Here is a 72,089-nt window from a genome sequence, read left to right as displayed (position 1 = left end):
AACAATCCATCTCTGGCTGAAGCTGTATGCTAATGAGAGGACTCAATGCATCACTGCTGACACACACTGCAACTGCTGCTGGGAGAAAAACAGGCCAAGTTACGGAATGATTGATGAATACGCTATATGACTGAAATAACAATAATATCTAATAGTATTTGCTGTACAAACACATTTATTCTTAATTCATTCCATTTTGTTCAAACAAGGTATGTATGTCACCCGGTGTCTTTGTTATTGCAATTAAAACTTAATAACGACAAACAAACAAAACACAGATGTTACTGCTGCCAGCTTAAAATTATACCTTTTTATAATAATAACGGCACAAAATTATAAAAGGATCTTATGACAAGTGAGCAAACACACAGGAAGACTATGTGTTGTGCTTGCAAGCTCCATAAGAAATCTAGTGTGTGGGCTGTGAGCTAGAATATCAGAAAATTACATTTTACAAAATTCACAAGCATATTTGAAACTTAAGAAAAAAGTGTTAATATGTCACCATTTAACAACATTCCTGTCACTGTGTGACTTGTAATTCTGCTGAGCACACTTTGTGCAGCACGCCCCATTGTGTCAGCACAGTGGTTAGTGAATGAGCGGAAGAGTCTGAGAGAGAGAGAGAGAGAGAGCATAGCATACATAGCTGAAATAGCTGATGTGGATTTGTTTGTGTGGAGTCGAAAACATTTCGTAGCATGTGTGTGTGTGTGTATGTGTGTGTGTGCGTGTATGGTCATGTGTTTGTGTTGAGGTACAGCCGCTCTCTACTGTTTGTCTCTGTCCATGGAGCGTGGCCAGCCTCTGTTCATTTTCCTTCTTCTGTGCTTCTTCTTCAAGAGCTTCTCAGCTACTTAGCAACGGCTGTTAATGGTTTTGCAAAGACAAAATAATTAAAGGTGTACTCCAGTGACTTGCAACTGCATTTAAACCATCATTTTGCTGTGCTCACAAGGGACAGGCAAAAGAAAGCGTGGGTAAAATTGATAGACCAGAGGGTTAGATATACTGACTTGATGCTTGATTCTATTTATGTCAAAGGTCAGATATTGGAATGACATCACAACCGAGGTGACTGCATTCTAATACAAATTTAAAAACCAAGATGTTGTTGGCAATACCAGTTCTAGCCAGGTTAGCAGTACCAGTTGACAACAATGCATTACGCTGTATTTTGCATATACAAATATAGCAACATGTCCACACATTGAAGCTGGACAGGACTGTGTGTATAATTGTTTAAGAGAGACATGACAAAATTGACGTAAACCTGTTCAATTTCAATATTACAGTGTACAATTTTATTATCAGAATGTGCAGTTGATCACAATGTGCAATTATCCAAATGCAATTGGTATTAATATTTTTTTAACCGTTTATGCACAGGTGCCATGATGTAATAATAAGGATGTCTGGATACAACCATGGGGGCGGGGCCTTGAGAGCTGCTCATTAGCAAATGAAGCAGAAAAAAACTTTTTCCAGGTGTAGAATTGCACAGCGGAGTGTGCCCAAGCACATAATTATGCAGATGACACACACATTTACACAGCCATATCACCAAGGGCCTAATCATTATGCAGTATGTTAGCCTTTTGGTTTTTTATTCAACTTGCAAAATAAAACTCTCAGCAGCTTCGTATGACAAAACCAGTTAATGCCCAAGTAGGTAACTTCTGCCAGCGGAGAGACTGACTGTTGGATTAATGCCTTGCTAGCTTAAATGGCGGTCAAAAAAAATTAATCTTGCAGTTCTTTGAGACCTTTCAAATGTTATTGAACTGAATGGATTAAATTAAGTCATTTCGCGGGGTTTTGATGCTAACAGAAAATGATTAACTGATTACAGACGGAGTGGCGTGTTTTACACAGCAAGAGGGTTCCTGGTTTGAACCCGGGTTGGAACGGGGTTCAGTCCGTGGGCGGGGGCCCTTCTGTGCAGAGTTTGCATGTTCTCCCCATGTCTGTGTGGGTTCTCTCCGGGGTCTCCGGCTTCCTCCCACATTCCAAAGACATGCAGCTCAGGTTGATTGGTGACTCTAAATTGCCCTTAGGTGTGACTGTGCGCCTATATGGTTGTCTGTCTATATGTGTCGGCCCTGCGATAGTCTGGCGGCCTCTCCAGGTTGTACCCCGCCTTCCGCCCGAAGACAGCTGGGATTGGCTCCAGCCCCCCCGCGACCCTTGCAAGGACAAGCGGTTATGGAAAATGAATGAATGAATGATTACAGACGTCTCTATCCTGGGAAAACTCTTTCACCACGTGACTGACCCTGATGGTGTAATTCTACTTTTGGCCACAATGTAAAATTTGCATCAACGCCTGGTGCACTTCCTGGGGGCTTGGCAGGCCTGTGGTGTTCTTCTTTGGTGTGTCTTTACAAAGTTACACTGCCAGCTCCTGGCCTTGCATGCATACTGCAGCATTTTAGGTTGTTTTTACAGATCCATGTACACAAGAATCGTTTTTTAACTCAAAGGAGAGACTTTTCTTTCTTTAGAAGGGCCATTCATGTTTAAATGTGGTCTGAGTAGTACTCCTCATAAACTATGTAAATCAAAGTGCCTCTTTCTAACATAATAGATGTACAGCATGTGCATACACACAGCTGCTTTTCAGCAATGATCTTTATGAGAATATCTGAGGGTACAAAGAAACATCACAGATTGTGTTGGATTTGGAGACTATGTACAAAGCTCCTCCTACAACATATTTCTCTCTTCTTTATCTTCCATTCATACTCTCTCCTACTCTCATTCTATTCCTATGCGTCCCACTAGTTATTATTGTGGCCTGCTAGCCACCGTCAGCGCTGTAATCATCATAGCTGTGGTGGCCCGCTCATTACATGAGGGCTGTGCTGTGATTTGGACAAATTGCGATGAGATGTCTTCACTTCTCCAAGGGTGAAAAACACTAGTTGGGACACATGGAGCTGGATCAGGAACAAATAATGTAGACTGGAGAGGAAGAAAAATATTCTCTTTGACAGTGAGAGATGGAGAATATGATGACTTTTTAGACTTAAGTTCTTGTGGTTATTGTAGAGAAGCCATACAAATGTGGTGAGCTATACAGTCAATACTGAATGGTCTGATCGAACGCTGCAGTTTTGAACATATATTCACCATGTAATGTGAGCTTCAGAAACCTGCTGAAAGATACATCCGCGTGTAACCTCAACTGCAGATTAGACATTTCTTCTGTCAAGCAATCACTTTTAAAGGTGCATTTTGTAAGATGGTATATGGTAAATGGACTGTACTTGTATTCTGCTTTTCTAGTCTTATTGACCACTCAAAGCACTTTCACGCTACATTGTCACATTCACTCATTCACACACACATTCACACACTGGTGGCCGAGGCTACCGTACATGGTGCCACCTGCTACTCAGTATCATTTACACGCACTCACACTCAGATGATGCGGCATCAGGAGCAATTTGGGATTAAGCATCTTGTTGCCCAGAGAAGCTGGGGATTGAACTGCTGACCTCCCTGTTGGGGGACGACCTGCTCTACCCCTGAGCCAAAGCCGCCCTGGATCAACTAAATTGATCCGGACATAATTTTAGTTGGAAACATTAAAAAAAAGAGCTGACCATATCAACAGAGTGTGAAGAATTAACACCTTTGACATTAGGTCTAAGATGTCTACGTATTGTACTGCAGAGATATCCACTGGTAAGCAGCCAGGGATGGGCTGTCCCTTCTGTAATAACACATCCTGGCCTGAGAGGTGATGGAGAGTCACTGTGGCTTTGGATCCAAAATTAACCCCTACAAACACGTACCTAGATCAGTTTAGCATTTCCACTGTAGATAGTACTCTTACATGTGAACAGGTTGTTGTTACTCACTGCTACATCCAGCTGCACCTGCTGATTTTCCTTGTTCACCAGTGATACAGAGTGAAGTCTGCACCATGTTTATCGTCCTCAGAATGGGGCTGCATGGTGACATTTTCAGAACAAAAAAGAGCAGGCTGGAGTGAGAGTCTTTCTCAATGGAATATTCATAAATAGTGGGTTTGTGCATTGACTCCTTGTTGGGCAAGAACAGAGGTTACTGCTGCAGAGCACAAAGGAACTACACTCTCATACATTTTTTTTCTCCTAGTGAGAATTAAAATATATGCAGTTTGCATAATCTGGTCACAAATAATATATATTTTGTTTATGTTTGAAGATCCACTTATTACAAAAAGTGAATGTCATCCTGGTCAACGCTGTCATATTGAAATCTCAGGTGTGTTGATGGATTCACATCGTCATGTCATGCATTGAGTGACATTACAAGTAAAGATTCCACCTTAAAAGTTTACGGCATTTCTCTCAGTCTCCAGCTGCTGCTAGAGGCTACAACACACCCTTTTATTTTATAGTTTACTATTGTCTGAAACTCTTGTCATGGTATGAATCAGCGGTTAAAGCAGCTAGCTTAGCCCTGAACACAGTGTTGATTCTCTACTGACCAATCCACAGACTGCAGTGTTTCTAGCTCCACCTTTTAGTACAAGATCGGTGTGCGAGGTAACCCAACAGGGGTGACGAAAAATGAGGACAGCTCCTAAGGTACCATTAACAACTTTTCACATTTAAAAGGCAAAAAATGCATCTGAACTGAACTAACATGACCTCCTGGTGGAAACACCCCTATAGTTTATGCCTACATTTGCATGAAACGCATGCACACACATTATAGATGTACTGATGAAATATCTGCATGTCTTCTTTTATCACCTCTATGATTTTGTTAATTGCTTACAAGGCTTGCAAGACTTCAGATCAATTGTGATTACAAGAAAATCCTGCAGGTGCAGACTGACTCAAATGATCCTTAGACGATACCACAATAGAAAACATGATCAGTTTGGGAGGAAAACTTTATTTTATATTTCATCTTCTTCTTTGCATGTTATGTCCCTAAACTGTACCCTTTTTTTCTGTCATTCACTGGACCTCCTTTGGTTTCTTCATTGAACTTCACTGTTGTCATTTGCCTCAAAAACAATTTAGCCATCACTGGCTGTGGTACACATTTCCTCCCCATAATGTGGCCCTCAAAGTATATTACTTCCTTGTCATCACAACAAGGGTGTTCCTTTCCACATCTGACATTCCACAGTTTTCACAGGCGACATAATTTAGTTGGATGGTAGTGCAACACAAGTGTGCAGTGAAAGGTTTAAGGCAGACTGGGCTGAAAGTTGACCTAGGTCAACCTCACACATCTGAGACAGTCCAGAATGTGGCCGCTGGCTGCTGAAATCACAGGTTACAGATGGTCAGTTTAAGCTATTCTCTACGTGGACTGAGCTCCACCCAGCAGGGCTGGACACACCTCTGACCACATCAGCTCCCCTGGCCAAGCACAGTCACACCTATGCATTATGACCTCTGCTATGCTTCTGTGCAGAACAATGTTTCTGTAAACAGCATTAATACACTTGAAATCCCCCTTGGAAACTTACTGTATTAACATTGCTTATGATTGTTTGGTAGCATGTTTCAGGAGTCCTCAAGTTTGGTGGATCCACTTCCCCTCGACTTGGTTGGACTGCATCAATCATTTATTTGACACAAAGAATTATTTCAGATACAACTCCAGTGAAATGTGATCCCATCAGCTTCTTTAACGTGTGAACTGTAATTTAGTCCTTTCTTGTGTTTTCTGAAATTGTTGGCTGCTGCTTTATCATTGTTCATGTTTCCGGATGGTTCTGGTAATCCATTGTTTCTGCTTGTGGAATGATTTAACCGTCCAGACTTCCTCAACAGGCTTGCTTCCCCCTAACAAATGTACTGTCAAGTACCTATGTACCAACTTGAGGAACTTTAGGTACAACTGCACTACATTTGTCTGACAGTTTGTTTCCTTCAGATGACAGTTTTTCATCCCCTTCCTGTCCAGTGAAAATCATTTTTCTCCAGATGTGCTGATTTTGAATATTTGTGATAAATTAAAGGATGACGTGTTCCATTGTGTCAAGAAAATTCTCCTCCTTCTTAGACATCTCCTCTGATCTACTAGCAATGAGAAAGGAGTTTATTGCCTATTTTTAGCTAGTATTTCCATGATTTCACTTAGTAACTAAACCTAACCATCCATGCCTTTGTTGCCAAATCCTAAGCATCTGCTTTTGTTGACATCCTAGCATTGGTTGCCTTTTTCTGTGTAAACATAACCATATGCTTTTATAGTTGACATCCCGGTGTAAGTAGCGGCAACATGAAATGTCAACAGCAGACACAGAGGCATACATAGAGCTTAATATGTAGATGTGGAAGTTTGTGTGACAACCCGGGATGAGAATGTGTTGGCCTTGAACAGGCAGTATAAAAACATTGTTCAACTCTGTTATTGCGTCACTGTAAATGTCCTGATGTGTTATCATGCCATCATCATGGAGCGAGAATTCCAAAGGAATAAAAGAAAATGTTAAACTGGTGGTCTCTGAACTGTGACTTACAGGAGTAGTGACTGACATGAAAGACGAACTACTCAGAAACTTCTCTGAAGCCATTGAATCAACAAAGCACAGTTAAAAGTTTTAGCTCAATTAGCTCAAGATGTCCTTGTAGTAACCTAAGCACTGTTAACACCCAATCAAAGTGCTATTCAGCTTCAAACCCCAAAGAGCTGATTGTATTTTTACAGCCTGGCTCAGGTCAAAGCTCAGCCAATCATAGCAGCATCTGGAGAAGCTGCTATTGTTGTGTTTTGTGTATTAGTGACCGTAAAGAGTCTTCACAGGGTCCAATAGACCCACTGTGGGATACTAGGGTCCGGGCACAGGGGCCACAACTGGGAAACAGTTGTATTGTTATTCATAGAGGCAGACACTGTTGGGGGATCTGCCATTACAGGTAGTTGTGAACTCTGGCTACTTGTTAAGATGAGGGCCCAGTACACAATGAGCCGCTGTAGGGCACAATGACTTCAAATAGGTTTCAAGGTAAACTCCCTCTGCACAATAGAAGAATCTGGGCCTGTCAAGGCACAGACACTGAGGGCCACCTTGTGTATTGAGCTGTGTATTTGTGATTTGCTGTTTGTGGGGTTTGAGGGTCGTAAATGAACAGAGTAATAACATGTCTGTGTCATGTTTTCCACTGAAAGGACAGTGACTGAAGGGGGGCCAGGGGGATGTTTTTGTGACCCTGCAAAGTAATATTGCGGCCTGGGAGCCCAGGTCAGTCCCAGGGTCTGAACAGGCCCACAGTCTGGGTCTACTGTTATTACCACAAATGACCTACTTCACCTGCTGTTTCCCTAAGTGCCATGAAGCAGATTTGACACATCATTAGTGACCTCTAGTGGCGAGTTCTGTTCAGTGCAGTCCACTGCAACTCAGTTACTGTTGTATCAGTGTAATTATATCCCTTTGGGAGAAATATGTAACCCAGACAGCAGAAGGAATTATCAGTCAGTCTCTCTTGTCCTGTTAGCCGGCACTACAAAGCACCCCTTATGAAAACAAATCAGTCCTTTTTTCCTTTTGCTACCAGGCTGCTAAATGTTGACGGTGGTCTTTTTAAATGACTGTTCTGTTTAGTAGCAACAAAGCTGGTTTATCATTGTGTATGTTTTTCTTCACATGGCTGGCAAGCCCACAATGTGCAATGCATTAGAATGTCTTTTATATGCTCACTAATTTAAATATTAAAGCATTGGAATTTTAATTTTTTTTTTTCTGCCTGGTCCTCATGTGTGCACCTGACCACATGAGGGTCCAGTGTGCATCTTTGCCCATGTATAGATCTCTCTGATATACTACTACTGCTGTGTGCTGCTTGGTTTTGTCTGTGAGTTTGTGCTTGGTTTGGGTAGATTGTAACACTGAATTGCCCCTCTCAGATAAATTTTCTGAATTTGAATATTTCTGCATGGAGGATAATATATATCTATATTAGTGTAGCGGTCCACATTGTTGCTCATGCATTGGTTTGTACTCCTCTTCTTCTCCTCCTCTAGATTTTCAGTGAAACCACAATAAATCCAACGATAAAGATCCTGCACCACTTCTGGGTCAGCTATCACATTAAAACAAATATATTGCATTGACCATTTTAACTCATTTGTGTATAAGGTCAGAATTCCTTGAGCTGTATCACTTCCATTGAAGCATGCGTTGAGATGACACTGAACGTGAATTTGATCTGCTCATCTCAGGTTCATTCAAGTAACTCAAAAAACTTTAATAAACATAGCTGTGCCTCAAGTATCCAGCAGATCATTGCTTACTGAACTAGGTTGTGATGGTAGCATCAGAACTAAGCAAAATTGTCAGAAGTCAAATTGTTATTCCAAGCATAAAAAAAAACTTTCTCAGTGTCAAATCATGGCAAGATTGAAGTTGTCAACAGGGGCACTACACAGAACTCTGGGCATGGAGCCTTTGCAGGAACTACTTAAATAGCTGTGGCTCAGGAGGTACGACACGAGTGTGTCGTCCACTAATTGGGAGATCGGGGATCCCCGTCTGCTCCAGTCCACGTCACAGAGCCTGTTTAGTTTGTTGATCCAAACGTAAGTGGAAAGCCAAGACACATTGCCGTTCATACCTGTGCCTGTCATCTGTGTCCAGCCTGTGTTCAGATTTTGTTACTGCCCCATGCAGAATTATTACATCCACACTTTTGCTAGCTGCTATGGAGCTGCTGTCATGTTAGCAGTTGTGTCGGTACAGCTGGAGAGCTCGCTGTCAGCAGAATTCAACCTGTCTCCTTCCACAGGAAAAAATGAGGGACAGTCATGCAAAATTTTGTCCAGTGACATAAAATGGGTAAGTTACAGAACATTAGCATGCTGTCACCAAAACAACCATCACATCCTGTAGTGATGACACAGCTGGATACAAATCAGGACGGCGTTAGCGTTTAGACAACAAAACATATGTGGTCCATGCATCCCAGACCACCTCAGTTTGAGTGATCAGATCAAAAATGCATCTTGGTGGCCATTTACACCTCTATTTCGCGCTATTCAGTTGTGATCAGATCACCCGAGACAAATGTTGATGCCAGGTATAAATGTGTCAGTCTGTCTTTGGTCAAGATACAGAATCCCAAATTTGCTCCTGAGGGCTGTGCCATCAGTGTGTGAGTGCATGTAAATGGTTAAGCAGCAGGTGGCAGCTTGTAGGGTTGCCTTGGCCACCAGTGTGTGAATGTGTGTGAATGGATGAATGTGGTATGTAGTGTTGAAGCACTTTGGTTGTTAAGAAGACCAGAAAGGTGCTATACAAATATAAGTCTGATGACATCACAAGAACCTCTTTGGAACATAGTCGAAGCGGGGCACACCAAATAGCATGTCATTTTTATCACCAGGTAGTAGCTTTAAAAAGAAATATCACAATCAGTCTACATCCTGATTTCTGCTGATATCACAAACATTGTTTTTAATTTAACAAAGTGAACATGTACAAAAGATCAGCCCTAAGTTGAAGTATTTTTCTCATTTTGCACAATGAATGAATATTACATACACTGAAAAGCATTGTGTTTCATGTTCCCATCCGCTGGTGGGCCATCACACTAAGAGGATGAATAATATGATGTTAATTCCACCACAGAAGAAACTTGATTATGAATATAAAGATATAAGTATCAGCCAAAGGAATTCTTATATATATGGTCATATTAGATATTGGCAAACACTCCAATATCATGCATCCCTACCAAATACTACAATATTCTAAGAGTCATGTACATTGTTTAAAGATTTAACTTCTCACTCAAATTGCTGAGCTGATATCAGAATTTGTCATTAATAACGTACATTCAAAACAAGTGCAAAATAGAAAATTATATATTTAAAAGCAGTCTCTCGCACTCTTTCTCTCTCTGTATGTGTGTGTGCGTGTGTACTGTTTGTTGTTATGTTTAATTTTTGCCTTCAAGTTTTCATAGTCCAGCTGTGCTTAAGGCATATTTCACCTGAGAGATAAAGTGTCTTGCAACCGTTCCATCTTTTGTGTAATGCAGCAGTTGAAACATCTGGGTTGTGACAAATAAATGTACAGTGCAAAATGCTGATGTGCAATTCTATTGCAATGCAGTCATATTTGACTTGCCGTCACAAACAAATTACAGAAGAAAAAAATATTGGTAATTATTTATGAAATCACCTTTCTTTCTTAATTTAAATTCTTGAATGTTAATAATGAGCTACACCACATTTGCTGTTTTAGAAAATCCTCTAGAATACAGGAAAATGATATATATCCTTAAATGCATATAAGTTTAGTTTGGATACTATGATATGGTTAATTATTAACCTTTGACCCTGCCAGTAGCCTTACAGCTCTCCACCACACACTCACTGCTCATCCACATCAAAGGCAACAGGTGGAAAAACGCCCTATCACATCCACATTGAGGAGTGAAAGGCTGTAATCAACATGTGAGGGCCTTTAATGATGTGGGAGAATAAACATGTGAGTCATCGAGCGCTCAGCAGAAACCAGCTCAGATCTGGAATCAGCTCAGATGCTTATTGGCTGCCCATGTTAGTATACCAGCATCTGTAGCCATGTCTGTGGCCTCGGGGCAAAGCAGTGGTGATTAACATTTAAAACAGGCCAAGGCCCCCCCACCCCCCATCTAACCCCACCAACCACCCCAGCTCTGGAAGACTGATACTGGGCTAACAGCCAGCCCATCTCTCATATGATAATGGTTGAATTAATGACCAGTGACATTATGACGTCACTGTCACTGATGAAGTGTAATACACTGCTTTCATGTGATGTCGGAGGGTCGAAATTTCAAGTTGGGAGGCCGTTCTTCCAAGGTCGTGTTCATGTGATTTGAGGTGGTAAAGTGGGAACAACATGGAAGATACAAAAAAGATGGGTTGTATTTTAATGCTAAAATTGTTTAAATAACAATGTGATAGCTGTTTCCAGTTCATACTCTTATATATTATTTCATATTTTATATTTTTTAAATACTTTTATATTTAATCTAGGGCAATCTACATTGACAGCAGTTAACATTAATAGCATGTTGGACTTTACATGTGATCATAAATTGATATTTAATATGTGCATTAATAAGTGTTTCTCACCATTGACCAAACACTAACTTTTGCCCGCCATGTTTATGCATTTATGACGTCAAGTAAGCAACTCGTGTTATAAAATAACATTGTTATTAATGTTAGTATACTGGTCTGGCATGCTTTAGAGTTCAAAGTTTGTTTGCTTGCTGCGACGAATAGATGCATATACTGAAATGTGCCTTTTACTAAAAGTAAAAGGAACAGAACTTTTATTTTTTACCCACAGTTGTTGACACTGTTTCCACTGTTAAACTGTGCTAAGCTCACTACCTGTCTGCACATGGTCTAACAAAGCAGTTCCTGCACAGCATGAAAGAATAACAATAACAACAACAACAACAACAACAACAACAAAAATAATAATAATAGTGCAAAGTACTGCAGTACTCAAGAACTTAAACAATAGAAACATTTTGAGTAAAAATATGGAAGAGATACTCTAAAAAGTATGATAACATGACAAATATGTACATTGCAGCTGTTTCAAAAGAAGAAAGCGGAATAGTTTTGTGCAAAAATATTTGTCAGGGAATGTGCAAAAGTTCAAAACTGTATCACAGCCAACATCCAACAAGGACTGGGACAGACAGACCAGCTGAACAAATCATTATGTTAGTACAAAATCAAAATAAATGTAGGTTAATGGCAAAAGTTGGCCTGTATGATCACATATATTGACTTTTTTTCAACTCATAGAGGACTTTTTACAATGTCTCTTAAAGGTGGGAATTTCAAGCCATTATCCCCCCTCAATGTTATAGAAAAGGTACTATCGCCTCTGACATTTTGATCATGTGGTATATGTGCGACTCACTGCAAGGACATTTAAAAAGCAGTGAACAGCATTTAGCAGCTAATTCAAGAACAATGGCCAAAAATTTCAGCAATTTGGGAAAACAACAATGTCAAGGAGCTCCTCACCCTCTGAGCAGAACACAAGATATGCTGCCATATAACAGGGAAGCTAAATGATTGTTATAGACATGTTATGCCCTTGTTATTGTTTAGAAAGTGCTGGTGACGCAAATGTTAAATGTCACAGTAGAAGCCTCCTTGTCATAGTAATTACACCTCTTCTGGTTCAGTGAAGCCAGCATGCTGTCTAAAATCACACAGTAGAAGATCATGATGCTGCTGTTGTTTGATTCTGTTTAAAGGCCTAAATAAGGGACTCAGTTTACACACAAAAAACAAGTTGTAGCGTTAACACATTTTGAGATTTACATTGTATGCAGGCTGTTGTACTGAAGTTTTATTTTGATGGGGTGGAGGGCTGAAATTAAGAGAAAAGGACATGTTTACAAATTTAATCAGCTCAACCCTTTGAAAACTGGATCAACATCAGTTTTCTTGTGTTGTGTTCAGACACCTTTCACAATCTATGTAACCCACTGAAACCCGAGCAAACTGGTTGATGACCAACTTACATATATTTAGATATATATATTTTTTTTCCCTAGGTTATATATATATATATACCTTAGGTAAAATGTCAACAAATCTATATTGATTTGATACTATCTCTAATTTTATATTTAAAATTATGTTACAGAACTAATCATTTAAAACATTTTAATGGTAATTTTCTTTTGCTTTTTTACATCTCTTTTTTGCCTTTTTTCAGGTTACAAGTTACAAGTTGCTTATTGCCTTCCCCATGTTTTTATTCTTTAATTTTTTTTTTTAAAGAAAGAAGATAACACCTACACACTTACTCCATACCAGTGTGGCATGGAGTAAGTTAGCTTCTTTTTTCGACTAAGTTTTTCAAAAGCTTTGCACCTACGTGATGTGCGTATAACCATTCTTTCTCAACTTTTAAAGAAATCTTGAAATCAATGGGCTGAAGTTTCAGAGGCTTAATGTGGATGTCACAGGTTCCCATTTTTGGCTTGTTTCATAGGTTTGTTTTCAGAGGCCTGAAAATTTGAACAACATTTCACTCGATAAAACAACACAGTCTATGAAACCTTGGTGGTTCCACTCTTAGCCACTGAAAACATTTTGAAGCATAAAAAGTTAGAGGTGACATCCCTTCGCTGAATGCTGATGAGATTGCTCTTAGTCGGTCCCTTGGTGTATTTATGTGAGGGGCCAGCGTATGCGGGGCCACAGAGCTGTCTGTGTGAGAGCACAGTACTAAAACATAAAGAATAGGCCGGCCCAGTGGTAACACACTCTGTGACAAAACACTTACAGCCTGTAGCAGACAAGTGCCACATTCATCAGCTATCTGCCAGAGCATTCACACAGCCACCATCAACAGCTTGCAGAGACAGAGGACACAGGGGACAGAGATGGATGACAGATAACGAGAAGCTGCAAAAGTTTTTGTAGTGTGAGGAGTGGATTATTACACTGTAAAATCTGACAAGACGATCTTACTTAAAATCTGGAAACTGATTTCCTTGAAAAAGTAAAGTAAATATGACTATTAACCCTTAGGGACTGTTTGGCACATTTTACACCCTTTTCATTCTTCAGTTTTTGATAATTTTGGCTGTGGTGTAATTTGGTGTATTTTTGTTTAAATCTGGGAATTTCTAGCTCAGCTCCTACAATAAGTCTAAAACACACTGTGGAAGCTAAATTGTTACATCATATTGTTATGAGCAAAAAATGCTCCACTGAAACCCATTCAAACAGCATTTTTACACCCATAGTTACCAAAGCATAAAAATGTGCATTGTATTAGTTCTGGGTGTCATTCTGGGCTTTTGCCTTGGAATTTGTCATTTTCACTATTTTCCACCTGATGACATCATCCATATTTGGCATATGGAGAAAATGCATGCTATTTCCAATAGGTGCACTGTCACAGTCAGTGTTGCTGGTAATCATTGACATGTCCAAGGCTGGGATAATGGAAAAAAATCTACTTTGCATGTAGCATATTGAAAATAATTAATGTTTTGTGTTTTGTTTTGTTTTTTCATCTAAAAACATGGCCACATCATAACAAAAACCTGGTATTTAAGGGTTAAAATTCTGAAAATTAATGAATATTTGATATTTATGATTGGGGCTGATGTTGGTTCAAAATAAACTCAATAAAAGTAGAAAATCATGTTAATGTATAATATTTTCTAGCCTGATTTTGAAAATCGCATTTTATGTGCAGAGTGGTATGAGTGTGTGTATTTGACACTACATTAAAAATAATTCAGAAAAACCTGTGCTGCTGCTACCATCGACATATGTATCTTAATAGGTTGCCCTAAATGTTATTGTAGGCCCAGTTTAATAAGCACCTAAAATGAATACAATAAATGCTGTAAGGGGTCTCTTTTTCAGTTAAGTGGTCCTTGGCTTGAAATACCTTGAAGACCACTGCTCTAGGCTCACAATATTCTGAGAAAAAAAAAATCTATGAATGAAATTATGGAGAGCTCCTATAAGCATTTCAGTGTAGTTATTTTGGCAAAGTCCAAAGGAAAGAGCATTGACAGAAAATTCCTATGCAGCAATATTCAGCTGTCTTGCATAAATTTGTGGTTTTATGAAAATAAGGATACATCTATTATTGCTAAACTTTTGCTAATCTAAACATTATCAGATCAAAATCCCTTGGAGGAATTTATTATGCACATGTGAGATAAAAAGAATGATTAGACAAGCTTAAAGAACAGAGGCAGGTGAGTAATACACACATTTTATTTTGATTTATATTGATATTGACTTTTGGGAAGACTGGACTAAGTGTCTGCTGAAGACTTATTTACGTTGACTTCATTAGTCTGTCTTTGTTTTCACTTTGTTGTACTTTGTTTCTTATTATTAAGAGGATTGTGTTTTCTTGGTTTTTCAGTTTACTGTGTTTGCCCCTCCTGTGTTTCTGTGATGCCTCTTCCTCATTTACCCAACTACACAGCTGTATTACATTAGTCTCGTTAGTTCTCCTAAGTTTCTCACAGGCAGTCAGCCTCATGCCTGTTCTTCTGGCTTATCACTTTATTCCCCTCATCTGAGCCTGTCTGCACCTTTTTCTTCACCTGTGCTTCACCCCTTCATCAATCCAGTTTGTAAAGGGCCTGGCTCATTTTGCATGTTTTTCATTCTTCATTTTTTTGATAATTTTGGCTGTCTCATGTTTATGGCATACATGTTGGCAAGCTTGTGTGTTTTTGTTTAATCTTGGAATGATTCTTTCCACCTTTTTCCTTGAAAAAGTGAAGTAAATATGACTATGGGAATTTCCAGCTCAGCTCCTACAATACAAAATACACAGTGGAAACTAAACTATTACATTCAAGCTCCATTGAAACCCATTCAAACTGCAATTTTTGATCCCACAGCCATCAAAGCATAAAAACACATTGTATTATTTCTGGGTGTCATTCTGGGCTTTTGACTTGGAATTTGTCATTTTTACTATTTTCCACCTGATGACGTCATTTTTACCACATTTGGCATATGTAGAAAATACATACTATTTCCACTGGGTGCACTGTCACAATCAGTGTTGCTGCTAATCAGTGACATATCCCAGGCTGTGATCTTAAAATAAATAAATGAAATAAAAGTTCAAATAAAAACAGATTGAAAAGAAATCTATTGCATGTAGTCTATTGAAAATAATTCTTTTTTTCATCTAAAAACAGTGCCATCATGACAAAAACCTGGCATTTAAAGGCTTAAAATTCTGTAAGTAGAAAAATTCTGAAAGTAGAAAATAATATTAATGCATACTATTTTTCATAGCCTGATTTTGAAAAGTGCATTTTGTGTGCAGAGTGGCATGAGTGTGAGTATTTGATACTGCAGAAAAAATAATAATGTATAAAAATCACTGTTGCTGCTAATCATTGACATATCCTAGGCTGCGATCATTTAGAAAAAAGAAATCTACTTAGCATGTAATATATTGAAAACAATTTTCAACATAGTGACATCATGACAAAAACCTGGCATTTAAATGGTTAAAATTCTACAAATTATTTTTTAATATATATGATTAGGACTGATGTTGGTTAAAAATCACCTCAATGAAAGTAAAAAAAAAATATTACTATTTTTTTCAAATATTATTATTATTCTCTTAAGAGTTTTTAATGATCTTTTAACTTGACTCGTGGAACTGCAGCCCCTTTTACTTGTGGGGTCCCTCAATGCTCAGTTTTAGGCCCAGTCTGGTTTTCTTTGTATTTGCTGTCCCCGGGGTCAATTTTTAAGAAATATAACATCTCTTTCAACTGCTTTGTGGACAATATCCACATTTGTTTGCCAATAAAAGCCAATACCAAGGACTCAGTGCAGCCTCTGTTGGATATGTGGACAGCTAGGCAATTTGGCTGACTCTCTCAGTCATTTAACCCCCAACAGCAGACCTTTAGTAAAAAATCTGGGAGTGATCTTTGATGGTTCTTTTAAACAGGATTGGCAAACGAGCTTGGTTGTAAAAAACAGCTTCTTCCAGTTAAGATTGCTGTCCAAAGTTAGAGCCTACCTCCCTCCTGAAGATTCTGAGAGAGCTATTCAAGCTTTTGTTACATCTCGCTCAGATTACTATAACTCTCTGAATGTGGGTGGGAGCAGTCCTCTCTTCGTGGCCTCCAGTTAGTACAAAACGTAGCCGCCTGTCTCCTAACTGGAAAAAGAATATGATCATATAACACCAGTATTGGCCTCCTTTCACTGGCTTCCTGTCCACTTCAGGATTGATTTTAAGATTTTAAGGTATTAAACAGGCTGGCACCACCTTATTTAACGAAACCTTTACACCATCACATTCCAGTTAGAGCTTTGAGGTCTACCAACCAAATGCTGTTAAAGGTTACTATGTCCTGCTATAAGAACAGAGGTGACCGAGCTTTTGCAGTGGCTGCCCCTCACCTGTGGAACAGTTTACCTTTTCATATGAGAGGAGCTCAGTCTAGTCTTTTTTTCACTGCCGTTCACTTCTAGTTGAGCTGAGGCACCTCGACCCTATTGTGCTGTATCTCTTGTATTTTATTTTGTACTCTAGTTTCTAGTTGTTTTGTCTCTTGGTTTTAGGATTGGACAATTACAGTTGTTTTAAATGTGCTATATAAATAAAATTGACATTAACATTGACATATTAATGTATAATTTTTTAAAGCGGGCCCTAAGGGTTAAGAGGATTGTGTTTTCTTGGTTTTGGGGTTTACTGTGTTTGTCCCTCCTGTGTTCCTATGCTTCTTCTCCCTCATTCACCCAAATACACAGCTGTATTACATCAGTCTTGTTAGTCCTTCTCTTCTCCTCAGTTTCTCTCAGCCATTTAGCTCTCTGCCTGTTCTTCTGTCTCATCACCTGCACTTCATCCCCTTGTCAGTCCATTTTGTATTTAAGTCCTGCTTTACTTCAGTCTGTGTTGGCTCCTTGATTTCAGCATGTGCTGTTCAGTTGGTGTTTCCTTGAAATATAGTGAACGTTTGACTTGCTGTTCCCTGCTGTCTTCTGTGAGAAAGTGTGAGTGAAAAGATCACTTTCACACATAATCATGAACCAACTTAGACTTGCCTGGGGAGGATAATTCCCTTTTTGACCACTGAAGGTCAGATGTGAGTTAGGTTTGTGTTGGTTAATAAGGATAAGCTGTGTGTGTGTGTGTGTGTGTGTGTGCACGCGCGCGTGCATGCGCGTGTGTGTGTTTTAAAAAAAGCCTTGGGTTAGGTGCTTTCAATCCATAGTATCAACCTACTGAAAACCCTGAAGGCTCTCCAAAGGCCCAGAACACGTCTGACAGTAGAGTGGTCTTATGGAATTAAGATGCTAATTTACTGGATTCTTCTGTGTCATTGTTCCCATACAGAAAGACTTCAAAAAGCTCTGCTGTCAAAATATCTTGCTTGATTCAAGAATGATCCCTCTTTGACTTGATGTTCACATGTTCACAATGATTATGCGTATTTTGTTTGATAACCTTATACTTATACTGTGACACTTTGTATTTTTAGCAACTAAATTTCTTGATGTTTTGACTGTTTATATTTTATTTTCCATATGTCTTTTGAGTGTGGTTTTTAAATTAGCTAGTGTAGGTTTCTACCACACCCTCACATGCACTTCTTATATGTTTTATCCTCATTGTTTCTTTATATTATGTGAAACAAACAAACAAACAAACATTAAACAAACAAACAGTAGGTTGACACGTGTAAATAATAAAATAACTGATGTCTGAATTCAGTATTGTGCATGCTGGCCTGCTGTCACCCTCTCATGGCTAACTGGGACATTTCCCACTGAGCAATGGACATCATTTAAACATCATCTCCGGGCTTAAGCCCTGTTATATAGACCAGGATTTATCAGCTATATATAGCCTGATTTTAGACCATATTCCCCCCCCAAAAAAACAAAAAACCTTTCATAAAAGGCTGGTAAATAATTATCAAAAGTACTGCATACCCCATAGATTCTTTTTACTCTTTCATCTAGGCTAGACGTCTACTAAACTTTCACTTTTCAACCTTGAATAACCGAAATCTAAATATGGAACGAGAAATATACATAATAGACATAATAGATATTTATTAAACATATTTCCAGCGTTATATTGCTCATTTGGTTGAATACAACAGAGCCATTAATAACGTTTTTAGATACACCTGCACTTGTCCTGCTACTATCAGTTGGAATGTCTGCTGGATTATAAGATTTTGATGAGTCTGATTGGAGTTTGAACATATTGTTTTTCACAGTCTATTGCTGCTGCTGCAGTCATGTGATGACGGAAGTTTCCGAGTTGGGAAGTCATTCTTCCAAGTTTGTTGTGTTCACGTGCTTTAAGGTCGTAAAGTGGGAACAGCATGCTACAAAGATGGGTTGCATTTTAATGCAAAGAGCATTTAAGGTTGATAGCTGTTCCCAGTTTATTTAAGTTTTTTATATTATATTCTTTTATATATTTATGTATTGTATTTTTGCAGATTTTACAGATTGTTTAATTTAATTTAGGTCACTCTACATGGACAGCAGTAAACACTGATACCATATAACACTTTACATGTGATCTAAAATTGATATTTAATACCTGAATCAATAAAAAAGTTTCTTGCCATTGACCAAACATTGACTTTTGCCACCATGTGTATGCATTTATGATGTCAAGTTGGCAACTCATGTTATAAAATAAAGTTGTTATCAGTGTTAGTATACTGGCCTGTCATGCTTTAGAGTTCAAAGTTTGCTTGCTTGCTACAGCTAATTGATGCAGATACTAAAATGTGACACTACTTAAAGTATGTGATAGCTATTAGGAACAAAAGAACAAAATATATCATTTTTTAACTGTCTATTGTTGACACTGTTTCCATGCTTTCTGCCATTTCTGCAGCCATGAAATGTCACGCAAACGTCATACCTCAGTAACTCGGGTATCATCGAGATTTCCCAATTTCCCACTCATAGTTACGACTTTGGAGGGCCGTTCATGTGTTCATAACTTGTGCTATTTCTGAGGAGCATGTACAAGCTGTATCAGTGTCTGTTTAAAACTCAGTTATGTTGCCTTCATTAGCTCTTCTGTTGTTGTTTTCATTTGATGGGCTTACTATTTTTTTTGTTTGGATTTTGTTTTCTTGTTCTGGTTTTCAGTTTCCTGTGTTCTGTGCAGCCTTTCCATCACTATCTACACGTCTGTCCTTCATCAGTCTTGTTAGTCCTTCTCTTCTCCTCAGTTTCTCTCAGCCAATCAGCTCTCTGCCTGTTCCTCTGTCTCATCACCTGATTCCTCTCATCTGAGCTTCTTTGCTCTTTTTCTCCACCTGCACTTCATCCCCTCATCAGTCCACTTTGTATTTAAGTCCTGGTTTTTACTTCAGTCTTTGATGGCTCCTTGATCTGATTATGTGCTTTTCAGTTGCTGATTTCTTGATTTAAAGTGACTGCTCCCTGTTGTTTTCTACATTTGGGGCCACCTGCTCTGTATTAAATGATACCGGTTTCTGTACTTATATCACTCCTCAGCCCCTGACTGTGAATTTTTTTTCACTGTCACTGTAACTATGGCTGCAGCCATGGAATTGTGTGTGTGTGTGATTTGATTAAATTGATTTGATTAAATTGAGGGCCAACAACAACCACTTGTTCACAGGGAGGCGACACACAGCCAAACACGCCTGTGATCATGTGAATATATATCAGAACTGAATATTTGTCACAGTCACTGTTCAGTGTAATAATGTCCATTTGAACAAAAAGCACCAACCAAAGAATCTGAAAAAAAGGAATGACACCAACAACCAGGTCTACAATGAAAACCTTTATGTAGCTGCCCTGCAAATGTGATGTGATACAGTGTCACGTGTTCACAGTCAGTATTCCCTGTAACTTCAAACCTGTTTTACATCTCTCAGACAAATTCTGACAGAGCTTGGTCTGTCAGGAGTGGTCAGTCCCACCCAGGTGACAAAAAAGTAGGACAATCTCAAAAGGAAATACAAGGTAGGCACATGTTGATCGCTTGTTTCCATTTTGTGTTGGATTAAATTTCATCTCATATCGCCTATTCATAAACTGCATTTCCAATGATGCTCACGTGATGTGTTAGGTACACACATGTTCAAAAGATTCATGCTGTCGCCTGTCACCATTCTGTTGTCAGGAGCTGAGATGTCCTGCCACTGGGATGGGGACAGACCAAGAGGCCACAGCAGCCACCTGGTCCTGGTTTACCCTAGTGTACGCTACATACAAGCTCTTGGGGGGAAGCCTTCTATTGTGCCTCCCGTCATAATGGACTTGTGTAGTGGGGAAAACCAGTGAAAGCTGAGGCCTCTGAAGGCACCGACCCAGCTCCCTCTCTTCACCCCTGACCACCTGCTGACCTGCGACGGCAACATGTGATGAAGAGGGGGCGAGGAGGAGGAGGACACGCCACGGCCGGGTACAAGTAGGGCTGTTGAGTCCTCCAATTCCATCTGTCCCCGGCCCCCGAAAAGGAGGAGAAGCCGGCTGCTGCTGTGAAGATCTGCTCTCAGTTGTTCCTGGAGTCTGCTGTTCCCTGTTCCCTTCATGTTATTTGACTGTCTGTTTTCCCGTGTCTGTCTGAAGCTGGGCGTGGCTAACCTTCACTCCTCAGTCTCCTGCTTCTCATAAGTCTCATCACCTGCCTGCTCCACTCCTGCTCCCCTGCACACCTGTTCTCATTCAAGCTCATCAACCACCCAGCTCTGCAGCATTTAAGCTCGGCTCTCCTCACCACAAGTCGCCAGTTCGTTTTGCCTCCCATGGTAGTAACTAGGCTTCTGAATCCAGTGGATTAATGCTCTGTATTTTTTGTCTCTGTGACTCAATTTGTTGTTCTTCTGCCTGCAGTTCCCTGCCACTCAATTGCCTGCCAGCCACATCCAGCTTCTGCAAACTCCCTCTGCCTCAGCTCCCAGCTTTCTGCTCTGAGCGGTTCACCAGGAGTTCTTCAGAATTTTTTGATGGTTTTTGTATGAGCTGCATTTTTGAGTCCAGCCTTTCCTAAGCTAAAAGCTTACCAGCTGCAGCTGCTGGAGGTGGAGGCTGCTAAGGACGAGGAATTTATGTAAAAAGTTTTATTGTTTTGCCAAAGGTTCAGTAGGCATACTTCTGTTAAGTAGTCCTTTTATTTTGCAGTGCATATAGGCTACATTTAAATTCAGCAAGAATTTAATGTTGTTGTAGCGAAGACATGTAAATTCAGAACAAAATAAATGTCACTTTCTATCCTCACTATATGTTGGCTGGTACAGATTCCTGGTTTAGTATAATACAAAGACCTTAATTAATCCCACAGTGGAAAATGTTTGTTGTACACACAACACTATAATACAAACAACCAGGAATGATACAGAATACAGACACAAAGAGAATCACACACCTGGGTGCTGTAATCCCTAAATAAGAGATTATTACGCCTGATAAAGGTTGGTGACATAATAACAGCGTGCCCAGACTAACTAACGTCTTACAACACATGAACAGAACAAAAAGGGCACGGACAGCAAGCTATATTGTTGCAAAATAACAACTGAAAAAAAAACACACAACCAATATCGTGTTCCTGTAAGGGTGGAACGAGTACTGGTGGGTTGGAGATCTGCCTGTCCCTCCATGATACTGTGCTCCTCTCCCCGCTCACTGGACATGGTGGAGGCACAGGAGGGTCATTGTCCAGCATGTCCCCAGCCTTCAAACATATACAGTATTGTTGAGGCGAAGGCATGATCCACCTCCAGGGCCCTGAAAAGCAGGCTGCTCCAGTGGGTCTTTAGCATGCCAAAGCAGGATCAATTATTGAGCCTGCTTTGGCATGATGCTGGTTGTATCTGCTCTGTACTCTCCCTTGTAGTGGCCCACGATAGGGGGGTGATGATGGCTACTAGATGGCTGATGCAGAGGTAGCCACCATCACCCACTATGAAATGCCCTTGGGGAGGGTACAGAGCATCTCTGAAGAACCCGCTGTTTGTAAGGACCTTGGTGTCGTGGACCGACCTCAGATATCCCACGACGGTGTTCAGGAACTTTCCCTTCCCATCACAGATGGCCTGGAGGTGGATGGAGTGGGAAAGTTTGCAGTTTACATAGTCCTGTCTATAAGGTCTAGGCAGTGTTTTAACCCTTATGTGACGCCCATCTATCACACCCACACATGTGCGAAAGGTAGGGTTGTGTGCGAGGGCCTTGAAATGTTCGCTGATGTGCTGCAATTCCTGCGCTGTTTAGGGGAACCGAATCACTGTCTGACGCAAGGCAACGATTTGGTTCACCCCTTTGTGGACCATCCTGCACACAGGAGGACATGATGTATGGGTAAGTGTAAGTAGTCCACATCGTACACTGGCAGAATGAATGACTGTATTTGCTATTCACAATTACATAGCCTACCTGTATACGGTGAAGAGGGGGACTTTAAATATGACTATATGTCATATAGATATATTTAACTATATACAATAACTATATGACAACCCATGTGCCAGCCAGTAGACTGTCATGAGGATTGTCATATGGTGTCCCAAGCCACGACTTCCCTCAGGCGGCATCAGCCTCATCAACTCATCCATGGAGGCATGGGTGAGGTGGTAGTCTGTCCATTATTGTACACCGTCGTGAGAGGATATTTAGCCTGAAAATGAAAAAATGTATGTTGTTGTTGTGTGTGTGTTTCTGTATCTGCATAAAACAGTGAATATACAGATTAGGCTGCACATGTAGCTATTGTGATCACTCCTATTCATAAAGGCGTTTTGTTTGTTCTGTAGGTTTATGACCTATAACTTCAGACATTGTATATATTATGTACTGTTTTACTACATTTTAATACTCCATTATTGGATTAAAAGCTTTCCAGCTAATACTTTGACATCCTCAAGAGGTGTAGTAATTAGAAACTCACCTGCTGCAAGAGCACAACGTGGCGACGCAGTTGGGCTCTCCTGCTCTCCTACCTTATGGCCTCCTGCTGGAGCTGCTGCCATAAGGTCATGACAGCTCATGTTGTGTGACCTCAGTCCATCTCGATTGAAGTAAGGTTTCGAATGGATTATCAGACAGACCTTTATAGTCATCAGGTCGCGTGGCTCACCATTTCACTTGCATCAGCTGATCTATCAGCTGAACGTGTGTAATGACCAAACAGACGTACTTCCTCATGACATCAGTGCTATTGACATGTTTGCCGCGTGTGTCTGGGCTACTTTATTGGCAGTAAGTTTTCCCTACCAAGATTAAATTACTCTTAATTCCCTTGGTTTATTCTTAGAGCTGTTGCATTTACAGTTACATGATGGGAGTTGATGTCATGCGCCATCACCTTGTGTGTGAGATATCTTACATTTTAGGCTGACTAGGACATGAATTGTTAGGTGTTGATGTTTAATATCAGCAACTGCTATAATGACTTGGTGAGATATCTGAATGAATGCACCGGGCCCCAGACTGGTACTGGTCCATGGATCATTTGGTACTGGGCTGCACATTATTTCCATTTTATTGACAATCAGAGTCTGAAAGATGTTTTATTTTGAAAAATGACCGGCTCCTCTTCCAATTATATCAGCCTGTGCCTCTCGACACATGTCAAGATGCTTGTCTTGGTCAGCTGATACCCCAAAATTAAGCCTACAGGCTAGTGAAAATGAGTAAGAAACAAACGTCTTTAGAGAGCTTCTTTGCAAAGAGGAAAAAGCCAAATGAGTAGACAGAAGAGGAGACTATGACTGCCAAGAAAAAGAAAGCTGCATTTGAAAGACAAAACCAGGAGTTCTACTCAAAATCGCAACAAGTGATTTTCACTGGCCAAACCCCTCTGCATAATATGTGGCAACAGGCTATCAAATGAGGCAATGAAGCCTTCAAAACTGCTTTGGCACATGGAGACCAAGCACCCTGCATTAAAAGACAAGCCTTTGGAGTTTTTTGAAAGAAAAAAACGTGGATAGAACAGTGGATAGAAGCAATTATTGAAGTCCACCACATAAATGAATGTGAGCATCATACTTAGTGGCTAACCTTAGTTGCTAAAGCTAAGAAACCTTTCACTATTGGTGAAGAGCTGATCCTGCCAAGACATTTGCCGTGAACTTTTAGGAGAGGCTGAAGTTAAAAAGATTGCACAGGTTCCTCTTTCAGCTAGCACCATCACTAGGCGAACTGACGAAATAGATATTGAGACATAATTTTTGGAGAGGATTAATGAGCCACAGTGGTACGTAATCCAAATAGACAAGTCTACTGATATTAACAACAAGGCAATACTAGTTGTTTTTGTGCGATATATATATGAGGACGTTGGCATGAGGATGTTATGTGCACTATTGTTGCCAGCCAACACCACAGCCACACAACTATTCAAGTCTCTGAATAATATATCAGGAAAACGGAACTGATCCTTTTGTGCTGGTGTAAGCACGGACGGAGCTGCTGGATGTCTTTCTGGTGTCAATACTCGGGATAACGCACATTCACAGGGAAATGCTGGCAAGCCAAAAAATGTCACCTGAATTTAACAGCATATTGAATGATGTTATTAAAGTTATTAACTACATCAAAGGGCATGCTCTTAACTCGCGTCTGTTTGAGCAGCTTTGTGAGGAGATGGACGCAGAGCACAAACGCCTTCTCTTGTACACAGAAGTGCGATGGCTATCTGAAGGGAATCGAATATTTGAGTTACAAGAGCAGCTGCAGAGATTTCTTTCAGCAAAAAAGTCACCACATTTCAGTGACAATGAAAGGGTTGCAAAACTCGCTTATTTGTGTGACAAATAACAACAACCTGCTTAATGAACTCAATTTGTCACAGAATGACAACTGTCTTCAAGTTGGCAGATAAAGTAGCTGCATTCAAAGCCAAACTGGAACTGTGGGGATGGTGAGTGAACAGAGGGACATTTGACATGCTTCAGACATTAGCAGGGATTTTGAAAGAGACTAAGCCTGGGCCTTCATTGTCCCAGCTGGTGCAGGATCTCCTAACTTTGCTTTTAAAAGAGTTCAAGCGTTACTTCCCAACCACAAAAGACCCACAAACTGCGAAGGAATGGATCTGCGACACATTTGTGAACATAGCAGGTAAACCAAGCATGTGCTGGAAGAAGATCAATTGCTGGATACTGCAAATGACAATGGCCTTAAATGTATGTTTGAGACAATAATTCTGCCAGTTTTCTGGAGTAAAATTAAGGCAGAAAAACCCTAACCCTGAGATCGCCACAAAAGCACTGAGTTTTCTGCAATGACAGCAACCAAAACAAAATCATGGAGTAGACTGTGGTGTCATTGTCTTGTATTCACTGTCAAAATATTGTCTTACATGAAACTTGTCTGTGGCACAGAAAAGGCTGGGGACCGCTGGTCTAGCGTATATGTGGGCCAGTGTATGATCGATCCATCTATCTGTCTATCTATCTACAGTATATGCTGCCTGCCTATTTAATCTAATGCATGACAGATATTGTTTGGTTTTGGTAATGTTCTTACATCTGACTCTGTTGACATTAGTGGCCTCAGTCAGTCTGACAGCTAATCAGCTGTGCAGCATGTCATCTGACATTGCTTAAGACTGACGCTGTGGACGGAGGATTTCTCATTCACAGCTTCCCCTCCTCTGTCCTTTCGTCTCGTCCTCGGCTCCTTCGATCGCATCCCCTGTGGAAGGAACTAAGATGCGAGGAAAGGAGGCAAGAGTAGGAAGCTAAGAGTTAGGTTAGTATAATGAAAAGCACCCTTTGACTAATACAAATTTATTTTCATGTATTTAAACAAACTGTATTTCAATGTTTGTACAAAACACATTTTAGCACATTTTACTGTACAGCTCAGAGAGTACAGAGTATTCTGAAGTGTGTAAAATAACAAGGGGAAAAATACAAACTATTTTAACTTTACAATAAAAAGATGACATCAAAACATGCATAAATATTGGGATTTCCCATCATAGATTATTATTTACTGGAATATACAAAGATAAAAATGAAATTTTATATTAAAGGTTAATTTCTGTCCTTAAGCTCCAATAGATTTGCTGAGTCTTACTTCAGGTGTACAGCCTGACATATATTTATTGTTTAATAAATTGTTTTTTTCATTTGTGTGTTACCAAGTTGACATGTTGGGCACTCACGTACACAAATTATGGATATTAAGCTGATTTTCAACCAGCTCTGTATCATAACAATGTGGGTAGTAAGTGTTATAGAACTGTGGTAAATGTCTCTCCATCTAACCAGGGCAGATATTTCCCTGCTCCGTTTAGCTTACCATTCAACTGTGAAAAGATATTGTTTGTTACCAGATGGCCGGCATTGTGCCAAAGCTTGCTCCACGAGCGAGAGTATTTATTCATGTGGTGCATTCTGGTAGTTATAGGTTTTCTACCTTTTGAGCAAAAGAAAATGCCACAGTCTTTTTCTCCTGTTTTCTCTGGTTATGTAGCACCAATTTCAAGTATTTGTGTCTTTCTACTGCATAGACAGCTGCATATACGACAGCTCACAAAAAGTAAAGGCAACACATCTGGATCACCCCCAGGTGGCTGGCTGCAGTATAGCTCATAAAGCCCGTGAATGGGTGAATGGGACATGGGTCAAACTAAAAACTTGTCCAATATTTTTTTCTCTAAGATGGTTTCTGTGATTTAAGGTGGTTCTTGTAACCCTGATGTTTGCTCAAGTGCCTGTTTTACTGATAAATTTGGTTTAAATTGCTTGCAATTGGTCAAACGTTGGGAACTTGATACCAAAGGGCTACTGCGCAAATTCTGGCTTCATGGTATCAAGTTCCCAATGTCTGACCAATTTCATGCACATGCGGTACACCCCACCAGAGCCAACTGAGCTGGTGTTTGGTTAATGTGTACATACAACGAGTCATAACTAGTTTTGCAGTCCCAGTAAGACCCTGAGGCTCAGCTAGGGTATAGAAGAAGAGCTGTCAAACTCCAGTGAAGTATGTTCCATTCCACCATAGCCATTCATCTTTTTCAGTTTCAGCTGGTCCATGTGGGACAAGCCCTGGGTCTCTAGGATGGCCTCCGTCTTTGAGAACATCCGGCTGATCTCCATGAACGTCTTGTTTTTGGTCTCCGGGATCACGATGTACACATAGACTGCCACGGAAAAACAAATGGTGCCAAACACCAAGTAGCAGTAAGACCCTGCTGACATCTGATGGTGAGATAGCAGATGGATGGAGGACCATTGGTAGAGTTGAGAGATAAGATTTGAAAGTTAGCTAGAGACAACAAAAAACAAGTGATTTATAAATTGTCAAGCCAACACGATTATTATTTTGGCAATGATGACAACAGCAGTCTGCCAGTGGCACCAAATGACAGGAGAGGAAAAAAGTGGACAGATGAGCAGCAACATGCTGATACCAGTAACATTACAGGCTGGTGGCAAAAAGAGCAGGTAGCTGCTGAGGATGAGTGTCATGAGAACTTTCCATCAGGTGATACCGCTATTGTCAGGCTAGCTCATGTAATGAGGGATATTGTGGCAAACCAGTTAGCAGCAGTACTACTAGTGCCTTTGCTGCACCACTCAGGAGGCTTAAAGATGCTTTCAAACCTAGATCTTTTGGAGCAGTTGTTTCGAAACAGGGTGTGTTTCCCTTCTTGTCCTGGTTCGTTAAAAAACATATGACACAGAAATTGCTCTTTGACTCAGAACAAAACAAGTGAACCCAGATCACCTAGAGGGGGTGGTCTAAGTCCACTTCTAATTGAATCCTGGAGCGGTTTGTTTGTGGTGTGAAAGAAAACAAACCAACCACAGGATTTTATGATGAGAAGCAAAACAGCTTTTAAGATGAACAGCTAAAACAATTTTAAAAAATCATGATCTACTGATCATTAAATCTATAAATACCATGTCCCCTGCTACGAGCACATACATCAGCACAGCAGCGCGTTTGCGCTTTTTCGTTATTATTAGTTATTAATGAAGTCAGTTGCCTCTGCTGAGTGAAGTTTTTCAAAACTTGGTTATTGAAACATAAAGGAACATCTGACTGCTCTGTCATCAGTATCAGACAGCAGAACTGTCATATCTGTCACCCGATTAACGGCCTGGCAGCAGGTAACGCAGATGTGTGTCTCTGTAGAGCCTAGATGCATGTTCTATAGTTCTCCTATAGTGGAACATATCTGCAGAATTTATAAAGTTTTGTAATTTTTCTTCTGTAATGTAAGAGCAGAAAAACGAAATAACTGTCACACCCACAGCAACCCTGATAACGTGATTGATTTGCAGTCTAATAATATCTGCCTAATAATGCTTACAATCAGTTATTTCTCTGTAAGCTCTTTGCGACGCCAATTACATAAATGTAAACTCCCTATAAGCATTAAAGTGCTGGCTGAACTTCTGTCAGACAAACACAGAAACTGTCCAATCAGTGAGTTATCTGTCAGCTGGTATAACCTCATGTTCACTCTGCTTGGTTCGTTTGTAAAAAGTCTGTGTGAACTCGAACTGAGCCAGAACTTACATGCAATAATGTATATTTTTTTTCCCATTGGTCCGAACTAAATGAGCCCAACTACAGGCGTGAAAGCACCCTTAATTATCATTGGGTGTATCTGTACTTTCTATGAAGACCACATCAAAATGCACTATGAAGGCATTCATAGTGAATTATAATGCATTCATAATACACTCATTAACACACATAATGCTTACTGATGCACTATATCAATAGTCATAAACCATTATAGATGTGACTCATAATGATTTATAAGTGGCAGGGGTCTTATGGATGCTCTTGATTTGTTATAAACTAGAGGTTGATTGCTGGGGCTTATAATGCATTAGAAATATTTATACTCACTTATTCACACATCATCAATTAACTGTAGTAAGGACTCGTAGTGTGATATAACAATCCATGCTGTATTATAAGTTATCATTGCATGTCTTGAGTAACGTGAGGTACCAACTGATGCATTTACAATAATGTATGCTTGTTAGAATGGACACAAACAGTTATCTTGTAGGCTCATAGCAAACATTGATGTGGCTAACATAGCTTGCAACAGCATATAGCGACAGCATATAGCCAAGGGCTGCAACAGTTTCTGTCCACCTCTGACACGGCAAGAAACTAAAAGCAAACTATTCTCGTGAATGGTACACATCAATCACTTATGACACGGCATATATTCTTATAAATGCATGAAAATGATTACACTTTACTTTACACCTACAATAAATCATTATGATGAAGCATACATTATTATAAATGCATCAATTGGTACCGCACGTTACTCAAGACATGCAATGATAACTTATGATACAGCATAGATTGTTTTATCACACTACGAGTCCTTACTACAGTTAATTATTGATGTGTAAATAAGTGTCTATAAATATTTAGAATGCATTATAAGCCCCAGCATTCAACCTCTAGTTTATAACAAGTCAACCGCATCCATAAGACCCTTTCCACTTATAATCGTTATAAGTCACATCTATAATGGTTTATGATTATTGATTATTGTTCATCAGTGAGCATTTTATGTGTTTATGAGTGCATTCATAAAGCATTATGAATGCATTATAATTCACTATGAATGCCGTCATAATGCAATACAGATGTGATCTTCATAGAAAGTGTTACCAAATTTTCCTTTGGCTTCTCCCAAGAACTGCAAAGGTACACACTATACACATAACACAACACACATTTACAAGCATACACATTAAATTTGTAGTTATTAAAAAGCCAGAGCAGTGGTTTTAGAATATAGAAAATAGAAACGCTAACTCAGGACAGCACATAGTAAAGCTGTCACCTGTAAGAAGGGGAAGACGAAGCCCACGGTGAAGTTCGACAGCCAGTTGAGCGATCCTCCAACGATGTAGGCAGCCGGCCGGTGGGACTGTTTAAACAGCTCTGCTGTGATCAGGAAGGGAACCCCGGCTGGAACAAGAACATAACATAAAAACATCAATGCAAATCACACAGTTCGCTTAGAGCTCATTGAAAGGAGCATGCTAGTGATTTAGCAGCGCATCCAGAAGGTCAAACTGCTCATGAGACACAAATTAAAACAGACAGTCAAAATCTGTTCAGTTCCAAAAAAACTTGATCCTACATATCCCACAATGTAACGTGATTTTTTTCTTCAATAGGCACACATCTTTCAAACTCAATACCTCCAGCTAGTTATTTCGGCTTTCTGTAATAAATTTGTATGCTCTGACCCCAAACTTAAAGAATCCAAAATCTGTTTAAATTTATTCCTGTATAATAATTCATCAGAGCATGTGTCAGCTTTTACATCATACACACTTTTATGGCACTAATTGTGGAATACCTATAATCTAAAATCACTCCACGACTTGTAGGATTAAATATACATTTGATAAATATTTCCTTGGGACATGAGGAAGTTGTGAAAGGGTTTATATTCTTTAAGCTGAGGCAGCATTTTATATTCACAAATCTTGTGTTTTTATATAAAAGAAGTGCAGATGATTCTCCTAACAGGATACATCTGACAAGGAAGCAACAGTTTCATTGATGAGTTGCTGTTTATATAAAATATATTTAAGTTCATTTATTACTTTACACAGCCAAAAAAAGGCTCATGAAAGACTAATTAGAGAACAGAATCAGGTGATAAGGTGAGTGCCAGACCATGTGGATCAGGGATTCATATATCAAAGAATACATGTATTATTAATATTTTATTATTTCTTTAAACTGCATTATATGTCTCTGTTATGGGAGGCCACAGAACATGAAGAAAGAGGAAACAGGCATATTTATCACTCAATGTTAGATGCTGCAGAACAGCATGTAAAGTATGTGGATGAGAGCCATATGTTCATTTAAAGATGAATAGCTAGAGCTACAGGACTCGATCTTCCTGAGATTACAAGACCCCCTAAGGATTTTTAGGTTCTGACCTCTAGAGGGAGCCATTTAATAACAGAAAGCGGCCCGAACCTCTGTAGACTCACCATGTCAGTGGTGCTGTCTATCACCTGTAAAAGTCCTACAGAAAGTACAGGATAGAGTAACCTTTATTTTTACATTCCGTTGTTCTTAAACACACACACACTCACACACACAATCAGCCCTGCTCAGTTGCATTCAGGTCTGATTGAAAGTAAATTTCTTCACTTCCCTCTGGTGGTATCTCTCCTTCTAGATAGAGTTAGTTCTATTTACCTTCTATTTCCATCCCAATTCAAGGAAGAGAGTGATTGACAAAAATTTCCAGAATCACTGTCGTGGTCATTTTGGTTCATCCACAGTGGACAGTCTGCAATAGACTAAAATGATCAGCCGATATCTCAACTGACAGGAATGCCCTGAAAGATGAATGGCTATGGTGGAATGCCCTGCCCAAAAATGCCCAAAATGTCACAAATTCCAGCATCTCATAGTATTACTTGGGGCAGAGCACTGAAGTTGTGCTTGTATTGACTAATTGGAACCAGCTGGTTGCAATATACATCCCAACACACGCTCACTCACAGCTGTGTGGCAAGTAACAGCCAATTATATTTTAACAGAATCATCGTTATCACTCTGTTGATGCACTAATTGGAATCCCTCTTACTGCCACAGATCACCTCACACAGACTACTTGCTTAAGGATTAAAAATAATGGTGCTTTAATTCTTGTACCTGCTATTCACATTCTGAGGAGCCGTTTCCACAGCAACTGTTCATGAATGAGATGGCAAACTTTTGTTGCGGTTTGGCTGTTTGTGTGTTTTGAGGGGCTGACAACCAACTTTTGAAACGGGGTTTCAGAGTGTAATCTTTTGAAAATACCTCCCCCTCTGTTGCTGTCTACACTGGTAATGTGTGGATCCTGTGAGAACGGTGACATCACGGCTGCACTTTGTGCATAGGTGTGGCATATGTCATTACAAAGTGACACCTCCAACCAATGGCCTGGCATGCATAATACAGAGTTTTCAGTTGTTTTTGTGGATCCATGTACACGAGGATCGCACATTATGGGATTCACATTATCATATGAACGTGGATTTTTTTTTAGAAATGCAAAGGAAAGACTTTTCCGTTTTTAGTAAGGCCATTATCATCTAAACATGGCCTAAGACTCACGGTCAACGACGCATACGCTCTCATCCCAACTAGTCAAATACCCCTGATTTGTTTTTGGACCTATACATCAAAATATGATGCACTAGGTACCCTCCTGTGTCTGTTTTGGATGTTAAGGGACACCGGGACAATTTCTGCTTATTAGATTTGTTGTGTTATGGCTGCCCCATGAAAGTCCAAGATTCGAATCATCAATTGGTTTGGTTTACTGTTGGGTAATTTAAAGCCCTGTGTATTTAGACAGTGAGCTCCACAGTCACTTTAAAGGTGCACACTTGTCAAGGAGTGGTCAATGCACTATTGCTGTCAGAGGACTTTGGAATATTTGTATTGAAACCAGAGACACCACCCTGCACTATTATCACTGTTATTCTCTACAGTCCTCAACTTTAGGTGTTGAGGATTGTAGAGATGCTGTTCTTAAGTTCTTTATAAGTTCAGTTGGGGAATAATATTATTATTATTATTATTTTTATAAAGCATTATAAATAACCACAAGGGCTTAAAACTATGATTATACAGCACTATAGAGGCATTACAATGCATTATAAGTATGTTCATAATGTGTTATGATTATGATTATGATGATTATACATTATAGACATGGGCTTCATAGAAATTGTTACCATATTTTTTTTATTAATATTTTTTAATGCACTTTCTATTAGTACTACCACTACTGATATACTATTTTTGTTGTTGTTGTTGTTGTTTTTTTTTTTAACTTTTCTGTCTTTCTTTATTTTTAGGCCATGTCTTTTTAAGATGATGGTTGCCCTCCCATGTTTTTGAAAGAAATCCAGTCACTTTTTTCAGGTTTCAAAGTGTTAACATGCAGTGTAGAGCAACTCACCTGGGCCGATACAGAAGCCAGCGATGATGCCAACCACACAACAGACACTAATGTAGCGCATAAATGACAAGTGAACCTGCAGGGAGGAGATACAGCACAACATGTCTGATCACATTTAGTTATTTTCTCTAATCTCAATCTTTCTCCAACACCACCTCACACCAACTCGCTGATACACAGCCCTGTATCTAAGTCACTGTTCCATAGGGCAGAGCAGGGATACAGTGCATTCTGCCAACTGAAAGTGAAACAGGCCCAGCTGTTACTCCCCACACTCATTCCCCTGTTAAACATCTGGGATGGGTTCATTTGTCTTTCCTTCTGTTTCTTTCCTCCCCTTTCTCTTCCACTTGTCCTCTACCAGAAAGTAACTGGGAGAAAGTGGGAAAGGGATAACAGGAAAGTGACTGAAAGAAGAGGCGACATAGTGACAATAAGTCAAATTAAGACTTTGTGTGTTTTGATGTCAGCATGTGTTTCTGAAAATGGACTCCCTACATCGCCCGGAGGTGCGTGTGTTTGTGTGAATCAGATGCAAAACAGTGTGTTAACAGACACAAACAGTCTGTGTTAGTGTGAATGTGTTGCTGCAGTTACGAGTACAAACATTTAGTGGATCCATGAGGTTTACATGCACAGAGATAGTGATTTAGGCCAGCTGCAAGATAACATACAATTGATGAAATTGCGTGGTATCTGCACACTGAATTAAAGCTCCAGTGCGTTGGATTTATTGGCAGAAATGGAATGTACTAAAATAACTATATTTTCTTCCATGTATAATGACCTAAAAATAAGAATCATTTTCATGTTTCTCACCATGTTTCTTCAGTAGCCCAGAACAGACGAACCAAACACTGGCTTTAAATGGGGACATTCGCGTTTTTGTGTCAGCCATTGTAATTGTAAGCCTAGGATGTTTCCAGGATTTTAGGATGTTTCTTGGATTTTAAGACGTTTCTATGATATAAGGACATTTCTTGGATTTTATATTTGTAGGATTTAAGCACATCTCCAGGATTTTAGGAGATTTGTAGAATTTTAGGACATTTCTAGGATTTTATGATGTTTCTCAGACTTTAGGACATTTCTAGGACTTTAGGATTTTAGGACATTTCTAGGACTTTAGGACATTTCTCAGATTTTAGGATATTTGTAGGATTTTAGGACGTTTTAAGGATTTTAGGATGTTTGAAGGATTTTAGGACATTTCTAGGATTATAGGATATAGGGGGCTTAGCTAGGACTTCTTTCTGGGGTTGCAGGACATCCTTCGCTAGCATTTTTTTCTGATAAACAAGCTCTATTTTGATGCTGACTATGGCACCATATACTAAAAGTACAAAAACAATCCCCAGTGTGAATCACTTAATTTTTATTGTGAATTACAAAATGGATGGGGGGGTGGTTCATCATAGATCTTCAGTTTGGAAAAGTCTTCACATACAGCTGTAAGGCCAACTTATTTTCTCAGATTCAGAGTTTTGTCTCTTTAAGCGCGCGCACACACACACACACACACACACACACACACACACACACACAGAGTAACTGCTCTCTTGCTGTGGCTGACTGATCAGCTCAGCTGATATTAAAGCACACATTAGCAGCTGCTGCTGCTTGCTTTCACATTTGCCTTTTACCCATTTCTCTCTCTACTGGAAAGATTTGGGTCACAAGACTTTACAGAAATACACACACACACACACCTGTAAAATGAGGGCTATTGTGATTCCCACGCTGCAGATGCCCATGATGGAAAACCCTCCGATCATGAGAGGCCTCCTGCCCAGCTTCTCTATGGAAAAACACTGCAGGAGGAGACACAGAGCTCATGTCACACACACTGTTCAATGAATACATACACTACAGATTCAAAACATATTGCTCAGTGAGCTTTAATGCATCTGTATAACAAAGTCACTTTGACAAAGTCAGTCTCATGCCTGTGTTTAAAGAACAGAGCTGGAATCAGGACGTAGCTCTGTGCATAGTTCAACAATACATTTCTTGTTTGAATAACAGACGGTCAAAATCACAGTTCAGTCAGGACCACTTAGTCAAGAAAAACAGCAGCTTTTAGATTTAGCTTATTGCAGATATTGGTATTCGGTGGTATGGCTTTGTTCTGGGGACACCCTGCCTTTCCATGTGCTTACGTGGAAAGCATTAAACAGGAACAGCACATGTTCCTGAGGCAGGGAGAGCAGCAGCAGCAGCAAAAAGAAAAGAACAAAACCCCCACAGAGCAGGCATCAATGACACAATGTCATAGATCAAGTCAGAACGGCACAAAGGAGGAGGCGGGGAGGAGGAGGGCGCAAAAGCTGCATGCAGAGGGAAAGGGAAAAGCTGAGTGCAGCTTAAATAAGGCGGCGCTTGTGAGTTAAGTGAATCATCAGTTTAGGTGAATCAGCTGGCCATCAGCTGATGAGGCTTACATGATATCAGCTGAACATTAGCAGCCCTTGACACCTTGGCCTGCCTGAACTAATGCTATGCTCAATTTAAGTCAGGACCACTTATACAAGAAAAACACTTCTTAGCAGCTTTTAGATTTAGCTTATTTGGCAGTATGGCTCTGTTCTGGGGACCCCTGGCCCTTCCACGTGCTTACGTGGAAAGCATTAAACAGGAACAGCACACGTTCCTGAGGCAGAGAGGGCAGCAACAGCAGCAGCAGCAAAAAGAAAAGAACAAAAACCCCAAAACGTCCATACAAGGCAAACCTCCCTGGCCTTCCAAGGCTTCTTGGAAGGAAGGAAGATGCAAATTGGGTTTAGGGGAACTAGCATGATAAATTCAGGCTCACTACTAAGTAATGTAAAAAGGAAATTAAGCCATAATTAATCAGAATATGCTTAACAGTTAATTGAAAGCAGCAGATCAAAGAGCCTTAGCTTTTTGAGCTAATTTCAATGGTAGCAGTGCTTGACACCATGGCCTTCCTGAACTAAAGCTATTCTCAACTTCAGACAGGACCACTTAGTCAAGAACACTTCTAAGCAGCTTTTAAATTTAGGTTTATTGCAGTTATTGGTATTTGGCGGTATGGACCTGTTCTGGGGTCCCCCTGCCCTTCCATGTGCTCACATGGAAGGCTTGAAGCAGGAAGAGCAGCAGCAAAAGAAATAAAAAAAAATATATAAAAAAAACCCAACCCAAAACGACCACATCAGGCAAACCACCCTGGTCTTCCAAGGCTTCTTGGAAGAGCCGAAGGAGTAGCCAAGACGAAAATTGGGTAGGGAGGAACTAGCACGATAAAGTCATCAGGCTCACTACTAAGTAACAAACCAGGGAAACAAGGCTTTAACTAATCAAGTAAATGCTTAACATTCAATCTAAAGCCAGCAGATCAAAGAGCACTCATAGTCTTTTTTTTTTTTTTTTTTTGGTGCTTCTAGAATAGCTTGTGCCTTGGGCCTGGGGTAGCATTCATAGGCTGAAGATAACTATCGACCCATAGCTTTGAGTGTTGCCACAGGGGCAATAAATTAAGCAGTTGTTGGTGCCCCTTTGCGAGGGGAATAGCTGTGAAACAATCTGGAGGAATCTCGTAGTATGGCAGAGGAGGCGAAGACGTGAGGCAAGCCAGACCCGGAATATCCTTTTCCCTTGTCATGTCTGGCTTGAGGTTGGCTTTTCAAGTAACACCTCAAGGAAGACATAGGACAAAAACAGCATTATTTTCAGATATTAGAATTGTTGTCCCTTCATTGGCATTATCAGTCATTAATGCTTAAGGAAAAATAGTGTGCATTAATCTTAACATCAGGTATGGTGAGGGCTTGCGAGGGATCAAAGCTTCCCTGCGTGAAGTGGATTCACCACCTCTGAGAAACCCATAAAAGGACAACACATCACTATAGGACCAACAAAATGAATTTCCTTCACCAGTGCTTTCCCCACAATAGCCAAGCAATAACTATTGGGTATACTCCATGAGTGCAACAGAGGAAACATTGATTGGCAATGATAGCAGTTCTTTTGGCCATACATAGCAAACCACTGATTCTTGAAAACCCCCAAAACCAACAGAAGGGGCAGTGTCCATATATAGCCGAAGAACAGGAGAGGACCTAAGAGCGCCATTACAAAAGAAAGAAACGCTGTTTTAATTAGCCCACAGGAGGGACCAGAATCGGAGCTCAGACCTGCAGCCAGCATCCAGTGACACCACATCATGGAGGTTCGCCTCTGTCATGGCAAGGTCCAAAAGATGGGAAATAAAGGAGCAGCAAAATTTAAACGACCAAGCAGGTCCTTCTTCAACATGACAGGTGCCTCGCGGGCTTGTGCAGAATCCCACAAATGCGACCCAACCTCTCTCTCGAAAGAGAGGCCTGCATCAGGTCGCTGCCTAAAGTAACACCCAAGAACACAAGACCACAAAGAGAACCCACCGTTTTTCTTTTTTTTCGGACACATCACCACAATCGACAACACGCCCATCACTCAGAACAGGGCAGAGCAAGACCCCGACAAGGTTAATGCCATTGCCTGCAAGAATCAGGCCCCTAAGGCTTGGGGAGACTGCAGAAGCAAGGGCAAGGCCTACCTGAACTAACGCTAAGCTTAATTTTGTGGTTTCAGGTGTAGTCCACTGGTATTTGCATACTCAGCTTTTTGTGCAGTGTTTTCACCTTTTGTCCTCACACAAACTGTGTTTTAGGTCACTAGAAACAGACCTTTTGTAAATCTCCTTTCAGAGTGAAGATTTTCAGAAACTCCTTAATTGTTCTTGATGTGTAGAAGGAAGTTTTATTGCTTCTGATGTCAAAGTTCACTCTTTTGTGAGGCGTCACTTACACACAGCACCAACTAAAAGTTATAGCTACAGTATCATTACACCTCTCGAATTGGTAAGATTACCCCAATGAGTCCAGCGATGATCTCTATAACTCCTGTTCCAGCTGTGGTGTACTGGATCTCTGCTGCTGGGATACCGGCATCCTTAAAGATGGCATTGGTGTAGAACCAGATCTGTGGTGCAAAAATAAATGTGAAGTTAGGTGAGGTATAATCCATTTTATGCTAGGGGGGCAGAAGCAAACACTGCCAACCAAGTCCCCTTGCAGCCCTCCTGTCTCTTTCTCTCCTTTTCCGCCCCTCTCTCGCTGCTCTTTCTCTCTTTCTTTTGGTTTGCCACAGGCTCTGTTGTTCCATCAATTTCCCTCTCTTCCCCCTTTCTCTCTCTTCTTCCCTCTTGATTCAGTTAATTTAAACTCCTGTGAAAGTGCCATTTAAGCACAAGACAGTTCACATCAGTTTATTTACACAAAATAATACATAAATATTAAAGCAGTGAAAAAAACGAGAAAAAAAGAAAAATTGCAGCCTGGCCGAGCCCTACAATCATATCTGAGTTTCCCGCACTTTTCCATTGCAGGTTTTTAGTGGCAAGGTGTTTAATGTGCAAATCTACTCACAGATTTACTAATACTCAATGAATGAGATCCACTGTGTATAACATGAGCGCTTTTAAATGAGTACTTTACACAGTGTAAAATATTTATTCCATCTGTTCAAATTGTGATTAATGATAATGGGTTTTATAAATGAAATTGACAACTGACTATCTATTTGGAGTATCATGATTGAACTCTCACTAGGCAGGTTTCCATCACAGATTTGTGCAAAATTTAAGTGATATTTTCAAAATGTCAGTAAAACACAATTGCGAGATGACTGCTTTTCTCTTGAGTGATGCTATGTGACTTCTCCTCTGGTGAAGAAGAGAAGAAGCATGGTGATGGATGTTCAAAACATTAACAGCTTTATTTCTATTGCAGCCACCACACTAGCCGTCATTATTTCCAGTCCAATGCCATGTAGGCATGTTAAAGACGTTAATAAGAGATAATGGCAAGGTGAGCCCCTTATATGTGGGAACAGCCACATATAAGGGATTTTTGGGAAAACTTCCAAATGATCTGCTCAACTTTTGAAGAGTTATGTGATGCAATATCAGCTCTTGTAGCTCCTGCTGCATCATGAGGGAGCCAGTTCCTGGCAAGCACATAGCCATAGCATCATGTGACCTAGAAAAGTCAAAAAGGTGTTTCCATTGCAGCTTTGCAAAATGTGGCTTTTTTTAATCATCTGAAAAACCACCTCATGGGGGTGTACAAACATTTTTGCGATAAATGAGAGTTTTTTCAAACTTGACGTGTTTTAATTAGGTGTATTTTGTATTTGCAATTTTAATTTGTGCAGTTTGAGGGTTAATGGAAATCTACCTACTGACTGTTTCCAAGAGAAACGTTACATTTAGAAGTCATGATACAGTTAATGGAATCTTTGAGCACACAAAATCCATACCTCCCTATAACCAGCCAATCACAGTTTAACAGTGGGAACACCCACTTCTGTTGACAAGCTTGATGATGTCATCCTTCTGACAAAATCGTGACCTAATGATATATTGTACATGAATGAAAGCATTTCAGTTCTGTGAGGTGGTACAACAATGTTGTGACAAAACCACAGTTAAACCAATCCTTTTTAGAGTCTTGCTCATTGTGACAGCTGTGTTGATTGATGACTATCAAGGACAGCATGTGTGAAAATTGAGACACGCTGCATGACTTGTAGGCAGCTGGTTACAAGTCATCTGTGAGCAGTTTGGTTGAGAAGCAGAGGTAAAACATTTCTCCCCATAATGTGACATATGCTCCGAGAAGAGAAAGCAATGGTGTAAAAATCTAAATGAGGAGGCAGACTTTTAGGACTCAGGGGCTGGACAGGTGGCACAGCATCACCACCGAGAGAGAGTGCACATTTGCTCACATTCAATTCAACTCAGTTTGAAGCTTGAGGGGGAGCAGGACAGGACAGGAGGTATAATAACTGGAGACAGCAGACGGTGATGGTTAGGGGAGCAGGTAGATAACCATGCAAACACACACACACACACACACACACACACACACACACACACACACGGAGTGTCCTGTGGTGTGTCAGGAATTGTGCCAAACTTGCCAACTGTCACATGCACTTAGGACTAGATCACCTCAAGCATCTGCCCCATCACAATCACAAATACTATCATCATCAACAACATAACCACATTTTTTTTTTAACTTAATCATCACTGTAAGCATCATTATCACTCTCACCATAATCATTATGTTTCAACTTTGGGAGCTATTGTGATCATGTTTGTCTGCATCGTCATCAAATATGATCATCATCACTTCGATCACTGCCATCGTTATCATCAACATCATCTTGATCATAAAGGCAAACAAAATAACTTTCACCATCACTACATCACCATTAAATTATCGTAATTATTATAATTAATAACACTGATATATCTTATCACTCACTCCAGTATTGAGGTTTCTCTGACCATCTTCCTCTCACCACCATCATTAGTAACATCATCATCATCATGAACATGATCATCATCGTGATTATCACCATGATCATAACCATCTTCATCAAACATGATTACCATCACCATTATTATGATCATCGTCATCATCATCATCATCGTTATGGTCATTACTATTCTAATCATCATCACTATCATTATAATAATCACAATGACCACCTTGATCATAATCATGATCATCATCTTCATCGCCATGAACATCACTGTAATCATCACCATGATCACCAAGATCACATTATGATCACCATCAACATGATGTCATTATTACTGTGATTATTGTCATTATTATCATCATCATCATTATTGTTGTCATTGTCAAGTTATCCTTTCAGTCATCATTATTAACGCCATCATCTCCATTATCACTGTCATCTTCATCATTATGGTCACCAACATCACCTTCATCCTCATCACTGATATCCTCATTGATCATATTAATTGATTGATTTCACTTTAAATCAATCTCAACATACAGTCATATATGATCTCTCTCATTCTAGAGTTGCATCATCACCAGAATCCTCCTCTTTGCCCTCCTCCTCCTCAGTGCTGCTCTCAGTATATGCATGTTTCAGCATTGCTTCACTTTGTTTAGGCAGAGCTAATTAGCAGCTAAAAATACAGCCTGGAGAAGGGCGTGCTAATGAGTTCAGCTCCAGTGCTTACAGTGTGCTCTCTCTGGCCCGGGCGCCCCCGTAATCATTTGAATAATTAATGAATCTCCGGGGCATAATTCAGAGGGGGATTTGGCTAATCGTATCAACAGAAAAATGATGACACCAGCTTTTAAGCTTTATTCACGAGACCACACGTGGCTTATAAAACGATGAGGGATCATTTAGGCCTACTTTCATTTCAGTGTCTTTGTCTAATAAGCTAGATCAATCAGATGAGGGAGCTGTGAAAACAGGGGGAGTGGTCAAGATGGACAAAGGGAAGTAAAAAGCCAACAGAGAACAACCGGAAAGTGAGTGGATGTGAAAAGAGACTCATGCTGTTGAATCAGGAGTTTGTGCTGCTCAGAGGATCTCTGTAGCCTCAAGTCTTCATTTAGCAGACACCATTTGGCAACAAACAGCTGATGGTAAGCAAGCACAATGAGGGGATAGATGTTTGTTCAAAGCAAACACTTGCTAAACCTTAGAATGACCTCCAGAAAACAAGACATACCAGTATGACTAAAGGTCACGTAACATTAACAACTGTTTTATTAGAGGTGTGGTCAGTAAGGGCTAAGTCATCGTACTTAGAACTGAATCTGACCCCAGTCATAAATCTTAGACTTGGCATGACATAATCAAGAAAGACTTGCAATTTGACACCTGTGACCCAGCTAGCAATTTTTGGTGCAATGCAACCAATGCAATGTTATAGTAATGTTTTCAGCGGCAAGTTTTCTTTCAGTTCCCAGAACGTTGTTCTTAAAGTTTGGGTAACATTCTCTATAAACATAAAAAAAATATTTAAAATGTCTTTTTTTTAAAAAAAAAAACAAACAACCAACATATCACAGAACATAACATTTTCATTTACCACAGAACTTGGGAAGAAAAGCTTTAAATTCGCCACTCCTCTTCATAGAATAACTTAAAGAAGGACCTAAAATTGCCTGATCTGATTACTTTGGAGAATTTAAGTCACTTTTAAAAGACCACAACATACGTAGCACTCTTGGTCAATATGATTGCAACTATAATTCTCACTGAAATTGAAAGTTGCACATATTAATGTATTTGACTGTTCTGTGATGCATTTTAACTGGAGGTTGTGCTCGCTCTTTGTAAAGTGTCAGAGTTGTATTTGACTGCTTGTATTTATTGTTGTAACAATGTTTTATGCTGCCCTCTTGGCCAGGTGGCTGACCTGATATAAAGAGATATTAAAAGAGATATTAAATCTGAAATAAAGAGTTAAATAAAGAATAAATAAATAAAAGAAAATAAATGAAGGATATATTTTAGGAAATATCTACCTTGGGGAAGCACCTTTTACTGTGATAAAAACTCAAATGTTTTAGATTTGGATAGACAGTACTTAGAAAGAGTCCTTACAGCATCGATGCCAGACAGCTGCATGCCAATGTTGATGACCACCACGCTGAGCACCTGCCAGCGGACTGTGCCGTCGTGTAACAGTTTCCACACTGACAGTGTCTCTACCGACGACAGGGAGCGCTGCTCCTCCTGCATCTCTTCAATTTCCGCCTGGATGTTGCACTTGGCTCTGTACCACTTCAGCGCTGGGAGACAGGAGACAGCAAGCAGCATTGTCACAGCACGTTGAGGAAAGATACAAGAGCACAGCTGGAAAAAAGCCATTGCAGCAACACTAGCTGATGTGTTTTACTTGGAAAGTCAGAAAGGATAACTAACTAACCCAGATAACCTTTGAAACATTGAACAAATTTATGTGATTTCTTTCAAAAACATGGGAAAAAAAACTAATTGCACTTGAAATGTCTCACAAATTGCAAAGAAAACTGTGACAGATGCTTTTAAGATTTTGAATGCTAAACTTTAACTTGTAACCATGTTTTTGACACTGTAGCCCTAGTAGTTTTGCTTAAAGGATCAGAGTATTTCTTCTATCATTGATGGGATGCCACAGGGCTTCATTGTTGGTCTTCTCTTGTTCAGTATGCTGCTATTCTGCCACAGAACTTGTAGCTCTGGTATCTCTGATTATTGCTATAGTGATGAAACACTGCTGTATTTCTCTTTTAATAGCATTACCTCTGTGAAGGTAGACACAATTCCAAACTGTTATTATGCAATCAAATAATCTCAAAATGTATTATCACCAAATTATGTTTAAACATTTTGCGTAGTTGCAGTGTATTCTTCTTTCTGGAAGGCGTCCCTTTGCTGAAATGCAGCAATGTCACACATTGACCTGTTATGGTGGCATGGATGTTGTGCTTCTCAATCAGCAGGTACCGGGGACTCTCTGGGAACCATGGCAGCATAATCAACTGGATGAAAGTGGGTACCACCACCACTGACAGAGAGAGGGGCCAGTATTCCTCCTGTAACAGGTACAGTGCAGTTAAACTTACACATGTGTTAGAATGGTACTCTCATCTAGTAAAAGTGAGCCATAAAAGACCAGTGCTAATAATATCATAACAACAGTATTTCCATTTATTTAAAAAAAAAATCAACAAGAATAAAACTAAAGAAAGAAAGACAGAGAGAAAGAAAAGAAAACAAACAAACAAAAAATGACCTTACAGTGATTATGTTTTTTTCAACAAGAAATGACTTGAAAATTAACAAGCAATTAGTAAAAATCTACAAGAAAATTACCTGAAATTAGGAGGACAAAGAAAAGTAAAGTCAGTAAAGTAAAGTTGCAATTTTTCCTATTTTGTGATCATTTTCTCATGATTTTTTTCTCTTTTTCAAAAGCTAATTTTCAAGTCATTTCTTATATTTCACACTTTTAAGGTGTAAATGCTTGTGAAAGGCATGTGAACACAGCAAAGAAAAAACAATGTCAGTTGAGGTGCTAAAGGGTTAAACACTGCATTGGATGTCTATAAACTTTGAATACATTCTGATAAAATGGGACATCTTTGGACATATCAAATGAGGCTCTGGTTAACTGTAATTGATTCATGATGTGCTATTTCAGGCTTTAACTTGCAGGACTAAGCACACTAATGTTAAGACACTTTAAGGCAGGAGGAAAGCCTGAACTCTACCCTTAGTATTGTTCATCAGTCACAGTTACCTTAGTAGCTGTTATTAGATACAATAGATATTTTTTTCTTTCACTTTTACGTTCATGATTTGTGCAGAAAGAACTCATGAACTCATGTTCACATCAGCACTGGGTGATAGACAGCAGTTGACTACCTTTCCTAGAAGTTCATGTAGGCCGAGGATTTGGGCGGCAAAGACTCCGGTGCCAATAAAGATACTCGGCATGAGACCCAGGAAGCCTCGCAGATTCTTAGGAGCTATCTCACCCAGGTACATCGGCACCACACTTAAAGAGATGCCTGTAGTGAAACAAATAAATATTTTTATTTCAGAAAGCACAAAAGAGGATTCATGTTACAAAGGACTGATTTAAAATATAATGTTCAAAGAGTTCATGGTATAATTCAACACTATGGTATAACTGCAGTGTAAAAAATATGGATTATCTGAAGAAACACAACCAACAGGTAGACAGACACCACATGGACAGAAGTATATGGACACTTAGATAATAATAATAATAATAATAATAACCCATTATGAGCTGGCTTGTAAGAAGTCAGCATCTCTATTACCTAGCTTGGGGCAAGGCAGACGAGCTCCAAAAGTGTTGAATAAAATCTTATAATCACTTCTTAAATGATCAGGGAGCCAATGGAGGGAAGCCAGGATTGGGGCAGTAAAGTATATGAACGATATTAAAATGGGATTGTTGGATGCAGTGCTGGATTAAAACCTATTAAGTGTCATGTTTCTGGGGGTTTTTTTGGACTGTGTTTTGGGGTTTTATGTTTTTGTTTTTTCTTGTTTCAAGTATTCATACACATTTAGTCTGTTTCTTAATATAATTTGAAGGTTATCTCCTTATGTGTAATGTCCTGCTTTACTTCCCACCTTCTCCCAAGGAGGGTGGAAAAATTAGAAGTCACAGTCTCAAATGATGTCACACAACTGGGGTACTGCACATGCGCAGTGAAATCTGGTCTGTAGTTTTCAGCCAATCAACCAATGAGACCGGGAAAACGAAGACTAGATAATTGTAGTGCCATGTACTGCAATTGTGTTACATCATTTGAGACTGTGACCCTCCTGCCTTTTCCCCACCTGTTTTCCATCACACCTGCCTTTCATCAGTTTCGTTAGTCCTTCTTGTTTCCAGTCTTCCCTGAACATCTGTTCTCTATGAGTCTTGTTTGCTCCACCCATAGTGTCCCCGACCACATCCTCGTTTTCAGCCAGTCTGTTTCAGTCAGCCTCTGTTTCCCTCCATTTGCCCGTGTCAACCTCCTCCAGCTGTCTTGTTCTAGTGGTTAGTTCTGTGTATATATAGCTGTGTCTTTTCCTGTGTCCTTTGTCAGTTCATCAATGGTGGGTTTACATTAACCCTCAAATTGAAAATATGAACATAAAATATGCCTAATGGAAACACGTCAATTTTGAAAAAACTCAAACATATATTTCCAAAAACTTTTTACACATGCATGAGGTGGTTTTTCAGGTAATTTGAAAAAGCAATATTTGGCAGAACTGCAATGGAAACACTTTTTTGGCTTTTCTTGGTCACATGACGCTATGGTTATGTGCTTGTCAGAAGGAACTGGCTCCCTCATGATGCAGCAGGTACTAAAAGAAGTGTTACTGTATCACATGACTCTTATAAAGTTGAGTGGATCATCTGAAAGTTTTGAATCCACAATTCCTCTGTGATCATGGACGATCAGTTCCCAGAAATCCATCATATGTTGCCGCTCTCACGTGTAAGGAACTCGCCTTTTCCTTATCGCTTGCAAAACATGCCTATGTTGCCTACGTTGCCTTTCATTGGAAATAATGACTGCTAGTGCGGTGGCTGCAATAGAATTAAAGCTACAAATCCACATACATTTGTGTACATGTCCCATATATACAGCAAAAAAAGTGCAAATAAGTATGCAATGGATGCAGAGGTGTGTATGTATGAGTGTGTGTACCTGAGTGAATCCCTGTGATAAAGCGGCCAATGATGACCATCTCAGGTGAACCACAAATCCTGCTGAAGCCCATCAGTGAGCTGGCAATAAACACCAACACTGTGGTTTTTACCACTGTGCCTTTCCTGAAAGTTCACATAAACACACACACACACACACACACACACACACACAGTATAGGTGTTATGAATATACATAAAAGCATATGAGCCAGAGGTTTATGAAACAGTGTGGACAGCAGCAGTATATGGTCACCAGCAGTAACCCCCTCACCTGATATACACACAGTCATAATGACAGACATGTATGCCAGTATAAGTCCTGATTAGCCATAAAACGCTAACACAGCTCACAAGGTTGGTCATAAGCTCTGATTAAAGGCTGCTGTGTGCATTGAGTGATCATCCTGTAAATGGGATTATAAATTACCTGCTTTTCATTTGCATTTAAATGTCCAAATGAAGTTCTATGAATAGTGCAGATGAATGGAGCTCTCAGCTGAAATGCACTGAATATAAAGAACAAGAACTTTCCTCTGCACTTTGTGGACTAGTACACTTCTGAAGGGCAGAGGACGAGATGAAACTGTGCACTCTGAAGGACGACAGGACACCAGGGGACGGGGCTACCAACACAGAGGATAGAGGCATGATTGATAGAAGGCCCTGATCTAGTGCCTTTTGTGCCAGTGCGAGTATGTGTGTGTGTGTGTGTGTGTTTGAGGGCCTTAATTCCGAAACTTGTTATATCACATTTACTTATCTTTCATGTAAAACTAGATATCCTGAACCATGTTTATCTGTGTCATTCTCAGATTTGTAAAAACTATTATTGTATGTTCCTCGCTGTGACTGCGTGTGAGCAGAGACTGTTAAGGTGTTCATGTTGGTGGCAGCACCAGATGCTGCTGAGTGCCTCTCAGGCTGGATTTGCCAGTTGGCCACGATCCACCCTCATGGCTGGGTGGTCTTTAGGGATTACTGGGTAAGGTGTCAGAACAGAGCACAGCCAACATCCAAATACAGCTCTGAGGGCTTCTGAGGACAAATATTCCCTCCTTGATGTCAAACTCTACTCAATCAGTAGGTTAAATTACAATTACAGAAAATGAGGCTTTACAAAGTGAATTTATGATTTTGATTATGTTTACCATCAGAACTACCCGTTTTGAGAAATGTCCCTGAAAACCCTTTTTTTAACTTTGTGTCCCGTGACATAATGGAATCATTTTCTCCACAGGGCACAATGAGCTAGCAGGTGGTAGTGAGTCTGGGGAGTTGTTCTACAACCCCAGTTCCACGAAAGTTGGGATGTTGTGTAAAACTTAGGGCATATTTACACCTGTCTGTTTGTTCCAGAAAAGGGAGCCTTTTCTCCTAAGATCGGTTCGTTTGGACATATGTCAACGCAGCAATTGCACTCGGTAGCGGAACAAAACAAGCGGCCTGAGATCGCCTAGAAGAGGTGGTCTCGGCTCGCTTCCATTTGACACCTGGAGCAGTTCTTTGCAGTAAGAACACAGCAACCGACACAACTGACTCATAACTGTGGTTCAACCTCCAATAGAAGGGCGCAGTGATGCACCCGGCTGCCAACAGTCGACCAAAACAAACGCAGAAGAAGAAGAAGAAGAAGAAGAAGAAGAAGAAGAAGAAGATACCTCGAGTTTGCCCGAAATGAGCCATGGGTTGACCTGGAGTAGTCAGAATGTTAGATGCCTCATCAAAATCTGGGCCCTTGTTGCCCTGTTGCAATGTTTTTGAAACATGTTCCACGCATCAAATCCAGAACAAGAAAGCTTTTCAGTTTGAACATTAACTACCTCGGAGTGTAAGAGTGGAAAATTTTGCCTGGCAGTGCATGATATGAGTGACCTAGCAAGCTGTAGCTTGCAGATAAGGTTGTGTTATAAGTATCACTACTCTTGCCAGTTTCATTATCAATCAGTACTAGTTTTGGTACTGCTTCATGTGTGGTTAAGAAATACCCAAAGAAACATTGAAACAAGGCAGCATTTAATTTCTTCAAATCTGTCTGTCTGTGGTCCCTCAGACACAGAGCTTGTAACAAAAAGACAGTGGTCCATGTGCATTAATGTGAGTTTTCAACCTCATCAGTGTCATAACTAGCATCAGCATTTTCCCCCGACTACGGTTGGGTTTCTTTTAGGCTCAAATTGTACTTTGAAGGTATATATTACTGCTTGGACGTACACAGCTCCGCAAACTGTGCATGTTAACTGTTACGACTGAGGTCCTCAGTCAGTCAGTCAGTCATTTTCTGTAACCTCTTGTCCTTGTAAGGGACACTCACGGTCACACCTAAGGGCAATTTAGAGTCACCAATCAACCTGCGCTGCATGTCTTTTGACTGTGGGAGGAAGCCGAAGACCCCGGAAGAACCCACGCAGACACAGGGAGAACATGCAAACTCTGCACAGAAGGGCCCCTACCACTGAGGTCCTATTATATGTTATTATTTTGTGTTAGATTGGCTGTGTTGGCTGTGTGTTGCCCCTTTGTGTGCCTGCCTGTGTATCAATGCAGGTGCGTCATCACTCGGAGCTCATTGGTGGATCGAGTTCCCGCCTTGACAGGTGACGGCGGTCTTTCCCTATTTAATGAGAGCGGTGATGTCACCGCAGCGCAGGGGGAACCCCATCTCTCTCCTCTCCCAACCGGCCACGCCACGTCAAAGCCCCACTGACATGATGCATTTGCATTCACCTCTCGTGACAGGACGAGTCAAAGTAGCCGTGCACCCATGGTTTACAATTAGTGGTGCCTCGTTCACTCTGGGCAATGATTGGGCAGGAGGGAAAGTGTTTCCTCCACCCAAAGTCGTCGATTACCCCGTTTCTGACGCATCCGTCTCGGCCCCCTCTGCCTCGTCTGTGTCAGATGTGTTCCCTGTGTGCGCTGTTACGCGTGCACAGGCTTGTGAATTCGGTGACGTTGTGAACTTGTCTGAGTCTTTTATGACTTTGTCAGATGATGATGATTGTGACAAAAACTCTTCTGTTATGTCTGTCTGTTCGTTAAGAAACAAGAAACAACAACAAGTAATGTGAAACAGTGTTTCTTTTCCTGTTGAGTCTGAGGTAAGTCTAAATGTAACGAAAACGCTGATAAATGCTCAGGAAAACGATCCTTCTCTAACTGTGTGTCTCTCTTCTGCTGTAGCTACCACTTAAAATCAGTCTCCTGTAATGTTCTTTCTACAAGATGGTGTGCTAATGAGAAGGTGGAACCCTGATTCGAGTGAGCTGCATTCTGTTAACCAGGTTGTGGTGCCAAAAGAATACCGACCTCAGGTACTCAGCCTTGCACACAACACCGCTTTTGCCGGACATTTAGGTGTTAAAAAAACATACCAGCGCGTGTTACATAATTTCTTTTGGCCCGGTTTAAAAACAGAGGTAACGAAATATTGTTGTTCCTGCCACACCGGCCAGCTGGTGGGTAAACCAAACAAACCCATCCCACCAGCACCTTTGCATCCCATTCCTGCTCTCGATGAGTAGTTTGAGCATGTAGTGATTGATTGTGTCGGCCCGTTGCCAAAAACGTGTTGTGTGCCGCAACGCGTTACCATACCACAGGCCATTCCTCTGCATAATGTAAAAGTTAAACCTGTCGTTAAAACCCTAACCAAGTTTTTTTCAACCTTTGGTTTACCAATAACAGTGCACACAGATCAAGGTACTAATTTCACATCTAAAATATTTGCAAGTAATGACAGAAACTGAACTGAACTGACTGAAACTCCGAGTCTCCAAAACGCGAACAGAATGTGCTTGATTATGTTGGTGTGTTCCGTGAGCGTCTCCATCACACATGTGAGCTTGCCTGTGAAAATTTAGTACAAGCACAAAATAAAATGATACATCGTTATGACCAAAAATCTGGTCCAGAGATTTACAGCCTGGAGACAAAGTCTTTGTTTTACTGCCATCACTTAGGTCCTGTCTTCAATTTCGCTTTTCTGGGCCATATGTGGTAGAGAGAAAAATTTGCACTACTGGTTATGTCATTCAGACACCAGGCCAAAAAAGGAAATTGCGTGTTTGTCATGTAAACATGATTATTTCCCGTGAAAGCGCTGCTCAATGATCTCCTGCTGCATCGGTAGTCTCTGTGTCCTCTGCTCCCCTGGAGCATCACCCCTCTGAAGACGGGTTAAAAGAAAAAAGTGGCTCGATGCCACCCAGTAGTCTGAAAAATTTGGAAATATTCAATGATTTGGAATCTTTGCTATTTGTCTGATTCTGTGCGTGCTGATTTGATCAATTTGATTGAAGATAATTTGTTACTCTTTTCTGATCATCCACGTCAGACTTAAGTTTTGTGTCATGGTATTGAGGTGGAAGGCCATAAGCCAATTAAGCAGCACGCATATCACCTTAATCCCACAAAGAGAGCTGGGTTATTTGATCAAACGCGGATTGGCTGCTCCCAGCATGAGTGCGTGGAGCTCTCCGTGTGTCCTCGTCCCTAAACCTGACCAAACCTCTCGATTTTTTAATGAATAGCGAAAAGTTAGCCGCTGATGGAGGATTGCATTGACAGAGTAGGTTCCGCTAACTTTGTGATCAAGTTCGACCTGTTAAAAGGTTACTGGCAAGTGCCGTTAACTCCACGAGCATCGGAGATGTCCGCTTTTGTTACACCTGACACCTTCCTCCAATATACTGTAATGCCATTTGGCCTGTGCAACACTCCTGCTACGTTTCAGTGCCTTACGCAGCACATGCAGGCTGGTGTCCAAAATTGTGAAGCTTATCTCATCAACGTGGTTGCCTATTCCTCCACCTGGTCTGACCATCTCGCCACGCTTTCACAAATTTTTACTCGTCTCCGTGAAGCTTCCCTAACAGTTAACTTTGCAAAAATGTGAATTTGGCAAAGGCACTGTCACTTATCTGGGTAAACAGGTGGGTCAAGAGCAGGTGCACCCTGTGGCAGAGAAAGTGCAAGCCATGATTGATTTTCCCGTGCCAGAGTCAAAGAAAAGCTTGTGCCGTTTCCTCGATATGTGCGGGTATTACCAAGGATTTTGTCATAATTTTTCCAATGTTGTAGCTCCTCTGACATGTCTCGTGAGTCCCAGTAAAAGTTTTGGTCTCCCACTTGTCAGTCTGCTTTTGTGTCAGCTAAGGCTTTGCTGTGTAGTGCGCCCGTCCTCGCTGCGCCAAACTTCTCACAGTCCTTTAAATTAGAGGTCGATGCAAATGCGCTTGGCACACGTTCCGTTCTTCTCCAGGAAGATGCGCAGGGTATAGACCATCCAATCTGCTACTTTTCTAAAAAGTTTAACAAACACCAGCTCAACTATAACACTATAGAAAAGGAAGCTCTCTCCCTGCTGCTTTCTCTGCAGAACCTCGGGTCTACTTCACAACCTGTTTATGTGTTCACTGACCACAATCCGCCGGTATTCTTAAATCAGATGCGCAACTCGAATCAGCACCTCATGCATTGGTCTCTTCTTTTGCAAGATTTCAATATAGAGATCTATCTATCTTAGCTGATACTTTGTTTATGTTGTTTTCTTAAATTGAACATCGGAGGGGGATCTTCAGTTCTTGGGAAAGGGGGTGTTACGACTGAGGACATAATGTATGTTATTATTGTATTATTTTGTTGTAGATTGGCTTTGTTGGATGTGTGTTGCTCCTTTGTGTGCTTGTGTGTGTATCAATGCAAGTGCGTCATTGCTCCGATTGAGTTCCTGCCTCGATAGGTGATAGGCTGTAACGGAGGTCTTCCCCTATTTAAGGAGCGTGGTGACGTCACCGCAGTGCAGGGGTAACCCCACCCCCACCCCACCCCAACCTGCCATGCTTTCCTTTGTTTGAGAGTTTTGTTTACTTGGGTTTATTTTGGGTAATGTAAGGGTGAAACTTCAGTGTAGTTAACCTCCTTTTGTTCTGTTTCTGTTAAGTTAAATTATACTTCAGTTGTCTTAGATTTATTTGGATTATCTTAATTACTTCTCAGAGATGTTTGTGTTTAACATGTTAACCTGATTTTCACCCTGAGGTAAATTTCCATCCACTTTCTGTTCTTATTATATGTATTATATGTTGTAAATAAATCACTTCCTTTGTTAAATCTTGACAAAGTCATCCTCATGGCTGCTTGGGACTTGAGGGAAATGGGTTTATCACGTTGTGTCCTGGCCGCCCCTAGATGGGGCATAACACAACTGACTCTGTCTGGACATGCAGTGTAGTATTGACAGACATAGTTTGTGTGTGGATTGGTTATCTGCATGCATTTTTTTTGTATGTCAGTACACCAGAGCTCTAACTACTTGGTGAGATTGAGAGAAAGATTGTCGTCATGGTTAAATGAAATAAACATTGACTGTTGTAGAACTGGTATAAAATACAGGATCTCCTGAACAATCTGTGAACACTTAGTCTTACCTGCCAAAGCGAGTGACCAGCATGCCCACGATGAGAGAGCCCACCAGACCTCCAATAGCGAAGATAGAGACAGTGAGAGAGTACATGAGGGTGAGGCTCTCCTCACTGAGTGCTGTTCCATTGCGACTCAACACTGTCCTGTTGTAGAAGTTCTTTATGTGCTGAGAGATGAAACAGAAACATCGAAAAGGGTCAGAGAAAGAAGGCAGCATTCAAGGTGGCAAAAACAATAAAAAATCATGATCATTCATGATGCATAAATGCAAGAAATTTCAATAGTTACAGTTAAGCCAATAGACATTATACCAGTGATTTCAGTCCCTGGGTTAACAGGGTGTAATGTCTTACTATTTTGCAAACTTTCTGAAGTAGTGACAGAGGACAGGTTAACATTACTGATTTGCACAAAACTGAAGTGATATTTTCAAAATAACATTCCAAGAAGCATGGTGATGGATGTTAAAAAACATTAGCAGCTTAATTTCTATTCCAGCCACTGCACTAGCCGTCATTATTTCCAATCCAAGGCCACGTTGGCGTGATATGGAGCCATAATGGAAAGGCAAGCCCCTTATACGTGGGAGCAGCCATGTATGAGGGAATTTATGGAGATGATAGTCCACAATTTATACAGATTTATAATTTATAATCATGCCTGAAAGAATGCCTGAAAGAAGTGTATGTCACGTGTAATCTATTAAAACAAACTTCACAGGAGAATGTGAGCACCAAAGTGCGTACAAACATTTTGTGGATGGGAAAGTGGTCACACAGTTGGTGAGGTTGTGAACTAAAGCCCAAATTCAAACTGCAGATCCACTAGATTTGCTCTGAGAGGAATTGTGTTGAGACGGGATTTGGTTCACTCCACCTTTTAGAGCCAAATTAGAGAGCAGTATTTCCTGATGAGAGAGGAAACCTTATCTTTGTGCATCATGTGGCCAAGATATCCTGGTCTCACAAGACCAGCACTAACAAACTTTATGTGCTTCTTCTTTTTTCACTTTCACATTTTTTAGCTCTTGGTCTAATCTAATCCACAACCCTTTTTTGACTTCAGTATCCTAATCAGTTGACCATGTGATGGCAGGGGGTTGGTGGACCTGCATCAATTACCCCAACTGCAGCAGGATGACTGGCAGACACATGCTGCTACTCACTGGAAGCTTTAATGCATGTGACTTGCTCTTAAAGTAGACTGTGATGGTAAATACCTCAGATGGGTTATTTGAGGATGCCGGGGAGGGGGGCGTCCTCAAATAACATAAGCAAACATCACTCTCGTGTTTAAGTTGACTTGCTGACTCCTGATCGATGCATGGAAATAAGTAACATTACCTCACTCAAACTCTGCCCACTCTCAACCAGTACAGAAAAATGAGAAATAAATCACAAATACTATACACAAATATTTCACATGAAATAAGCAAAACTATTTTGCAGAAAACTGTCCACATCAGAAAATCAGAAAATAGATTTTCAGTATCTTTAAAAATCAGAAATAACATCTACTTTGGATATCAGTGTGTTTGGCCATGATATTTAAAGTAAATAGTAATAAAGACTGATAGGAGCATTCTGTGGTAGTCATGTTTTATTATTCATATTTTATTAATGGTGATCTGCTAAAATAAGGCAAATTATCAGTTCAGGAAAGTCTATTATTTTTATTTTTGCACTGAAGACTATAAAGAATGTTATGGAAAATGAAGGCTGTACATTTTCAGCCATTCCACATTTGTTCAATACTGCTGCTTTGACAGTGCTTTTCCACCCTTTGCACGCGCATGAAATGTAGCTGGATGGCGTCAGGTGAGAATTATTCTATGTACAGGTATTATTACATGCCATTGGACAGCACATGCTGTGTCTGCATTATCATGGCAGGATGGCGTCAGGTTGAAATGCTGCAGGTAACAAGGTAATATAAGGAGCACAAGGGCGCCTGTAAAGCGGGCAGGAGGGATGGTGGATGGGTCCAACAAATGCAAACTTTCATGCAGCAGTCTGGTGTTCACTTACCATCTGTGATATATTTTTTTTCTACACCTCACCATGTGCCTCCTTCTCCTATTCCTAACCATCTGTGCCAGTATATGTGATTGATCATGTTCTGGTGTTGGTTGCCATGTGCTTTTGTCTGTCTAAACATAACCATATGCTGCATAATCCCACCATGTGCATTTGTTGACATCATGGTAGCGGCATCCCGGAACTTTAACAGCAGATGCAAAAGGATACTTTATATGTAATAAGCAGACACAGAAGTTTACTGCAAAGCTGCAAAATGTGGCCACTTAGGTGCACAGCGTGTTGGCATTTTATGACTTCAGAGGAATATTTAATTAGGCTATATTGCAAGCATATTGAAGCCCTGTATCATCAATCTAAGTCCCTCAAATTGTTAGCTGTCTTTATCACAGTGAATTTTTAAAAAAGTAGGCTTGCTCACTGTTGGCTTTCTGGAATGCATTTTGGTGACAACTGCTGCCTGCTGATAAGCCCATACTGTGATCAGCACTTTATTTCAAGATGGGTAGCTACCGGGTGAGCTCAGGGCTCTTCTACAGGACAGGCCAACAAAAAAGGGTAGTAATTGGAGGGTCCACTGTAGATGATATTGTATATTAGTGGCATAAATTCTTAACAAATGCATCAATTAAATTAGTAAAAATCACTTATCATGCAGGGAATTTGTGACTTTTGGGTCTCTTAGGACCTTGCACAATTGCCCATGTTGCCATGTTGCCAAACCAGCTCTGGGTCAAAGTGTGTGTGTGTGTGTGTGTGTGTGTGTGTGTGTGTGTGTGTGTGTGTGCAGGCCAGATGACAGAGTTGCTTGGGCTTGGGACAACAAACTCTCAGATGAGAGGTCATCAGACAGCCCACTGTCCAAGTGAAGCCTGAAAAACAAGGGGCAGCCAAAATAAAAGAAAACAAGAGCCCACTTCCTTCATCTTATGTTACAATTGCAATTCTTTGAGAAAGAAATGTACATAATGTAAGAATGACATGAGATGTATCTGCAAATAGAACATAAGTTCAGTATGATATAGTATTTAAAACTGATTCCAGACAAGTAGATATGATTCCCTATGATTATGCAGGTTAGCTATCAGTAACTCAAAGGATGCATTCTCTGTCATTAACTCAACCTATTCTCTATATTCAGGTCTGGCTAGACTTTTCCAGTGGCGGAGGATTACCCTAGCAGCTGTAATAAAACCTGTGAGGGCTAGAACAAATGCTTCTTTTGAGATGCTAGGTAAACACAACCTGTCTCCCAAAAGGCAAGAACCACTTCAGGAACAGGTGTACCTGGCCATTCTTGAATTGTTTTTATTATCTCTCTCCAGAAGGGCAAGACTAAAGGGCAGTCTCACATTGCATGGATAAAGGTGCCTTCCTGCCTTTTACATTTCCAGCATAGATTATTTTCTAATAAACCCATTTTATGAAGATGAAAAGGTGTGAAATAATATCAATGAAGTATCTTATAGTGTGTAAATTTTCCTTGGCTTCTCTTGTAAACCAGCCTGCACTTGTACAGGAATCCTTATCAATGCTTTTATTTAAATCCCTCTGTCAGATAAGTCTGAGGTTCTCGCAGTTTCCATATATTGCATTGGATATTATCTTATAAAAGGTGGAGGCTGACTGATTGTTTTTAGGTAGTTTAAAGTATTGCTGAAGCATATTATTCTCCCCAGGCAACTGGTTAACAACATTCCCCAAACTGCTCCTTTTTTGTAAATATCTCCAGAAATCTGATCTATTGTTAAAGGGGAACTATGAACTGAGTTCTACAAAATATTTAAATATTTTATCATTGATCAGAGCAGCTATATTTCTTATACCACTACACAACCAGGAATGCCAAAAAATCACTTTTTTCCCCACTTTTACTGCTGGGTTATTCCAAGGTGAAGACTACACCTGTTTATACTGTGATCTCTTAAATAATTTATGAAGTTTAATCCAGAAATTCTTTGAGTGTTGTAAAATTGGATTAGTTTCTTTGCTCCCAGACCTATTCAGAGACTGGGTATTTTGTGATAGAGCTTTATTTGGACTAAAGGACTAAAGTTCTTGTTCTATTCCAATCCATCCTAGATGATTACGCTCATTAATCCAGTGTTTTGCCAATTTATCCATGTCAAAGGCCATACTATACAGCTCCACATTAGGCAGAGAAAGCCCACCATTCCTTCTCGTTGTATAAAGTTTTTGTATGTTAATTCTTGGTTTATTCCCATTCCAAAAATAATTCTTTATAATTTGGTTGTATTGTTTCTCCAGGTATTGTTACTGGAAGCATCATTGACAGGTAGTTAAACTGTGTTAATCTTGCCCTAAAGGCTTGTATTAGGTTTCTGCCACTTTTCTAAACTGTCCTTTATCTTTGTGAGGAGAGAAGTCAGATTAAGTAACGCAGACTCTGCACCGATCTGTCGTGGTGAAGAGGGAGCTGAGCCAAAAGGCAAAGTTCTCGATTTACCGGTCAGTCTTCGTTCCTACCCTCACCTATGGTCACAAGTTTTGGGTAGTGACCGAAAGATCAAGATCGTGAGTACAAGCAGCCAAAATGAGTTTCCTCCGTAGGGTGGCTGGGCTCTCCCTTAGAGATAGGGTGAGAAGCTCGGTCATTCGGGAGGAGCTCGGAGTAGAGCCGCTGCTCCTCCGCGTTGAGAAGAGCCAGATGAGGTGGCTCGGGCATCTAATTAGGATGCCTCCCGGACCCTCCACGGTGAGGTGTTCAGGGCACGTCCCACCGGTAGGAAGCCCCGCGGAAGACCCAGGACACGCAGGAGAGACTCTCAGCTGGCCTGGGAACACCTCGGGATCCCCTGGGAAGAGCTGGACGAAGTGGCTGGAGAGAGGGAAGTCTGGGTTTCCCTGCTTAGGCTGCTGCCCCCGCAACCCAACCCCGGATAAGCGGAAGACAATGAATGGATGGATGGATACTTCATGCCAGATGTGAGCCACTTAAATTGACCAGCCCTAACCATAGTGGGGTAACATGTCTTAGATACAGGCATGATCTCCGACTTATGCCAGTTTACTTTGTAGCCAGAAATCTGAGAGAACATTTCGATTGTATCAAGTAGAGCTTGGGTAGAGGATGCTGGCTCCAAGACCAGGCACAGAATGTCATCCGCATATAGAAAGAATTTGTGCTGTCTTCCACCAGCCCGTACTCCTTTAATCCTTACTTCTTTTCTTATCTCTATTGCTAACGGCTCTATGAATAACATAAACAGAAGAGGGGAAAGGGGATCCCCATGCTTTGTGCCTCTAGACAGCTCGAAAAATGAGGAAATCATACCATTCATGACCACAGCCGCACTAGGTTTTGCATAAATTTTCTTAATCCAATTGAGAAACCCCCTCCCAAACCCAAATTTTTCCAAAACACTGAACAAAAATCTTCATTCCACCCGATCAAATGCCTTCTCAGCATCAAGTGAGAGGGCAGCGATTTGTGTTTCATCAGCATGACTTGACCACATCAAGTGGAGTAACCGTCTAAGATTGTCAGTAGAAGACCAGGACCAGGGCCAGGACTTTTGTAAGAACCTTACAGTCAACATTCACAAGGCTAATTTTAATTTTTCATTCTTTGTCATTCTTATGCTGATTCAAAAATACGAAAGTAAGCTTCTTATCGATTAAAATAGCAACTCCACGTTTCTGACCAGTAAAACAACTGAAAAACACATGACCCATCCAGTTTCTCTTAACTTTGACAATTTCCTTATCTATCAAATGTACTAGCTGGAGAAATGCCACATCTGCATTTCGAGATTTAAGGTAACATAAACACTTCTTTCTCTTAACAGGGTTTAACAAACCATTCACATTCCAAGTAATTATTCTCATACTTTTATCCATTCTTACTTTTCACTTTCTATCAAAAGTCTGCTTTCTGAGGTTATTGGGCTCCCAGAAAAAATAAAATAAGATAAATACAATCCTGAGCTGCCAATACTGAGACACAATACTTACATGCTGTTTTAAAACTCAAGTCTGTGCAGAACACCAAACCAAAACTTAACCAAACCTTCCAGAAAAAAACACAGATAAAAAATAAACAATCACATGAGAACTTTGAGACAGTCACCACTGTGCTCTCTTCCCATAACCAAACAGTGCCCATTGTAGGCACACCCTTATCACTACTGGTCTGTAGAGGCCCACAAACCTCCCAAATCCCCACATCATGAAATACAACAATATACTACCTTTATATGTAGTTGCTCTGTAGTATTTAGGACATATTACAACTGAGACTTGAATGTTTTTTTTTTTTTCCTCCTCATCTTACCCCGTTTTGTTTGTCTTTATTTTGCCATCTGTCAATCAAAAATGGGTGTGGGAATTGAAGGAAAAAAATTAACCTGCATGCTGGGAAGTGTGATCCCTCATTTTTGCATCTGTTAACTCGCTTCCATAGACTGTTTAATTCCCAGTGTTCATCATAACAGCCCGAGCTTCAGTTGTTAGTGCTGCTGATGACTTTCTAAGTCTGTATAACCCAAACGTATTCACTCCATTGGCTTCTGTGTAATGAGCTCCATCGCCTTACGGGGATCTTCAAAGCTTTTCCTCTCTCTGTTCCATATGAAACGGAGAGTTGCAGGATAAACCAGTGTGAATCTGATGTCGAGGTCATGACGTTTCTTCCTGACGTCAGAAAACCTCCTCCTCTTCTCTTTCCTGGTCATGTCAGGAAAGATGGAAATCTTGCAATCATTCCAGATAATTCCCCTCTTGTCTCAATATATTTGTCTGACGGCAGCGAGCACCCTCTCTCTCTCCAAAAAACTGGAAACGCATGATGATCAGCCTCGGTGGTTGTCCCTTGTCGGGCTCCAGAGCAAGGGAGTGGTGTGCCCGCTGCAGCTCGGTTTCTGACAAGACAATGCCCAGTGCCTCGGAAATGATGGATCTCACCAGTTCTCTTGGTTTTCCATTTTCAGAGCGCTCTTTCACACCAACCAGACTGAGATTGAGAGGCCTGTTTCCGTTTGCAATGTCCTGCACTACTCTCTGAAGCTCCTCACACTGCTGGGCTCTCTTTTAAACTTCTTTATCAAGCCGTGCTGTATGGCATCTGATTTGTAGCTTACATTAAAGGTTTCCTCGAGTTGCCAAGAGGGAAAGTGGGCAACCTGACAGGAGGTTCGTTGTAGGCGGCCATCTTGGTCTGTGGTCCCACGTGACTCCTTTCAAGAATTTCTTCATAAACTTCCTTCCCTGTCTGCTTTAGCTTTCTCTTTTTCTATTTTCTGCACCTGACTTTCTCCGACTGGCCAAACCAATTTTACATGGCGGTAATTTAAAGATTTTCCATCACTGTGTGAAGGAAAATAAGGAAGATAAATACAGAAAGCTTTAATGTTAATTAAAATACATACATTTTCACAAACAGCCCCATTTTGACAAATAGTCCATACTTCTGCTTCCTCCAGCTGAGAATTAAGGGCACTAGAGGGCCCAATTCTGGCCCCTTCCCACCAACTCAGTGCCCGGCACAAGTGACCCGTTTGTCCCCCCCTGTCGGTGGGCTCGTGTGTGTGTGTGTGTGTGTGTGTGTGTGTGTGTGTGTGTGTGTGTGTGTGTGTGTGTGTGTGTGTGTGTGTGTGTCCATGCACAGGTAGACATGCATCTTACCACAGCAGGGGAGTTGACCACTGCCAAATTGTAGCCATAGAGCATGGAGCTCCCAAAGGAGGTGAGGAATGCCACCGCCAACAAAGAGCCGGTCAGTTGCTGCAGACAGCCGGAGAGAAAGACAGAGAGAGAGAGAGAGATGTGTTACGAAGTTTCATGCTGAGAAACTTTCCAAACTAGTCAGGTGATGACAGGAAATGGAGTTAAGACAGAGACATAAGATGTTACTTATGCACAATGGGCCTCTTTCACCAATGCCTTCAATGCCATGTTTTTTCTTAAATTTGTTTCTAGGAAAAGTCCTAAGAAAACATCTGATTCAGGACCTGTTCTTAAACCCCAGAATTGTTTGCACCTGTATGATGAATCTCTCTGTCCTTGTAAGATAATAGGGCGAGTCAGTTGATCCTAATTAGCGTAGAAGAACACCCTGAAGATTCCCATACAAGGGCATGAGACTGCACTGCTGTGTGCACAAACAGACTCAAGAAGAAGAAAAGTTGAGAGAAACCCAAGTGTGCAGAGAGTGGAGCAACGGAGTTAACAAAAAAATATAAAGAAAAAAAAGAACCTATAACACTGTCATTATACACTGACAGATGACTCGATGGCACCAGGCACAACCGTATACAATGTGCACGTGCGGTGTCACTTCAGCCAGATGACACTGGTCATGTCAGGCAATAATGCTGCCAGTAGCCATGTAATTTAAGGTATGCGAGTGCACTTATAGTGGGGTTGGGAAGGTGGATGGGGTGATTAACCGCAATTAACAATTGAAATTCCAAATGTTCTCATCCAAACTCATCACATGGTGCCGCTCTGTCAGTGACCTTCCAAGTCTTCTTATGACGTTTTAAGTATCCTTCGGTGTCAGCTGTTAACGTTCCAGGATGCCATTACCGTGATGTCAACATGGTATGATGCAGCATGGTCAATATTAGGCTATTGATGAGCATCCATCACACTAGTATTTGCAACGTTTGTTGCGCCATTGGCACCTATTAGTTTGTTCTTTTGGATGACTCAGCATGTTAAATTGGCCATGGCAGAGCCCGTCAAAGAATGACATCGCTCTGATTGGCCGTTCAGCTCAGCACCCAATAGACGGGTTTCTGGTTTCAGTGTTTGAATCACAAATGCATTTTAATCATTGCTGCTAGTTCTTAGGTTTAGTGTGTCTGGACAACACTCCAATTCGTGTGTTCGGGCCAGATACTCTTCTTCAGCATGTAAATTTGACAACAATTATGGTGGGCTTAATTATAAATCACCACATCAACACATTAACAGACAGTCCCAGCAGGGGGAGCCAACATTTTTACAAGGCACAGAATCACATTAATTTGCCATTTCATGTAAACTGAATCGTAGTTCATTTTGAGGACTCCCAAGTCAGCGCGTTGTGTCTTATTTTTTGTGTGTCTGAGCCATAAAAGCTACACACCTTCAACCAGGCTGTTTTAACACACAGTTTGAACATTTTCCTACGAAAAGTAGTGCACCCAAATTCATACATATCCAATATATTTTGAAAGGCTGTGATCACATGACTAATACGATGACAGGAGTGAACAAGTAAGCGATCAAGAGTGGTCTTGTAAGGAGGGAAGTTGTGGTGTGGGATTGGTCACAAAAATATGGACTTTTCCCTGGAGACGTGTCTTCAGAAATGTGTGAGGTTTGCGTCACGTCAGGCGTAAAGCCTCACCATGTTTCTTTTCCTAAACCTAACAACAGTGACTGTACTTGCCTAAACCTAAGGGCACCCAAACATGTTTCTTCTCCTAAACGTAAACATAGAAGCTTTATATCCAAAACCTAAACCTACCAACTGTATATTAACTGTATATTATTTTTTAGTAGGATATCATTAGAACTGTTCTATGAGAATATGTTGCTTTGACCTGGTTGCATCTCATCCCACTTCTGACACCAAATGTATGGTTTTGAAGGTGGTGATCCTTTACAAACCAGCAATATTGACTTGTAAAAACGAGTCACACCAGTCAAGCAGGGATTTACTTTCAGGGATCTGACTTTTACCACTACTACTACCCCCTTCCCCTCACCCTAAAGTTCAACAGCTCTCATCAAACATGTTGCAGGCTAAGGGTCAACAAAGGCAGTCTCCAGGCAGATTCCAGCAGCAGAGGTAACATCCAACCTGACTCCCTCTCTCTGTGCCTCCACATTGCTTTCCCACCTACCCAGCCTGTTCTCAGTCTGAGCTCATAAAATACAGCTGCTTTGACAGTGCTTTTGGCATAGACACTGTTTACATAAAATGCCACTGCATTGCGTCAGGTGAGAACCTGGCTGGACAGAACTAGTTGTAGTGTTATTATACTCGGGTGGACGGCACCTACAGCGTCTGTAAGGCAGGATGGCGTCAGATTGAATCGCTGCCAGTAACGACCGAGTAGAAGGAGCATGAGGGTGCCTATAAGGCAGGCAGGCGGAAGGGGCAGTGGATGGGTCCAAAGAAACCAAAACTTTCATGTGAGAGTCCTGTGTTCACTTCTCGTCTGAATGTGATGTGTTTTTCTACACCTTACTATGTGCCTCTTTCCCCATCCTAACCATTCGTGCTAACATATGTGTTTATGATGTTCAATGCCGTGTGCTTGTATTGTCTAAACATAACCGTATGTCATGTCATCTCATCACGTGCATGTGTTGATATCATGGTAGCCCCATCTTGTAACGTCAACAGCAGACATACGTAAAAGGATTCCTAAGCGGGTTGTCCTCTAATCAGAAGGTTGGTGGTTCGATTCCTGGCTCCTCCATGTCAAAGTATCCTCGGTCAAGATACTGAACCCCAAATTGCTCCTGATCCTGCATCATCAGAGTGTGAATGTGTGTGACTAGTTACTAAGTAAGTTGCACCTTGTACGGTAGCCTTGTCTACCAGTGTCTGAATGTGTGGGCAAATGAGTGAATGTGGCATTCAGTGTAAAAGCACTTGAGTAATGAAAAAGACTAGAAAAGTGCTATACAAGTGCAATCCATTTACCATTTACTGAAATCCACTGTAGCATGATGATTTGGGATGAGACAATTACAATGTAATCTTACCAGTACCTTACCAGTAATTACTACTGCTTAACAGGCTGAATTAAACACAAAATGGAATGAATACTAAACAAAAGCCAAACTCAACTAATACCCCGTCAAGCCACTCCACTCTCTTTCCTGAACAGGCAGCTAGGTGTTTTCTCCTCAAACACTCCTAATTCACACAAAACAGCAAGAGGCTGTTGTCAGTCCAAAGTAAATTCATCCACCACTACAAACAATAAAATTCAGATGCCCTCACACACACACACACAAACGACATTTGTAAATATCCTCTTGTCTGCAATGCATGAGCTAATACATCTGCAGACTTTTCTGGCTATATATATATGTCACTGTAAGGTAATCTTGCTGATGCTTCTGGACCTGGTTATAGTATTATTAAATGAGGACAGAACATGATATGAAATCGCTGTAAAACTGACAAACTCGACAAGAATGATGAAGTTCCAAAACACACACAACTGACCCTGAACCCTGACCCAAAAATACCAGTGTCTTTGATTAATTTTGTTTGTTTTGTTTTTTTTTAAATATATCTAATTTCTAAAATGTGAAATGTGTAAATAGATTTGACACAGCCAAAAAAGATTTGTTTGAAATATTAAAGATTGAGTATTAAAGTTGGTACACTTTTTTTTCATAGCAAATTTCAGAATGTAATCAGGTCAAATGTAATTCATATGTTGACTTGTTGAAATGCTTTTTCATGTAGGATCTAATGAAATAAATTCCCCCAATAACGGAACATGACTGAAAAATGTTGCCATATAAATTCTGAGTAAAATCAAAATCAAAGTATCAGTTTTTATAGTACACTGTACAAATTGATTGTACTTAGAAATCAACCTATAACATATAAATCAAGAAAACTAATTGCTTTGAAAATGTACAGAAATATAACCATTAGTCTTCATTTATGTTTACATTATATCTAATTGTTAGGTTTACCTAACATTGGTCACATTTACTTAATTTTGTGAAGTTGTTGCAACTTGAATATAACAAGATCACTTAAATAAAACTTTCCAAGTTTCAGCAACTTCAATAAACCAAGTTTATTGTGCTATATATCGGCATTCTGCTGGCTCCAAATTAGTCAGTTATATTTGTATTTTCTGTTACCAAAACAAAACTCGCAAATCTCCCCACGTCCTCAGATCTCTTCATCATTGGCTTAATCCTCTTTGTCATGATCAAGTTAGGTCTGACTAACAAGTTACAAGGTTTACACAAGTTACTAAAATTTAAGAAAGAACAAGGTAATTTCAGCTGTAATTTTTAAGTTAAAACAACTTCACAAAATTAAGTATATATAGCAAAATTTTGAGAAAACTTGATGATTAGACATAAACATAACTTAAAATTAAAAGTTATATTTACTTTCCTTTTTCTAGGCAATCGGTTTTCAAGATTATTTTAGGTAAGATCAACTTTTCAGATTTAACAGTGAAGGCTTTCCTTTTCAACAGTAGGTTTTTAAAATGTTGGTTTGAAGGTTTTTAAAATGTTGATGTGAAGTCTGGATGACCTAGTTAAAATATCTCATCAGATCTTATTGAGTTGCAGCCGCTGATCCCAAGTACGGGACTGCTGAAGTTTGAAAGTAGGTAATAAATGCTATTACCTGCTGGGTCTCTGTGTCTAAAACTATTGAGGTTCAGTCAGCTGACGGCCCTGGCTTTAGATCTGACCTGATTCATGCAGCCAGGCTGAACTTACCGATGTGATTTTCCCCGATGATGGAATTAAAACCTCCTCAGCCATTTATGAGATGTGCCGTCCAGTCCCACGCAGCAAAGGGCAAATGAGTCTCTCTCTACACTGAGGAGGATCTCATGGCTGTGGTGAGTAGGCAGCTGCACACACTGTACACAAAACCGAAATTTAAAGTGGTCAGGTCAGTTCATGTTCAGTGCAATGGCTCTCCTCCACCCAGCAGCAATCCACAGGCTCCCGATAACAAGCCCACACAGTGTCATCACATGACAGAGAGCAGCGTGACACACTGAGAGAAAAGCCTGCTGGAAGCAATTAACTTTAAGTGAATTTATAAAGAAAGAGATGGGAGGAGAGGAGAGGAGAGGAGAAAAATTGAGAGGAAAGGAGGAAACTAGGAAAGGAGAGGAGGAAACAAATGTAAAGAAAAAAATTAGCAGGAGTTGAGGAAACCAGAGGAAATGAGAGAAAAGGAGGAAATGAGAGAAAAGGAGGAAATGAAAGGAAAGGAGGACACGAGGAGAGGAGACAATAGAATTTGAGGAAAAAAGAGAGGAGAAAAAGAGAGGAGACTAGGAAACGAGTGGAAATGAGGAGATGAGGAAACAGGGAGAGCACAGGAGGAAATGAGGAGGGCAGAGGAGACAATAAAATAAGAGGAGAGAAGAGAACAGGATAGGAGAAAAGAATAGGAGAGGAAAGGAAATAAGAGGAGAGGTGAGAAGGAGCTTAATAAATGTAGTGTAATGCAAGGAAAGGAGATGAGAGGAGAGGAGAGGAGAGGAGACAACAGAAGAAGTGGAGGAGAACAGAGAAGATAAGTACAACAGAGGAGAGAAAGTAGGAGAGGAGGGGAAAAGAAGCTGAGGGGAGGAGGAGGATGAACTCAAAGGGGGGAGGGGGGGCAAGAAAAAAGCAGAAAGCAACAGTAGAGGGGAGAAGGGGGGAGCAGATGAGGACAGGGAAGGTGTCGAGAGAGAAAAGAAAACCAGAAAGAGAGGAGGCAAGTCAAATAAACCAGGAGGAAGGAAACACGAGGGCCAAGAAGGAAAGGCTGGCAGAAGAGATTTAGTGGGAGACAGGGCGCTGACAGGTTTATAAACTAGCCTACCCTAATGAATGAAAACTAATGGCTGTTTGAGAAAAAACAGCTAAAAAAAACCCCAACTATAATAGAACTGAATGGTTTGTTATGTGTCAGTGAGTACATGTGGTTTGTACATAATACTGTAAACCTGCAGCAATCCTTAAACTATGTAAACTAAGTAAACTTTGGGTTGCACAACTTATTTTACAAGTGCTCACACGATTTTTTACCTGCGTAAACAATCAGAAAACCTCATCCACACTCAAACTGATAATTTTGATCATTCTGTGGTACTGATCCCTGGGTAACACTCACCCGCAGAGCAGTACATTTCTTAATCTTGTGACTTTACCTCCAGTGTTGCTGCATGAAAGGCTGCTTTTGTTCTGAATACATTCTCTCTGTTAGCCCACATTCATATCGCTGCAGTCTGTTATTATCACATTACCATGAATGTGTAAATTCCACCAGCTGGCCTGAGACCTGCTATACTGTATGTCACCATTGGATACAGGCACTATCAGGTGGCTCGATGATTTCTCATGTGAAATGTGGATTCATTTCAGTGAACACAAGACCATGAGACCTGTTGACAAGACTAGGTAAAAACCTAGTTATAATGTATGAAACCATGTATGAAAAGCTAGAAGGCTTTTAATTTGAAAGGACTTTTAGTTTGAAACAGGAAGTGGCCTGCATATACCAAGCCACAGATGCTGTTCACCTTTATTTTTGCTGACAGTGTTGTGGTCCAACCCAAAATTTTTGACTGTGTTCATACTTCACGAGGGTTAATTTTTTCATCAATTTTTCAATTAAGCATAGGTTTATGTAGGTCTATAATGCATTACGAAAACCGATTATTTGTATTTTTTGGCTATCATTTTTTTTGTATGGTAGCGTTTGCTATCGTATTTTTTGTATCATTAAATCTCACTCACCAAATCTATAGTCCCATGTGACAGGGAATCTGAATATAAATAAGTAAAACTAACACTAGATCAAGTATTTTGGAGCAGGGAGCCGTGCAGATCAGTGGGTCCCAGGAGTACAATTGAAAATATTACACATCAAAGTTTCTCACATCCCGCACCAGCGCGCGCGCACACACACACACACACACACTTATCAAAAGTATCACACATACCTAGTTCAGAGGGTGGACATTTGGTTTCAGCTGAGCAGAATCACTTGCTGACCTGCGTGAAGAAATGCGCCTTAAAAGGCTTTGGTATACAATGATCTGATGACAAAGTATATGATAAATTGATTTATTTCAAGTGGAAGGAATACACCTGAACCAGAGCCTGTTAAGAGAGAGTGGCGTCATCTCCGTTCGCTCTAATGGCCTGTTTTTTCACAGCAATGGCGGAACGTGGAGCATCTCAATAGTTCCCGGAAATGGCACTAATTGCTAGCAGCGCAATGGAGTTGCAGCAGAGAAGACCATTTGTGATGGGCTTCTCTGCTGTAGAATCATTTTCTATATTATCAGCATATCTTAGCTAAATTAACATGTGCATTAAAGCATGATATTGAATTATCTGCTGCTAAATTAGTAGATTTACGAAGCAATAACAAATATGCTAACAGAGTAAGCTAATGTTAGTACACTGTACTGTATATACGGAACATTTATTGTTAGCCGCTAACAGCCTGTTAATTTAAAATGTCCTGCTCTTGAGTAATTTCATCTAACATTAAGGAGTTAAAGGGGAGAAAAGGCTTGTGTAATTTATTTTACAGGTCAGAGTGAATTACATGTCAGCTTTGATAACATGATAATATGGTGCTTGATAGCAAAGTGCTTTTTTATTGTACATAAGTATTGATATGGATTAAGAGTGCATATTTGAGATGAATAAATAATGTAAAAACATTACTGGAAACAGAAATGTAATTTAAGGGTGAATGTTTTTAGCTTTGTGATTCTGTTGACTCCATTTGTCTTTATTATGTTACAGCTCAGCAGATTTTCCATTGATGGCAAAGGGAGGGAAGCTGAAAGACCTGAATGAGATCACAGGGTAAGTCGTTTAAAAAATGAAATTATTTTTTATGATGGTGTTATATATGTAATCTTGTTATTGTATATTGGTAACTTACAATAGGAGCACTGGGTGCTGGAGGAACTATTTCGAAGTAGGTTATAAAAATGCAGAGTTTGCAATATTACACAGCCTAATGAAGGCTCTCCTCTGGAGCAAAGATCTGACTATTACATTCATTAACATGCAGTGGTTTACGCTTTGTATTAAAATCACTCTCTTATATTAATGGTAGTGTGACGATATAGAACAATGAAGTAGCCTACACCTTTTTAAACAAAGGAAAAAGCTTGGACACAGGGACAGGCAGGCTGACAAAGGATCAAAGTCTGATAAATGATTAAAAAAGGATCAATAATTGTAGGCCTATCATATAAAACACTATAGACAAATGCTGAGGTTAACACAGCAAAAGCTAATTTCCAGGCAGTAATTGAGGATGATAACAACAAACTTTACACAACTAACAAAGTTTCGTAACTGAAGTTGGGGAACAAACACCTCATCTCCCATAGCGGTTTCCCACCCAGGCTTTTAAAGGTATCTTTAACCCTCTCTACTGTCCTTTTCTCCCTCCCTCTTTCAGCAAAAGAGCTACACAAGATTCAATGGAGCCTGGAGACTCCTTGCACTAAGACAGCACTCTCATCCTGAGTGTCAGCTCCCTGACTTCTGCAAGCCTTTCCCTTTTCCTTATTTTTATAAACCATATACAAGGCCTCTCAATGGTGTGCTCTTTGGGTAAAATGTTCTAATGCAGTTTTTGAAAATGATAATCTCACATATTTTTTGTAGTTGTAATCTGTGGTGAATGTAAGACTACTTCTGCTGACATTACTCAACAACATTTTCCTCATCTGCAAGTTAGCGTGCCTTTCTCTACACACCTGGATCGTCCCTGTGCAGCATAGCAAAGCATGGTGGAGACTTTTTGAGAGGACACCAAAAGATAATGACATATACCAACTGCTTGATGTGTTACTGAGTTTATTAGATATTGATTACATTAATTAATTGCAGTAAGTAAGTCAGTAGAAAGACAAAGATAAATAAAATACACGTTTATATATAAGCAATAAACAGCAACCTGCCCGTTTACCATGGTAAGTCTAAAATATAACCATATATGTCATATCCACATCACTCATATTTATACTATGTAATTATACATTTTATATATAAAAGTACTATATATATACATATAAATACATATATAACCAGATATGTCATATCCCCAACACTCTATTTATACAATGTAATTATACATTTTACGTATATATAAAAGTACTATATATGTATGTATTTATATGTATATATATATATATTTTATATATTTTTTGTTATTACAATATATTTTATTTTTTGTATTTTAATCATATTTTAACCCATATTTAGCACTCAGTCGCTTCTTTTCTATTGCCTCTGATTCTTGAGTTGCTGAAATGTGTGAATCTCCCGAGTGTGAGATTAATCAGTCTAATCTAGCCCTGGCTGTTAACGTTAATCTTCACATATAAGCACGTAAGACTCAGCACTTGATATATAAAGTTTTTGCAAATTTCCTGTCTGATATAAGATTTGACGTAAAACTTAAGACTGAACTTTAAGCCTGTATTTGTGTCTGTCTCACTCACTCTCTGCATGTACACTTACGGCTATCAAAAACAAGCACATTAAAGATCAGGCAGTAATATTTATATTACAGCCTGATCTTGCCTGATTCCTTGCCAACTCTGAACACAACACTAGCTACCGAGACCTTGCCAGTCTTGCACAGAAAATGAAAAAAAAAGTGTGAACCAGCGTTTTGCTTTGCTCTTGAATCCAACTGATGAAAAGTTCTCACCACTTGCAGTAGCTGCCTCCTTTGTCAACCCTAATGTGTGAAACCCTTGTTGACGTGGGTGATGACAATGTTGAGGAACTGTTGAAACAGGCAGTGGAATATGTAGTCTCATCCCCTTGGCCACACACTGGCCAATCATATACATGATGCAGAGGAACAAGCCAAGCAGCTGAACGAATCTGCTGCTATTTTGGAGTGGTAATATATATGTTCACACTAACATGCTATAAATCATACACAGGGTTGGAATCATCAAGTAATACTAATAAACAATAGCTGGTTATAGTTTATCAGCTAAGAAGATTAGTTTTTTTTTCTTTTTCATGTCTGTATTTTTAATTGATTACCTTTAATACTGGGGAATTGATCAAAAACATCAAAATGCCACACAAAGCCTAGACAGAGGGCCTCCACAACCAACATGAGGCAGCAGATCAGAAAGTATAAGGAGGAGCTTTCACAGCCCGTCACTTACGACACAGGAACAAACTTTTGGATGGCAAAGAGCAACATTTTTTGTCACAGGTTAAAACCTTTTTTGTAGACTTTTTGGCCATGCCAGCTTCTCAAGACTTTGCAGGATGTTCAGCGTTACACTTGACCTCATGTCATGTCAAGGAAATTATGTTAAGTTGTTTTTTGTCTTGTGTCCATGCTGTCTTGTGATTTCCTGTTTTATTTTGAAATCCTAACTCTCCTCTCGTTTCAGGTCACCTTACTTCCTTCTTTTGTGTGTTTTCCCGCCGTTGTGATTGTCGGCCCTTCCCTGATTGTCTCCACCTGTGTCCCCTTACCTTGTGTATATATAGTCTGCGTCTCCCTTTATCCTGTGCCAGTTCGTCTTGTCTCGTCAGCCAGTGAACCAGCGCCGTATTCATGCCCAAGCCATTTGTTGCTCAAGTTTTTGTATTGTTCAGGTTTGAAACCTGTTTTTATTTTGATACTTTGTTGGACTCAAGTTTTCCTGTTACCTCGTTTGAGTGAATTTTTGTTGATACTTTGTTGATCTCCAGTTCTCCTGGAACCTCATATGAGTGAATTTTTGTTGATACTTTGTTTCCTTATCACTGAGAATTTTTGTTGTTACTTTTCCTCTTCGGAGTGATTTTGTGTTTTGCATCTGTTTTTGTAGAGACTTTTTGCTGCCTGTTATAATAAAGTGTTTTTTTTTTACTTTTGATATTTGCTGTCATGCATTTGGGTTCATTCCAGTTCAGTCTTGTCACCTCACTAGAGGCCAGAGCAACAGAGCAAGGGTCACACTGGCACAAAGTGTTTTTCTTAAAATGAATTAAACCAAATAGAACTGTCATATATGCCCCTGTCATTAACAGCACTTCTACAGTAGCAATATGCACAATCTCATTGTAAGGTACTGGCCAGTTTTTGTTTTTGTTGTAGTTTAATTAACTTGTGTTAATGCTGAGAGAGAGGAGATGATTTTTAGTTATGCACACTTATGGATCTGAAACCTAGCAGTTATTTTAATGTTAAAATTGTTGAATTAGAATGGTTACAATCCCTGCCACTGACAGGTTTTTGAGAATATGTTTTTCAGTATTTGGAGAAAGGGTTTCTTTTTTTCCTACAACACAACTGCAACAGGGAACAGTGAATTACAGCCAGTAGTTTTTCATTTTGATATTCAAAAGTTACATTTCTGAC

The 72,089-nt window shown here is 40.2% G+C and overlaps 1 protein-coding gene across 1 annotated transcript; it reads right to left on the bottom strand.

Annotated features, from left to right (window-relative positions):
* Positions 1-27,019: 27,019 nt before the first annotated feature.
* Positions 27,020-65,583, bottom strand: slc2a15a (solute carrier family 2 member 15a). The gene is made up of 12 exons (XM_042502418.1): positions 65,447-65,583; positions 60,644-60,742; positions 52,970-53,130; positions 46,540-46,664; positions 44,723-44,868; positions 43,758-43,890; positions 42,917-43,104; positions 38,336-38,446; positions 35,170-35,271; positions 33,461-33,536; positions 30,314-30,441; positions 27,020-27,683 (listed from the first exon to the last, which is right to left on the bottom strand). Exons 1-12 carry the CDS (start codon positions 65,489-65,491, stop codon positions 27,429-27,431), a joined length of 1,569 nt encoding a protein of 522 aa, XP_042358352.1. The 5' UTR covers positions 65,492-65,583; the 3' UTR covers positions 27,020-27,428.
* Positions 65,584-72,089: the final 6,506 nt, after the last annotated feature.

Source organism: Plectropomus leopardus, chromosome 15 (genome assembly GCF_008729295.1).
Source record: "Plectropomus leopardus isolate mb chromosome 15, YSFRI_Pleo_2.0, whole genome shotgun sequence".
Lineage (NCBI taxonomy): Eukaryota > Metazoa > Chordata > Actinopteri > Perciformes > Serranidae > Plectropomus > Plectropomus leopardus.
Note: the sequence above shows the minus strand (reverse complement) of the source record. Positions and strands in the feature narration are given on the sequence as shown.

Coding starts and splice junctions, on each gene's coding strand:
- slc2a15a (XM_042502418.1), bottom strand. CDS start 65,491: ATGGCTGAGGAGGTTTTAATTCCATCATCGGGGAAAATCACATCG. Junction 43,891..44,722: donor TACATGAACTTCTAGGAAAG/GTAGTCAACTGC, acceptor TACCTGTTACAG/GAGGAATACTGGCCCCTCTC. Junction 43,105..43,757: donor CATCCATGCCACCATAACAG/GTCAATGTGTGA, acceptor CCTGTCTCCCAG/CGCTGAAGTGGTACAGAGCC.